Genomic DNA, 72089 nt, shown 5'->3' on the forward strand with positions numbered 1-72089 from the left:
TTTGAAGTTATTAAAATGGAAACTATTTTTTAGACAAGGCAGATATTACAGCTGTTCAAAGAATGAGATTATATCGCCAGCGAAAAAGTAAAAAAAATACCATCAGTCAATGAATGTATTTTAATTTTGATTGCATGAAGTTCTTCAATTATTACATGATGAGTGAAGTTGCAAAAACAATATTTGTTTAGGCTTTGTTCAACATAATCCATTGTGTAAACGAATATTATAGAATTTATCAATCAGCAATTACTTCATTTCTCCAATGAAGGTTCATTTAAAATGCTAATTACAATGACAAACCGATCATGTCATATTTGAAGTATGACTTTAATTACATTTGTGTTTTCAAATATTATAGATATTTTTAATGTTATTATAAATGTATAATTTATAATTTATCATTATATAAATGTGTGTAATGGTTGACAATAATAAATGTGTGCATCGTGAGAGTTATCATATTACTAATAAACATTATTCAAAATTGTTGTATGATGTATTTATTTTCACTTAAATGCCATCTTGTACAGTAGCAAATAAGTTTTACTTCAATCGCGTGTGAATCTTACGCGTACTCTTTTTTTGTTTATTTTCATTAAACAAAGAATGGTAAAATAAAGTTGATTACAAGATTTCACTTGCTAATTGATGGATGTACGTCTATTCTGTTTCTATATTTGTTGGCAACAACAAACTAAATAATCTGATTCAAATTTGGATCTGAATTTGATGCAGCATTGGCAGTTTGACTCAAACACCTATTTTCTGCCAGACAAGTAAAATAATATGTATGAGCTTGTAAATGCTATCTTTTTAATCTACACTATCATTTAAATTTTTTTGCATCCAAGTTCAAACCAATACTGAAAAAGAATACAAATCAACTTACAAAAAACTTGTTTTCCTCATACATACTTAGAATTTAGGCTATAAAGCATATGGGTACCACTGGGTAGCTATATAGCATATGGGTACCACTGGGTAGCATTTCAAAATATTATTTTAATATTACCAAAATTACTGAATGCCTATAATTACCAGGCAGTTTGTAGTTATATAAAAATATAAAAAAATCATCTATATCTATATCATTATTTATTAGTTTAATCAAAGTTTAAGAATCGCTTTTTAATAAAATCCAAAACACGAGCATGCCTGCTAAGGATCATTTGAACTGGATCATCTCTTTTTCGTTTTACTTTTCGACTTTTGCTTTATTTTGCGAATTTGATTTTCAAAGGTGCATCGTTATACATATTTATTTTTATTAAATCGATTCATCCTATATATTAAAAGATATATATATATATATCTATATAAGTGTGTGTGCCAGATATTAACGTCAAGCCAAAACGGAACTAGTCGTGTATGGCATCGTGCCATTTTTTTATTTTCGATTTTTGGTCCATTACTATAACTTACTCTACTATAAGAATATTAGTAATGTCCTTGACTGCCCTGAAAAAAATAGAAAAAACATTATCTCACTTTCTTTGAAAATTATGTGCTGAATTAGAATTTTTTTTTTCAATAATAAAATTATTAAGTATTTTACCATTTTATAATTCTGATTAAATTCGTCAATTCTTGATAAAGCATTCCAAAACACTTTAGCACATTTTTTGAAGGAGAGTTTCTCAAAGTCGACCGATTTTTTAAATTTTAATTTTATACTTCAAGAAAAGGTCTTAATTTTTTATAACTTGGCGTAGTTGTTTCTTTATTGTGGTCCTAGAAATGTTGTTCACAGTTACATGAACTGTGAATTAGTAACAATTAACTACAATAACCAAAAAATAGTCATAATATCACCAAAGCTCTAGGTTGCACTTGAAAGCTCCGATAATTTTCAACCAACATGAGATAATTTTTTTTTTTAATTTTTTCAGGACAGTTAAGGTCAATACTGTTTTGACTTGAGATCTATGGCTCTGGCACACCCTATATACAGTATATAAATTAATAAAATTTAGTTGGCATTTAATAAATACGCACCTTTAAAAACCAAATTTCATACTATATTGTTCCATTTTGTTATTTTGTATATATTATGTATTACATCTATATGAGTGTGTGTATCTATTTATCTACGTGCAATATGATTAAATACCTATTTATGATTTAATAACATGTTAAACCATCAGCACTCTAATCAGAAGTGATCCCGAGACAAAACGGTAGTAATGCGATACAAGATCTTAAGATCTTAACAAGGTTTAAATGAGAAATTCCAAAGTCGCCTCCGGCCATTTTGACATTAGAATAATAATTATCAAAGTGAACGATTTATCACGATACGATGGGTATTAAATTATTGTCAGATCCCTCACTAATAAATATAATTCAGATGAAAATATGGAATGGGAGCGGATTATTCAACGGGCTCCACAGGACGTACTGTTTGAACTACTACTCTGCAAATTGAGCATTTTATTGGTAAAGGTATATTTTCAATAATTAATACTAAAATTAGTAATTGGTTATAATCAAATAGATAAATAACTGGTGCTGCATGGCATCGTGCCTTAAGGCAATTTGCTGGAACTTCCCGTACCAGAATTCAATATTCGAAGGAAAAAAATCAATAATTATTGATTAATAACAATTGTTTTAAACATTTTCAAATAGATAATTATGATCACTATATGTTTTATCGTTCATTAAACATACAGTGACTATCTTATCGCTCAAAACACTTGAGAATGTTCAAATTAGCAAGAGATGCCGATTAAATCCATCTGAGGGTATATTTCTTACGAATAGAATAATGTATTTGAAATATATACATTTTCAAACTGAATTGTAAATTTAAAAATCATATTTGAAGTATAAAACTATGTAAATTTTTGGAAAATTTTGAAAACAATTTTTTTCTAAAAAATTTGTAATTTGCTTGAACCGTACAAGTAAACTTTAAAAATTAATAATCTTAGTACCCAACAAAATTGTAACAAAATCAGTACTCATTTTTTAAAATTTTATGAAATATCTGATAATTTGATGTGCATGTGTCTAATGATCATTTTTGACCACCAAATATATATATTTTTTTACTTTTTCTTCTGTATCTTTGAAACTGCTAGATATGCCTTATCAAAAATTTCATCATTACAGGTAAAATGTTTTTGGAATTCTTGAAATCGGATGCTCCGTTGTCTTATAAACTGAATTACTATTTTTGGCCCTTTTTGCGCTCTGTATCTTCGAAACGACTGGACCTGCCTTGTCCTAAAACAATGTTTTTAGAGTCATTCAAATCGGTTGAATTTTGAACCGTGTTCCCAAAATCGTCGACAAAAAATTGTATCCAAACACACACACACACGATTCTGAAACCTCTGAAACGTAGAGTTATATAAAAAAAATATTTTCATTTTTTTGCGATTACTAGAACTTACCATACGAGAAGTTAATTTCACATTTTAAGTTTCGTCTATAAATAAATTAAATCTGTCCTATTCTGAGTCAGTTACATCTCGTTAGTTCTGCAAGAGCCCATCCTGGTCGTGTTATTAATGTTAGAATGATGTGTTATATCTAACATGTAACACATAGCAATGTTAATGTTTATTAAAACGCTTTAGTTTATTCCTGTCACAGACCGAAAGATATATGGCTACTGTACTACCTGTACAATAAATTCGTTCGAATAATTCCACTACGGCCAATGCGTTTATTTCAATATAAAGCATGATGTTTTAGCATCCCGATTTGAATTATCGTCTATATTTTATAGTTTAATAATTATTATACGCAAAGTCGTATTTTCTGCGCATTCTGCACCACAATTATTAAGCGAGATGCAAGAAATGCATTTTATTACAAGTGCATTACAGTTATTGAACTCTGATCAAATCGTCGAGCAGAAAAGGGTAAAAAATAATAATAATAAATGTGGAATCAATATTATCATTAATTCAATTGGTGTGTAATAAAACAAGATACTTTTTAAACAGGAATCCATCTATTTGATAAAAATAGAAAGAAAATTAAATTGTGTTTCTAAAAATTTTGTCCATTGGAGAAGAGTCAAATTGAGACTTGAAACGTATGGAAAGTAAAAAAAATATTTTTAGAAACAAAATTTAGTTTTCCTATATAAAAAATTAAAAATATTATTATAAAATAAGAATAATATATAAAATATATAAATAAAATTTGAATAAAATAGAGTGAAAATTTAGGGTTGTATGTTAATTCGATTGGGCATCATAAAAAATTAAAATAAAAAAAAAATAGTTTAAAAAAAAACAAAATAGTGTCAGGTTCAAACCTTAATTAGAAATGGGTTTTTCTTTAAGTAAAATTTCAGTTTAATCATGAGTTTAAGAAAATGGAAACTCAGGGAAAAGCATTAAGTGACTGAAAAATCATTCGATTACTAAAATGACCATCACGAAAATGGAGTTTGTGATAATAGGGTGAAAATTTCGGACTGTATGTGTTTTATACTTACATATGCTTAGTCATACTGATTATAAAATTTCATCAAAATCATGAAACATTTGATCTGCAAGTGCGCGAAATGCCTAAGCCTTTCGTGTTATTTTTAGATTATATCTTTTTACTCTAAAATTTTCTATAATAAGATTATCAAGTATTTAACCATTTTATAATCCCGATTAATTGCGGGAACTTTTGAAAAAACTTGCCAACACAATTTAGTACATTTTGTCAAAATGTACCTCTCAAAGTCGATCGATTTTAAACATTTTAAATTTTTAGTTCAACAAAACGTCATAATTTTTGCGAACCTGAGGTAATTGTGTTATTATTTTCTACTGTGATCATAGAAAAATTATTCACAGTTACGGTTCCAAAGTTTAAATAAACAAAAATAATAAAAATTAATCATAAAAACCGAAAAATGGTCATAATTTCATCAGCTCTAGGTTACATTTAAAAGCTCATAAATTCCAAACAACGTGAGAATTTTCTTTCTGAATAATTTTGGCTTAATGTTAAATTCTAGGATCTCCTGTATAAAAATAGAAGATATATATTTATGTGTTATTGAGCTATGGGTTTTTATTAGATTTTTTAATATAATACTTGATATATAATATTAGAACATTACTTATTAAAATATAATATGATGTTTTGAATAATGCTGAAGTAATATGAACGAAAAGTATTTTAATTGAATAAAAAGTTGCTTTTAATAAGGTGACTATACGTCCCGGGGACAGTCTCGGATTTCTACCTTGTATCCCGAGTTTAGATCTTTTCACCCGAGTAGTCCCGGGTTTTTAAAAAGTATAGGTTTAAATTGAATCTTTGCAATTTCTTGATAAAAAAATTAAAACTACTCATTTTATATTTGAGAATGATATATACATCGAGTTTGCTTATATGAAATAATACATTATGAATGAGAAAATTGCCGAATACAAATTTCCAAAGGCGGGATAAGCGTCTCGCATTAATGAAGCCTAACTTTTAGTTACAATTTCATGAAAACTAGCAAATACTATAATTAACTTTTTGACTACCTGGGGCAAGTGTTATTTTGTTCAAGTTTGTTATGAAGAGAATTGAACAGTATTTTATACAAAATCGAAAAGCAAAAGCACACCTGGATCGAAAAATATAAGATATAACATTATAGGTAAAAGATGAGTGTATATAACATATAATAGAATAGTACAATTCATATCAGAAGCCCGTAATACTGATTTAAAATTAAATAGATTCATTAAAAAAAACTTTTTTGATTGTATCCTTAAATAGTATTTTTGTTATTTTTAACTCCCCTTAGGATAAGTTATAGTAATCGCAAAAATATGTGTGTGTATATATGTTTGGATACAATTTTTTGTCCACGATTTAGGGCGCGTGGATCAACCGATTTGATGATTTGATTAGGCGATTCGATAATTTGTCTCTATGAAATTGAAGCAGCGTGATTGCAAAAGAGTTGAAAATTTTCAAAATATTTCAAAATATAAAAAAAAACTTTTTTTTGAAAAATCATTTTTTGCAAAAAAGTCAATTTTTATTCAAAAATTTCAAAAACAAATATTTCAAAGTTTAAAAATAATTTTAATCTTGTTTTAAAAAAATATAATTTTTGGTACAGGGTGTTCCTGCAATTTGGCTTAGACACGATGCCATGCACCACTAGCTATATAATTATATTTAAGTAATTTAGGAAAAACACCCTCGCCGCCACTGTCCCGTGTTAGCATCATTAAAAATTGACGTCCCAATTTTGACTTAAGGAAATATGGTCACCTTACTTATATGAATAGATCTTCGCATAAGTCTCTTCTCGCAATTACCAAATTTTCACTTATAAAATTTTCCATTGAATTCGATAGGTACTCGTTCATGTTTCTAAAATCTCAGTCGGTTTTGTGAATGAAAGCACCACCGCATGATCATCGACCGGCTGCAAGAAATGGCGTGTCGGTAATGGCACCGGAGTCATTACATCCGGATGTAGTAGAGCTTCGAGCAGCGTCTCAACGTATATTTAAACTTTTTTTCGGTCTTATTTTTATGGATGCCTTCGTCTCAATAAGTGTTTATCAAAATGGTAGTAGATGATATGAAGTTTAGTACAAAAAAGATATAATGTAAGCCGCCTACAACAGACCCGGCAGGGAATGATTGAGCTTCTTCTTGCGTGCACAGATATTGGAATATGAATCTTGGAATAATTGATGTTTCATTGATGGATGAAATAATGTTCTATAAACAAGTCTATGACTGTTTATTCTTTACTTGGTCTCCACTGCTTTAGAATCTATAATTTTTCCACTGAACTTGATTACAGGAGCCTATTAAATGGACCTCAAATTAAATGTATCTCCAATCGTGCACCTGTACCATTTGCGTGTCTAGATTATGGCATAGTAAGAGAGTTAGTCAACGGTATTGTTCTCAGAATGTTTATATGTAATTTCCACTGATTAGAAGTCTATAATTATTCCACTGAACCAGATAACAGAAGTCTACCAAATAAACATTAATTCTCCGGAGCAAATTTTTTGATGAGTAAGAAATGTCATGGTATAATGCTATCCTACGCGTCTAAGTTTGTCATCAATTGATAGTAAAAACTGTATAAAAGTTATGTTTGCTATGCGATCACACATTTCACACATAAAATCTAATCTAAACTAGTAGTGTATGGCATCGTGCCTTAAGACAAATTGCTGGAACTTCCCGTACCCTAACAAAATGTTCGAGGAATATTAAATGTTTTCAAATAGATTATTATAAATACTGTACCATTTTCTAATATTTATAAGAATTATATAAACTGAATTGCAAAGTTAAAATTATTTATTTAAAGTATATAAGTGAGCTTTAGTACTTTAGCCAGAATTAAAATTAAAATCTGAGTTATTTTCGATATACAATTTTTTTTTTGTGAAAAAAAAATCCAAAAGCAATTGTTTCGTCAACATAACTAGAAAGTTTTTTGAATCATTCAAATTGGTTGCTTATTTCTCTCAAAAACTGCTATTTTTTGTACATTTGAAACGGCTGGACCTGCCTTTGCCAAAAACTAATCACCACCTTTCCCCATCATTACGAACTGAATGTTTTCTAGATCATCCAAATGGGATGCTCCGTTCTCTCAAAAACTCGATTTCTATTTTCTGCCCTCTTTGCTCTTTACCTCCGTAACGGCTGAACCTACCCTTGCCAAAAACTAATCAGCACATTCCCCTATCGATAGAAATCGATTGTTTTTTAACCATTCAAATCGGTTGATTCGTGCGCCCGAAAACGTGGACGAAAATGGCGGACACACAAAACAGACACATACACACATCTATTTTTTCTGAGGTATGCCAAAATGTTCAGAAACCTCTGAAACGTATGGATATACAAAAATTTTTATTTTAGATTTTCGGCCCATTACTATAACTTATTACTACGGGAAGTTAAAAATGTACACTCGCCTAAAAACGCAAAAAAAAAACATTTTTATCATACATTGATAACACATAAGTGAAGTTAGGTTTTATGTGTAAAATCCCTTATTGCACAGCAAATACATAGCTTTTTGACAATTTATTACCACCAATTCATATAGAGATAAACCCCTAATAGCGTTACCATAACATTTCTATCTTTTCTGGGAATTGACCCCTAACTATATGTCCTGCAAGGTAAATGGTTCCATTGACAGAGACAACAAATCTCAGACTCAATTTTTTAAATCAAATTAACAGTGCAAATAAATTTCAAAGATACGACATCAAAGATGAAAATATGACCAAACTAATAAAATATTACAGGCAATTAGATAGATTACCAATTAGATGTCCAACATCATTTGAGTGTAAGCAAGGTAAATGGTTCTGTTGACAAAGACAAGAATCCTCAGACTCTTTAGGTCGAATTAAGAATGTTGATAGATTCACCACATCAATGATATAAATATAAAGAAACTAATAAAAAACGATAGGTAATTATATAGATTACTTTATAGATAGATTTGGTAAATTGTCTAATAAAAAGTTTCCACAAGGATACAAGACAGAAAAGTACCTATTGGCGATATTGTTGGATATATAACCAAATGCTGATCTTCAGGGTTTAAGAATTTCCAGTTTTATCCCAAAGGTTATTTTTTCCGTTAGCTCCGTATTTATAGAAGTTAGCCTTTTGCACGATTTGCAGAGAACTCCCTCGCATATTGAATGAAGCGGACTCATCTCGAAGAAGCCGAACAAAATAAAAACGTACAAAAAATATGCATTTTTTTATTATTTTCAAAGAAAACAAAACACGATGTTAAAAGCAACGAGAAAATACAAGAGAATAAGAAGAAAACAAGATCAGGGCTCCGGGCCGTAGGTAGCAATTACGAAGGAGATCAACCTGTGCAGAAGACCACAGATGTGAAGCCTCATACGCGTTATTATAACAGCTTCTGTTTTGTCATTCGGGAATCAAAAATGAATTTTGTAAATTTTAACCTTTAAAGGTAATATTACATTTTAAGAATACTGCACAACATAAATTTACACGATTTGCTAAAAATACTCATCACACTTTTTATTGATACTAACGGCTCTAAATATTATTACTAGAAAACAACAGGATAATACGAGTTCTATATGTTTTTTCAATTTATCTTAATGAAGCTGAAATTATCATTGCAATAATATTAATAATCTTGAACGAGCGCATTTCACTTTTTTCTAATTAGCTTTCAACAAAACCATAAATTAAACGTAATTAGTTTTTTGCTCATTTGCACAAATTATCTGTGTGGTAAAAATTAAATATTATTAATATGATTTCTTGTTAGGGCGATAATTAATCTACTTATTTTTTACTAAACCTTACTATATTAAAAATGTAATAAATGTATAGCTAGCTATCCCAGCAAAATTATAGTATAGAAATAACTAACAAGGAGGACCCGCGCGTAGCTCGTCTCGAATTTTGACGAAACTTGGCATAATGGTAAATTTTATGCTCAAATTAGGTGATTGCAGTTGATAGGTTCACCCACTACACAGCATGCCACATATAGTTACATATATAATTATTTAAATGCGAGCCAAATCTGAAGCTATCTATTTAAATTGAATCAGCGTATTTAAAAACAAGACAAGGTTTTGATATATTTGCAAATTTAAAATATTTTTGTCATTTTTGAATTTAGTGAAAATTTAGGTCTGTATGTGTTTTTCAATCATGAAATATAAGAACATAAATTTAAAATAAATGTTCCAAAATATAAAAATAATTTAATAAGGTGGAACACCTTTACCACTTATGGGTATGAAAAATAGATTTCATCCAATTCTCAGTCAAACTGATCGTGGTTATAAAATTTCATAAAAATCGGTAAAACTGTTTTGGATGTGTATTGCAACGAACACAAGCATTTTATCTTATATATAAAATTCTTCTGTACGGGTGTATGATTTCGTACTTCTCCTAAACGGTTATTCGGATTTTGATAATTTTTATCAGAATTTGTCAAAGGAAATTTTTAAGATTTAATGAACGATAAAACTATAGCAACATTGTAGAAATAAATGACAAAAATTAAAAAGAAAACACTTATCATTGTTTGGCATTCAAAACATTTGAACTGTCATCTGCTAAAAATATCAATTCACTTGAAACTTGAATTTAGCTGTAGTTATGAGCCTAGATAATATTAGAATATAATATACAAAAAATGTAATGTTTACATTATTATTGCCGATAAGCAGCTAAGATATACCAGAAATTAAAATAATATAAGATACAGTCAACAGTATTTGTTTGGCAGATGAAATTATATAATTCAATTTAATAAAGAACGCAATAAGTCCAAAATTGCATATAAATTATTTTTTAAACTTATGCGTGTCGCATTTTGGTTTACTTTACTGAATTATTAAACAATACAAAGAATATTTCTACTTATTAAAAAAATGATTTAGAATTTTGTTTCATGTGTTAAAAATTCATTTGTTTGGCATTAGATAAGGAATATTTAGCAAGTTGATCTGAGATTGAAGAGTGCTCATATGAACTATGAGCTACTATTAAATTAGTAGTAAGTAAAATATACTTTAGAAACTATAATTGCCAAAAAGCAACTACTATATCGTACGAGATTATGAAAATATATACTAAATTACTAAAGCAATTATCATGTGTGGTAAAATCAAGTGTGATATTGTTCTTTTACGGGTAATAATATATTTTTTTCTGATTTTTTTATACTGCTTATTCTAAGTTCATAAATGAATCACAAATGCATAAAATAGTATATTAAAAAGTATAAGATAGGATATTAAAAAATTTGGAACTTTTGATATGTAGATGTGGGTACAGGATAAAGTCTGCCGGGTCATCTAGTATATATATACAAAATTTACATTGCATTTCTAAAAAGACTACTTCGTATCAATGCAACCGGTATTATTATATGCAGAAGAATCGATGCAAAAAACAGCGCACCTGGGGCAAAATTAGACCCAAGAAAATGAGGGTCTTGTTTTTTTGGCGCACCCGAGACTGCAATAAAAAATATCGACCTTAAATATAAAAATAGCACGTGCTAAATTGATATAAAGTAAATATTAAGATTTCTTATTGATTGGACATTGGTATGGATAAAACTAGAAAAAATTTTCTTGATGTCTGGATCATCTAGTATTGAGTCTTACAAACTCCTGTTCCTTCCTCCCCGTAACAAATTCAAAATTTATTCGATCATTTTAATGATAAAACTACTATGTGAACAGCTGTTCCCATCAGGGATGAATCTTATGTCACAAAGACTTCGGATATACCGAAACCGTTGCGTACATTGATAGGGGAGTTGCGATTTCTAAAGACCACACATCCACAAGGATTATTATTATTATTCCTGATCGTCCTGATCCTTGAACGGACCACGGATGAGGTGCGGAATCGTTATAGATACATTGGTGAGGGAGTTGGTAAGATAAAAAAATAAGTAAAGACCAAGAGGGTAAGATTCTTCATGTCCGAGGTGCCTAAATTGGTTATAGCTGAACTGATAAATTTTCATGACTTTTATGCAGTGGATAAAATTTTTCTGGTCGCAATTTTACGTCCAAATTGGCAATGACTGGAACTCAGCAAAGTTTTGGTCTAATCTCATTTAATACTGGAAACAAGACCAAGGCAACGAATATTTCATATTTCAGATTTTCAGAAAATAGAGTCATTGGCGGCTAGTACTTTCTATACCTGAAGTAGTTACTTGGAGTATAATTGGCAATTAGTACTTTCTATACCTAAACTGGTTAGTCCTTGCTGTATTATAATTTCTATTGGTCGCAGTTTAATGTCTAACCTATCTCGGGTTAATTAAACAGTTTATGTTCAATTTTTAAAACTGATTCAGTTGTTAGTAAAATGGTTACCAGCCTTACGACTAAGTATAAATGTAATCGAGGGATGATACTACGTACTAGAGTTCAATGAAGATTACATGTCTACGTTTATTGAACATTGGCGTAGATGTTGTAACTAATTACAATAACTGATTCTTTATTCAAATAAAATAAAATAAAATAATGTACTTTGAGTAATTAAGAATTAAAATAATGAATTTTGAGTATTTATAGAAAAAACTTGATAGTTCAGTATTTTTAGAATTATTTCTTGATATGTATTTGAAGTAGAAGTAACACTGGCTGATTCTACTATTGTCAATTTATTTGTCATATGTAATCTGAATATATTATCTTTAAATTTACTAGATGTCGACTAAAAACCGTGGTAAATATGGTAAAATTAAAAAAAAATTGTTAATAGTGTAATTGTAGCAAAAATAAATTTATAACAAAAATCTAAAATTAATGAACTATTTTAAATTATGATAACCGAGACAATGAACAGATCGTCAAAATGTAGTTCTCATAAAAAATTAAATTTTCAGTTTTTTTCTCGACGCCAATGGTTCTCCAGAGATCAGAATATATTTTAACGGTCGCCCAAATGACGATGCAATTGTATTATTGAAGGGCTGGTTTTATTGTTCAATTTTTTTACTATCTATTTAAGATCGAGATTTTGACTACTGGTTGTTAACAATCGAAAGTTGAAGATGATTAATAAAACTGGTTATTGATAAAAAAGATCTACGTGTAAGTAGCAAAAATCAGAATTGGCAATTTTTCAACTTTCTGTAGGCTATTAATACCTGTAGATAAAATGTGGCTTTTAATTAAGCCACATTTCATCTATAGTTATCTATAGTAGACCAATATTTTAGGATCATTGTTAAGACCATAAACTCTATTATCATCATCAAAAATTTTATCAAAATTGTCACGATTTTTTTAATAATTAATTATGAAGAAACGGTTCAAAATAAATTGAAGTTTTTCCACTTTTTTTAATTTGTTGCTTTTACCTGATAATCATATGATAATTACGGGGCCAATAGAATAACTTGCACATTTTTAAAATCGGTGCAGCCGTTTCTTCGGCATCATCACCAGGTCTTTATGACTCATACCCGTTTCAAAATAACTTAAAACTTCGAGAAACCATAAAATTAGCTTAAATTCTTGTTACCAGTTTTGCACCAATAACAAAGAACTATATGTAGACAAAGAAAGCTACCAGGTAGATTTATATAAAACAACAATAGACTTCACTAAACAAATGGAGTAATCTGGGTAAATATCTTGAACAGAACAGATCCCTAGATCAACATAAAATTAATATACATCAGCTGGGGTATCAACACATCTAAAACTAATCAAGGAGACTACATGAAATCTGACTAAAGCATAAAATTCTCTTTCAATTAGTAAATTATTTATGATAAATCCGTGCATTTCAGTAAACTTTCAAATTTTGTAATTTGAAGCTTAAACTTGAAATCGCGTTACCGGTTTTTGACAAATAACAAAGAGCAATATTGTGGACAAAGAAAATCTACCTACTACAAATTTATATTAAACAATAATAGATTTAACGGGACGAATGGGTAATATGGATAAATATCGATATAATTTTATAGGTCAACATGAAATTGATAAACATTATCTGGCGCATCAACACATTTAAAACTAAATAATAATAATAAATAATAAAAAATAATGAATAAAACTAAGAAACTACATGAAATCTGACTAAAGTTTTCCTTCAATTAGTAAATTATTCAAGATAAATTAGTGCATATCAGTAAATTCTCAAATTTGGTTATTTGAAGCTTAATCTTAAAATCTCGTTACCGGTTTTGCACCAATAACAAAGAACAATATTGTGGACAAAGAAAATCTACCTACTATAAATTTATATAAAACAACAATAGACTTAAGGGGACAAATGGGTAATATGGGTAAATATCGATATAATTTTATAGGTCAACATAAAATTGATATACATTAGCTGAGGCATCTGCACATTTCAAACTTATCTTGGAGACAACATTAGATTAGAAAAAAATTCAATTGCAGAAATATAAAATTTTACTATAAGACTTTAAAATTTTCCATTTTCCTGAAAAGGCTACAGTATCAAGTAAGTGGGTAATTACTAAAAATCTTGTAATTCTGATTTTTAAGGATTTTTCTTGGTGATACGTCGGGATGTTTAAAATTACCACATCCACCCCCACCCAACATCACGTGCATTACTAGTACCTAAAAAAGTCGTAAAGATCTGGGATTTTTTTTTTTGAAAAATTTTGGAATCTGTGATATTTTACTTCTTATATTTTACTATTACCACCCCTCACTTGAAATATTTTTACTTGAACATTTTTGGATTCTTTGATATTTTATTGCTATATTTTACTATTTGACAAAAACTAATGTAAATTAGCTGAATGTACTGTATGTATAGTTTGCTAAGAACAATAAAACAAAGAAAAATTACTATTACCACCCCCCAGTGTAATATTTTGTTATTTTTTGTCAAACCCCTCCCCCCCTTTTAATCCTCTCGTGATTAATGGACAGCCCCTAACTTATCAAAGACAAAACGGGACCTGTCTAAAAATTTAGAAAGAAATTTTAAGTCTGCACCCTATGAAAATTTTATTTGACCCTCCCCTTTCTTTCCCTGGACTTCGAAGCTAATTTTCTATTACACCATCGTCCGATTCCTCATCAAACCTCAAAAACAGGACAACAACAAAAGCTCATCGGATCAGACAAAAGCGGCGTGGAAGAAAAGTTCGCACCACGCCGGTGCGAGCGTGACGGAAGATAATCCTATACAAAAAGCGTACGTGTTGGTGAGTCCCGAAAGAGACGGAATGATGATTCTGCCGTTGGTCTCCTCACTACTTTGATATCTCGTGAAGCGTGTTTGGCATTCAACAGTCGGCATTCAGTAAGCTTTTGGCCGGCGAAGAGAACGGTCCATTTTGTAATAAAACTTTATAAAGTGAAACACATTGTGATAACAAAGTTATAACAAATTAAGTTTAAAATAAAATATTTTATCTAATTTTATTTCAAGTGCCTTAGAACACGTGTGATCCCGTTTAGTCCGCAGTGCTATTGATGGTGTGTTATTGTTTGACAATTTTTTTATTTTGAAAATTTTGTTGAAAGTGTGTAAAATTTGTTGCTGTTTGTGAAACAAAAATTTTGCTGTCTGTACAACTGCGGTAAGTTATTTTGATGTTGATTTAATTTGTTTCAAATGTATAGTTCCGACGGTGGACACTGTCTCTTTAGTGATTGATATGTGAAAGAGTGGAAATAAATTGTAATAAATCTTTATAAGTAATAATCTATATAAAGAAATATTCTTATATAACAAGTACTTGTAGCGTTAACTAATTATTTAAAATTTAAAAAAAAAAATAAGGTTTGGATAATATACCGATCAGACAGTACAACATTGTATTGGAAATGCTCAAAATTTCACAAACACAAATTGTAGAGGTACAAGTCTTTTATTTATTTATTTACTCCATTCTAATATTATTATTTTTTGTATATTTTATATACAAATATATTATAATTAATAATATAACTATATATTAATTAGTGTTTCTCATTTTGTGTATTTTGTTTAAATTTCAATGCACTGAAGATGGATCAAACCAAGACTCAAAACGTTTGCTTTTCTAATAAAGACATCCTTTTTTTTAAATTTGTTTTATCATTAGATAGATGGATATTTTATTTATTGCTAAATAAATATTTCCAACCTTGTTAAATACACTAATCCAAAATAATTAATTCATATAATTAATAACTGATTATAGATATACAAATAAAAATAATCTGAATTATCACTTGTTTATACTTGTTTTTTTATGAATTCATTTTTTACAACGCCTAAGCACGTGTTTACTGATATTCACTTATAATTTAAACAAATCTTATTAAATTATTTTCTTATTGTAGTAGTTTTTATATAAAAAATCATGAGAATATTTTTACATATATTACTTTGTTATAAAATTTCCAAAGTTAAAGTATATTATCAGAAATAATTCTGTTAAAAATTTTAAGTGCAACATAAAATCTTTATTATTTAAAAATAACGTCTAATACCTTTTGTATAATAATTTATCAGTAAATAGTGGAAAGTAGTATTAATTTTATTTTATTAAAAACAATAATAAAATTTAGAAAATAATACTAAAAATCCTATTAGCATTCCTTAGTAAATTAGAAATCTTAGGAGCATTTCTTTGTAATATATAAATGTTAACGTGAATCAAATTAAATTTTCAAGATTTTTATAATATATATATACATATATATATATATATATATAGTTATATAATATCCATTAAAAAAAACTATTTTTATAGTATATTTGCACATTTTATATCTTGGACACAAATTAGACGAAAATCTTTTTGTAGAGACGATTTTCATGAACATTAGATGTATTAGTTTTAAAATCTCATTAACTTTATTAAACATATATCAGCGATTTAAGTTTGAAAAAATCATTTTATCATATAAACAATTTTACTCAATTACTTTAAGATAAAATTATTTTCTTTTTAATTAAATTTAAGAGTAACTAGAAAGTTATGGTCAGTAACTCATTCCATCTACAAGAATTAGACAAAAAAATGGTTATTAGTATTGTTAATTTTATATTTATTTTGGTGCTTTATGTATATTTCTATTTTACTAAAGACAGTTAACTATAAAATACTATTAATTCGTGCAATTGAAGACAAGTTTGTAAAAATTCTGTTATAATTCACTTATTATAGCAGCAGAATTATAGCATTTTCTAATTTCTCCTGGCTTACATAATATGTTCTTTATGATTAATGTGTAATATTTATAACATGATAATATGATGTTTACTTAATTTTGCAAAACTCAGAATTTATGAATAAATATACCAAAACTAGAAAAACGTAATATACTAGATCTCTATGAAATATTCCGGATTGTGAAAATTCCCAAAAATTGTAGGCAGCATTGGATCCGTATAAAATATACCGGATTAATACATGAAAACTCCCAAAAATTTGTAGGCTGCATATTTTTATATTTATTATCTTTTTACACAACCTTGTATCATTTATTTTTGCTTAGTGTTTTAATTTTAACGGCTAGACACTTCGTCAAGCATATTATTTCAGAATCGGATTAAATTACAAGACAAACCTTGTTCAATCTTAAAATTACTCGCTCGTATCGCATAACTTGTGTTATAATTTTTGCAAAATTAAAAAAAAACATCATATCATGTTATAAATATTACATATATCATATTATGTAAGTCAGGAGAAATAAAAAATAATTCACAAAGGATTATAATAGAATTTTTGCGAAATTGTTTTTAATTGCACGAATTAGTAGAATGTTGTAGTAAAATGTCTTTAGTACAGTATAAATGTACATAATGTGCAAAAATCGATATAAAATTAACATTTCTAATAATGCTTTTGTATACAAATATGTGAAGTTAATAAATCTCCTCGATGGAATGACTATAACTATCCAGTACTACTTAAATTTAAATAAATAGAAAATAATCTTATCTTTAGTTATGTTAGGGAGCAAAATTATTTATACATTAAATATTCAACAATTTTAGGCGCTGAATATAATTTTTTTTTTAAATAATTAAATTTCAAATTACATGTAGTTATATAATTATAATTACAATTTTCACAATTTTTATTTATGTGTGTAAATGTATATTTATATGAATATTTCGAAATCTATTTGAACTTTTTTGACGTCAGAGTAAACCTACCCTATAATTTTCAGCACCTCGAATTTTTCAAAGAAAATCGAAAAAATATATCGTGATCCATAGATAAGCAACTATAAAAATAAATATAGTCATAACTCTAAGTTAATATGACAATATTGAATATGAAAGCAAAATTAATTCATATAAAAATCCTAATATATTAGGATGAATTAAAGATTAGTATCCTTTTCTATTGAAAGTTTGACAATCCTTTTAAGCATTATGTTCATAATATCTGCTCAAAGTTAATATCCTCCAACATGTTTGCTCAGCAGATTATTTATTGCTCATTCATTCTTTGTCCTTTTACATCACAAAGTGGCCCCACAGTTAAAATCCACAAGGGCCCGTTATTAAAATACAATGTTGAAATTTAATTTACCGCATATAACAACAAATAATTAAAATATATTTTAAAGTAATTTACTAATGTTGATATTATAAGGAATTTGTACGCCAAAGTAGGTTTCTTCCAACTTTGGGTTTGGTCGAGTTGAAATATTGGAAAGTAGTGAAAATCCATTAAACATTCGCATACAAATGACCATTTGACCAATATATAATATATGCAAGACTATTCTACACAAATATAAAAAAAACGAGAAATGAGAGTCCCAATTTTATTGTTTACTATAATACTAAACCGTCATGTATTATTCAAATGACTATATTAACGAATTTTAAATAACTAAATAAAAAATCATTCCAAATAATGTATTGGTAATTAGAAATTTGTTGCCTATTTACAAAACCCTTTTGAAAATTAAATGAGTTTTTGTAGACTGGAATTTTTGTTCAATTTGAACAAGTCAACGCAAATACTTGAAATTAGATTATTTTATATAAATTATCGATTGATTAGTATGTTATCGATAATCCTTATTGAATTATGTGGGTGTACTTTGCTTTATCATTTTATTAACTACTTTATCTTTAATAACAACATTGATAAAACAAAGATAAACATGTTGAATATACATTATATAATAATCATTTGCGGCTTAGATTTTTCTTCAAGATCCCATTTTTTTACAATATAATTTACAAGTGTCTTTAGTGGACATCTGGTAAATCTGGAGACAATATAATAAGTTAAATGACATATGATAAATAAATTACAATAGTAGAAGTAGTCAGTGTTGCTTCTAATTCAAATATAAAAAGATTCCAAAATATCTAGATTTTAAAAATAGAATATAACCTAAATATAAAAGGACTTTTTTTTATTTTACTGTGTTCCAATTTATCCCTTTTCAGTGAAATGATTGAACAATGTATATTATATAATTAATATAACAATGTATATATGTATAATAAATATAACACTGGCAACTACAGAAATAAACTAGTGGTGTATGGCATCGTGCCTTAAGGCAATTTGCTGGAACTTCCCGTACCGTAACAAGGTGTTCAAATAGATTATTATAAATACTGTAACACTTTCTAATATTTATAAGAATTATATAACCTGAAATACTAAGTTAAAATCATTTACTCAAAGTATATAAGTGAGCTTTAGAACTTTAGCCAGAATTAAAATTAAAATCTGAATTATTTTCGATATACAAAAAAAAAATTAAAAAAAAAAAAAATTCTCCCAAAAGCAATTGTTCTTAGAGACTCTTCCTCTATACATTGCTGATATTCGGAATTTTTATAATTCTTTCATAATTAATACCAGCAATGATTTCTTAACTAATAGCAATAAAAATACAGCATATTTTGAGTAATTTTAGTCCCAAATACCGTTGTTAATTTCAATCTTCATCCCACGTTGGCATATCAGAATTTGGGCATAATCCATATTGGCTTCATAATTTTATAAACTGTGCCTTCATAATTCAAAGACTAAATTATCAACTATGTCAGATTTTGCCACGACTTAGTATCCATTCTCTTCTCCAATGTTCAATTTGTATCACTCACTCCCGCAAGTAAAAATAGCGTCGTGGTCTTCGTGCCAGAGTAGGGGGGCCCTCGGTTTTTCGAAAGGGGGGACTCCATCCAAGCACGAGGTGGAACATGTATTATTTCTTTGTATATTTTTCTCCGAAGACCGACCAATCCAACGTTTTGGCCAAGCACCTGCCTTATTTTAAACGCCTCCATTGGCCGCAGTCGCCGCTCGCATCGAGGTACTACTTCGCAATTATTATAATACAAGATACACGCCTGATATTTGTCGAAAGAGTTTGATTATCGAGTCGCATTTAAAAAAATAGTAGGAGAGCTGAGGATAATTTGATACAATTTTGTTGTGCAGGCGCACGTATAAGTTGGGTGATGCCATTGGAGGAACTTCAAATGCTCCTTACCGGTTGCCTAATTTCACCAAAATATGCACACAATTTTAGAAATGCACACTAGCAATTACATCAGCACTAACTTGGCGACTGGAATAACATCAAATTTTGCTAAAACTGTGCCAAATTTTAATCTTAAAAAAAAAATAGAGCAATTGTCCATTTTTGTTGATGCCTCTACTTTTTAGCCAAAAACAATCAGAATATGCTATGTACTTAAAAATATGCACAAAAATATCCACAATTTATAGATATTTATTAAAAAATATTTATAAGACAATATACAATCTATGCAACTTTGCTACAACTTTGGAGAACTGAGTTGAGTTATTGAACCACTCGTGACAACTATTGACATACTAAAATTTAGCACAATAGAGAATAAATTGAACCAAATATCTCATAAGATTCTGTAGTGTTGTTAAAAATAAATATAATAAAATACTGTTTGAACTTGAACCATCTCCAAAGGCTTCTCTATCTAAACAAGTATAAATGTTCTCCATTTCTCTATCTACCATGGTATCAAAATTTACTTTTCCCATTGAAGTATTTTCTTCCACCAGGCCTCCAATTACTGAATTTGCGATATTTGTACAATTGATAACTAATTTTCAAGTACTCTGCGACGATTTGCAAATGTCTGCCAACCAAGATTAGATATGGAAGAAGTCAATCCATGTTAAGTGGTAAATACATATAACCACATTTAATAACTAAGTTGCCATCATAAAATTTTGATATTCGTTTAAGCGTAAACAGGCTACTTGAAAAATATAGAATACAAAACAAAAATGCTTATTAAAGTAAAGTACAAATAACAATTCTGGTTACCTAATCAGAGTTGGAGTTCCGTGACAATTAAGTCAAAACAGTAACCATTTATGGTACAATATGTAATTAAAGTTGCAAATTAATTCATTATTCTGTCGAAGCATGTTTTATCATTTTTCAAGATGAGGAAACACATTGAATATTCATTATACAGCATTTATAAAATCATTGGAGTAAAATATTTATTTTACACATAATAAATTAAAAGAGTAACTATAAGTAAATGATTTGCCGAATTATAAGTAAAACTCTAAAATACCTAAAATGTTAGAAATAGCTCAAGAAACGATCTATGGAGTATAATATTAAAATCAAGGTATTGAAAAATAAGCCTAAATATTCATAAATAAAATACGATTGTAAAGAAGGTAGTAAATATAAAATTTAATAATAAAAAATGAAATTAATTAACAACGTAATTAAAAAATAATTCTAGATATTGATATTTAAAAATTTGAAGAAATAAATAAAATATTTGATTGAATTGTTACAATAATGTAATTACAATAGCATAGTAATAGTATAAGTTAAAGTTAAAGTAATAACAGTAACATTAATAGTAATGTTCATAATAATAATAATAATAGTAATAGTAAAAGTAATCATAACCTTAGTAATTATAAAAGTGATGAATATAAAATGATGGTAATAATAATCGGAAAAATAATAAGAATCACAAAAATAATAGTAACAATAATTAAAAAAGTAATAGCAAAAATAATTGTAATGATAATAGCAATAATAATCATATAAGTAATAAGAATCACAATAAATAATAGTAATAATAATTATAATAAAAATAATAGAAAAAATAATTATGTGGGTAATAAGAATGATAATAAATAATAGTAATATATAATTATAAAAGTGATAAGAATTATAATAATAACAGTAAGAATAATAGTAGCAATAATAATCAAAAAAGTTATAATAATAATAATAATAATAATGATCATATATATAAAAATAGAAAAAATCGTAATAATATTGATATTACCCCTAATAATAATAATAATAGGATAATTATAGTTTACACTTTCAAATACAATAAATAAAAAAATTACTTAGACCTATTTTCGCATAAGCTTTTGATCTTGTCTTAAAACTTGCTTATGAAAAGATCGAATCAATTTTACAACCCTTGCACAGCTTAATGTCAAGCAGTAGGGACAGGGCTAGGAAATATATAAGAAAGAAGTGAAAATAGCCCTTTACCGTCGTTACTGCAAATGAAAAATGGCCAGTATAACAATAACTCTGATGATAAAATTTATCATACAGAGATAGGTCAACCATTGAGTATGAAATTCAGTATAAAATTGTATAATTGTATAACCATTGAGTATAATATTGAGTGAAAAAAAATAAAATAATTTGCTACCATTTTACTACCCCTCTCGGACAGTCTGATGTCAAGCAGTAGGGGTAGGGCTAGGAAATATAAAAAAATAAAGTAAAAACAGCCCGTTTCTGTCTGACCAGTATAAAAGTAACTTTGATAATAAAATTTGTCACATAGAGAGAGTTGTCTTCTAAAGAAAAGTAGAACTTAGTTTAAAAGTGTCGTAAGTAGGGATGACAGAGAATTCACAAATCAAAGATTTTACTTATTTCAATATCTAATCTGAGACAAGACTATTAACCAATTTTCATACGACGATTATGAAAATTGTTATTTATTATTATTTATATTATTTCAATTATGGTAGACAAACTTCTCTTTACAAAAGCCAAGGAAAATTTTTTTTGCTCTTTCTCTGAATCACTGCTGTCAAAATTTTTGTTTTTTTCTTGTTCAGTTAATTTCTTGAACTTATCATTAGAAAAACTGCGCTGCTTCTTGAATTATTTCTTCGACATCTCCCACATTTACCCCTTCGAAACCTGGGTTAAAATAAAAGAGCGCTAAACCGAAACAGAGCTAAACGAAATAGCGTTAAGCGGGGTATTACTGTAATGTCATCATAACATAAAATTGTTATGATCTTCTATATTAAAACGCTTTCAGGCCAAACTTTTCAATTTTCCGTAAATAATTAAAATTCCATCAAAGTCTCCATTGTTTACAAACAATATTCCTTTCCTATAGAACGCATTTCGATCATTCTCTCTATCGGCACGTGCAGTTCTTGCGCCTCGTCGGGCGCGTGCACCGCGCAAGTCCGTGCAACGTCGGCACGTGGCCCCGAGCGTCCTTGAGCCGATCGGGGTTGTTAGTAGGGACAAGGTCACGCACGTGGAGGGAAAAAGGACTTTTGTGGGAACTGGGGACGCTTGTAAAGGAAATGCACTGTTTTTGTAAAATGATAATTGTTTTTTGTAAATGAAATTTCATACTTTTGTAAATATCGGTCAACAGAGATAAAGGAACTTATAAGAAAAGAAATTTATAAGAAAAATAATACGAATCCAATATCTAGGTTTTCAATATTTTATTATTGTTAAATTACATCTAAGTATTATCTAACTAAATAAGAGTTTTGTTATATGTTTGAGTATATAAAAGAATTGTTACTACGGTAATGGCTTAGTAACCATGTTGCTCTTATAGAACATACTTGAAATTAATGACATTTTCCGATAAATTACGTTCTACACGTATTCTCTTTACAACACTGATATAATTCCTCAAGTATCAACATCGTGTTTATTAAATTCCCGCAGCGTAAGTTATTGTAATGGGCCGAAAATCGAAATTGAAAATTTTTACATGTCTCGACGTTTTGAAGGTTTCTGAACATTTTGGCATACCTCAGAAAAAATGGATGTATGTGTATGTACAAGATACAATTTTCCAGTCACGTTTTCGGGCGCACGGATCAACCGATTTGAATGGTTCAAAAAACATTCGATTCCTATTGATAGGGAGATATGCTGATTAGTTTTTGGCAAAGGCAGGTTCAGCAGTTACGGAGATGAAGAGCAAAGAGTGCAGAAAATAGAAATCGATTTTGAGAGAACCGAGCTTACGATTTGAATGATCTAAAAAACATTCAATTAGTAATGATTGGAAGAAGTGTTTGGCAAAGGCAAGCCCAGCCATTTCGAAGATACAAATGAGCAAAAAATGGCAGTTTTTGAGAGAACTAAGCGTCCGATTTAAATGATTCAATGAACTTTCTGCTTGTTTAATATATTAATTAGCCAAGAATCATTAAATTTGTGTTTTTTCACAAATAGTATTGGATTAATGCCATCTTCCTTTATATGACGACTACATAATTCTTCCTCAAATTTAAAATTATCCTTGTGCATAATAAAATTGTCTGCATATTGTTATTAAATAACTTTATTTTACAAACATTTTGAATATAATTAAATATGATCACGTTAATTCTCAACAAATCTGCTTCTACAAGAAATTATGTGATCACATTCAATATTTTAACTTCCCGTAGGGTTAATAGGGATTCAAAAAAATCGAAAATGAAAATTTTCATTTATCTTAACGTTTCAGAGGTTTCTGAACAATTTGGCATACCTTAGAAAATATGGATGTATGTGTGTGTGTGAGGATACAAATTTTCGTCGACTTTTTTGTTAACGAAAAAAAATCAGAATATAAAAAAATAAAAATTTTCAAAAAAGTCAATTTTTTTCAAAAAAGTCAATTTTTTTCAAAAAAGTCAATTTTTTTCAAAAATTTCAAAATTGCTCAAAAATCTATTTTTTTTGTAAATTTTGCAAAGTTTTTATCAATAATTTAGTTTTTGGTACGGGAAGTTACAGCTAATTTGCCTTAAGACACGATGCCATGCACAACTAGTTTTTTATTTATATTACACTAAAGATGAGACAATCCTTGTTTCGATGTAAATTTAATATTATTTGATAAATAGTACCAAAAATAGTATAGTGTATTCATATTTCCATGATAATATATTTAGAAATCTTATCTTCTAGAAATGCCAATTTACATCAAATTTATGTTAAAATGATGATTTTTGTTAAATTATGAGTGAGAAGATGTAATTTTGATTACCAAGATATGTCAGATTAAGATATTAAATAATGACAATTTAATTAATTAATTATTATAATACATTCAATCCATAAAATTTGAAAAAATAAGCATTATTCAAAAGTTTTATTTGATGGAGAAAATTTTAGTTTGTTGCTCTATTTTTCCCCATGTAAAAATATACAATTGGAGGGTGCAACAGGTTCAAGGATGTAAGGGGAGAACTGAGTCATATTTAACCCTCGAATGAGTGACTCATAAATGACCCTGATTTATTCAGAAGGGTGACCGACTTGCGTAATATTGCGAAATACATTATACAAAAAAGACCTTGAAATAATAACACAATTTGACCTGATACCTATTTTTTCAAAATTTTTGAAAATTATAAGAAAATTTTGTATTTTTAAGATTATCCTTTTCTGAACTTTTTCTTGTTGTCCATTCCAGGACAGGTGTGAAAATTAGTATATAATAAAAAAAATGAAAAAAAAAACATTAAAAAGCGAATTAAATTCAAAACTTCAGGTAGAAAGAAATTTCGACTAGAAAATAATTGTCAGGAAAAATGTATTTAAAATTCAATTTATAAAATTTTGTCTAATATTCGTAATTTTGAACAATTTGTTTTGAACATCATGTAGCAATTTTCCTGTCACTTCATTTTCCAAATCCAGGACAACCAGACTCAGTATCAATGTTTTTTTTTTTCATTAAAATCCAGTACCTACTATCTAAGTTATAAAATTACCAGCTAATCTCGGAATTTTAATAGTACATAAATTTTCATTTACCTACTGGTAGGTACCAAAGTAATACTCAGCAACAACTTGTGCTATAAAAAGAAGTCGTCAAGATGTAATATATTGCAAATAAATTACTTTCAACGATCACTATGACAAGACGTGTCTTTTATAAATTTAAATGGCATTTGAAAATTGTTATTATGATGTATAATGATCGTTTTAACTGTTTTTAGAGAACGTCTATACTTAAAATCTTCTTTGAAACCAGGAAAATATAATAATAAAGAATGGCGCGTGCTGGAGGTATTTAGAGGTGCAAATTTGTTGAAAACAAAAATAGACAAAGTATTTAATTGCATCTTATTTTGTACTAGAATCAAGTGTTGTAAAGCACTTCAAATTATTTTCAGCAACTTAAAGAAGAAGTATAACTCTTTGACATGACATACGATGGACCAGGTTGTGGACAAAGATATTGAACTAATTTAAAAATCGTAGAATTACCATACAGTTTTTTAGAGTACTTCAGAGTTTGCTGAAAAGTTTGGATGTTTTTACCATAAAAATCATTCCATGATTTTGCTTGCTTTGATCAAGAGCGACACTGATGATCTAGAATTGGCCAAAAGAATCAATTCATGGGTCAACATCTTGTCTCGTTTGATTTCTTCCGATCAAAGTGTCGAAAAGTTCAAAATGCATTTTTCTAAATGCGGAACAAGTTTCACAATGGATATTACAAAGTAATCAACCTGTAAAATCTCACAATTAACTGTTAAATGCAAAATAACTGTCTCTAATCAACATTAACCCGATGCGTCACTAATTCCGATCCCGGGAAGAACATCCAAAGAACAATACACGATCTCTATAGAAATTGATGTTTTGTTATTTGTATGGTGATCGGGTAGGTACTGTTACTTACTAATTACAGATCACATCACATTTGCTGTTTCTATTGGTAGTGAATAAGATATATTACATTTGTGATTGATGTCCGACAACTTTGATGATTCTGAAGACATTTTTAACTACATTCCATGGGAAAATAATCAACAACTGGTAATGGACTGTGAAATATTTATCTAATCCTTGATTGTGATAATTGAAACTGCAATAATTGGAATTGACACTCGGGAAATGATTTTTTTTACTATATGACAAGGAACCATGGAAGCAGAAGATTGAGAAGTAAAACGATAATAATAAAATTAAATATCAGTTATAATATTTATTCATAATTGGCAATTGATAATTTTGGCACATTAAGCAATTTCTACGCATGTGTGTTCCGTACTACTTTTATATAGATTTCAAAATGTGGAAAAAGTACCAGGTAAATGCACCAGATGGTTACATTTAGGGCCAACGAAAGAATGTTGACAAAAAGGCTAACTTTGATCTTGTGATAAATTTTCTTGATGTGTATGATATATTTTGAGTGCTAATAGTGTGGATGCAATCAAAATGTAAACTTACTTGATTTTGGTGGTGAGATTTGCAAAAATGTGAGTTAATTGCGGGAGAACAAATGTGCAAAAATTTTCAAACAGGTTCAGAATATTGTAAGCAAATATTACTGAATATAAAATAAGTTATACCAATTTTCAAAAATTGATAAAAAGGATTTTCTTTAATTTTTTGGAAGAATGATCAAACCAGCATGGTAGAAACTTATCCTACACAAGTTCCTAAAGTGTTGTATTTTTCTTTATGGCAACAATTAATATTATTAATTCTATCAAATTTAAACAAGTATAATTCCTATAACTAGATTATTACAATTTATTTAACATTTACACATATAAATAAACGGCATTTCCTCATAAAATCAAGTCCTCCTGAAACATACCATTCCGCACACGCAACTTTCATATGAGTCATTCTTGTAATGGGTTCTTTACTAAACCCATTTACTTATCGATTAGGTAACCCACTGGGTAATTATACCCCATACTAGTATTTATTCCACCTTGCACATTCAACAGTTATTTATCACAACTGATAAACCAATCAGGAAGAAATCGGTGAAGAAAAAAAATAACGAGCAAAGTAAATTGGCATGGGGTTTAAATAATTTTTAAAATACTTGGCGATTTAATTAGTATAAACTAGATAGGTGATTTATTTGTTTTTACTGATTTATTTGTTTTTTTTTTTCAGTTGGTGAATGGAGATTTATTGCAAAATAGTACTACGAGACCAATTCTGAAGTTTATGGAAATTACATCGTCAGCAGGTAATGAATAATTTATTTATTAAATGTATACTGCAAAACATATTTCTTTTAAATCTTTCATCTGCAATTCTTCCATATTAAATATTTGAGGACCAATTACAAATTATTAAAAGTTTCTTGTACCCATTCTGCATTTTTTATCCAATTTTCTTTTACTAATCTAGCTTTATTTTCCTCTTGAGATTTTGCTTGGATATTCTCAAACTTGCCATGAAATAAATTGAATTTGTAATTTATATAAAAAACAGAAACTCGTTCAAAAATTAATGGCTAATGTGAGATCATCTTGTTCTCAAAACTCTTCGTTTCCAATTGGAATCTTATATGTATTCTCCATCGGTTTTATCTCCTCTATTCTAATTGACTTTTATCTCGGAATTCTTATGATCAAAAATGTTTATTGCCAGTAATTTATTACATCTTGAAAGTATAATAAAAATACATTAGTAAAAATAAATTATATGGGAAAGCAATATATTTGGTGAAATACTTTTGATAGAAAACTAAAAAATAAATCAACTAGTGGTGTATGGTTGAAACAAAATAGAATGATTTTGATCTATTCACACCAAACTCTTTCGAAGGATTAAATTTCAATTCTCAAATGATGGACACTATTAGAAGTTGTAATACTGTCTTTGAATGATTTATATCTTGACGAAATAAGATTTATTATGAGATACTTGTATTAAAACACCAATATAGTAGTATGTTACTTCCACAGAAAAGATTTGTGCTTACACCTAAACTATTTAGCATATAGTATTAATTAAATTGTGATTTATATCGAACCAGAATCGATAGGTATTTTGTCAACAAGATTTTTTTCTCGTCACTCTGAATAACGGGAAAATATTAATATCGTAACGAAAACTGACAAATTTGAAATTTATGATAAATCGTAAGCGTTTAAATATAAAAATTTAAAAAACTAGTAATAATTACTAGCTTGCTAATACTACTATTTACATTTACTATTTACTGAGTAATTAGTCCTCTACAATTTTCCCATTTTTAATTAAAATTGAATTTCTGATTTTTTTTTTTAAATTTAAAAAATAGAACACAAAAGATTTAATACTCTTATTAATTTTTAGAATGTGCACTTTATAAACGCAAAAATTATAAAAATGTATAAAAAATTTAGTAAATAAATGAGTGAATTCTAATATATTATTAAACATTTTTGAAAATTAATCATTGTTTTTGCTAAAATAATTCTGATTTCTAAAATTATATTTAAAAAAACTAATATTTACTTCCTAAACTTTTCAACTTAGGGGGCGTCCATAAATCAAGTGAGGTTTTTAGGGGGCGGAGGGATTGACAAAAAATCACGAAATATCACGTTGGGGAGGGAGGGGTATAGTAAGATATCACGTGTATTTATTTTATACTTTTTTTTAAAATCCAAATGATTGCAAAAAATAAAAAAAATAAATTTTTTCTGGTATCTTAAAATGCACGTGATGTTTGGTGGGAGGGGAGCTAATTTTGAATATCACCACGTATCGCCAAGGGAGAGGGGGGGTCCAAAAATCCTTAAAAAAACGATCACGTGATTATTGGACGCCCCCTTATTGTAAAGATTTGCACGAAGTTTTTGCTTTTAGTATTTTTACATATATTTTTTATTGTTGTTAATAATTTATTATTAATTAATTATTATTAATTGAAGTTTAAATCGGATTAGCTGTTCTCTATATACTTGCATGCATATCTATGCAAACATGCATTTGTTCTAAGGATCCGACGTGTATAATTTCGTATATAATTTAAAAAATATAAATTTTTTAAGAATGTTCAAATACACGCCCCCTTCCCCTTGGTGATTCTTGGTGATATTCAAAATCACCCCCTGCCTCTTCAGACATCACGTGTATTTTAAGATCTGAGAAAAAAGTGTAAATTTCTTGATTTTCTTAAAAATGTTTGATTTTTTTTAATCAGGTAAAAAATAAATACACGTGATATCTTACTATACCCTTCCCTGCTCGACGTGATATTTCGTGATTTTTTGTCAACGTGAGATTTTTTTCTAATTTCTTTTGAACAGTTAACGTCAATTCCATAACGCCGGTTGAAGATAAGGTCTGGGACACCTTGTATATATATATATATATATATATATATATATATATAAGTTTTAAACTAAAAACTTTTAGAAAGCTATGAGCTAAAATTTAGCCACCACACAGGAATTACTCCCTTAGCAAAAAAAAAGGTCTTGAAAAAAATCCACCATAAATTTTAATCACATCATCGATTCCTTTTGATTTCACAAAGCATTAATTGCCAATTATAATTCCTTATCACAATGGGTAGATCAATTTACCTTTGCGGTACATAAGAGAGTCTTTGAAGTAAAACAAAAGTCACAATTCTGTTCCTCTCTTTGATCTCGGACCGGCTTCTTGGCTGTCATTCTCATCTGACTGGATTCCGATACCAAAGAGACGATAGTTTGGAATTTGTCTTTGGATTATAAAACTAATAGAATGCGTTGTTAGTTTGTTGGGAGTATCTTTCGGCATAAATAATAAGGATGGGACACAAGTTCCCAAATCATGGGTAAGGGGTAATGGATAGACCAAACCATTACCTAAAATTTATAGACACAAAGTTTTTTCTGGTTTTTAGAAATTTCTAGTATATATATTAGGGCGAGTCGATTTGTATGGGTAAAAAAATCGCATAGGCACATATGATTTTCGGATACTAGGGATCAAAATAAGATACTTTGCCGAAGAAACCATATCTCTGAAATGAATATGGTGAAGCTGGCTAAATTTTGATACATTTTCGTTTATCTAGCAATTTCGTAAGAATTATTGATTATAAATCTTCTGCCTTCTATTTTTAAATAGAATAGTTTTTTTTTTAATTTTTACTCGTTTTTGAGATAATGGTGGTGGACGATAATAGACGATTTACTCTACATATATTTGTATAATTGTGATCAATACCTATCTATAAATTATGTTAAGGCACTGACTGAAAGCAAATATCTTCGAACAACCATTTTTTATATTTCTCTCTTTGGATCCTATCTCAAAATCATTATAGTTTAGCTGTCACAACCAAAACCTGTCACAACCGCACCCAGTCTCTCCTACTCTCCAAAAAAAGCAATCTGTGATATTTAAAAGCTTGAAATCAACTCTTCCACTTAATTTATTTTGTACAGAACCATAAACTAGATATAAACCTTAAAGGACTCAAATTTCTCAATAAAATTCCTCTTTGAAATAGACTTTTAATTCCATGTTTTTAAAAAATGATTTATTTGTCTATGTATTTATATGAAACAGCTAACCCCTTTTGGATTGTTTAAAATGCAATAAAAAATTTACTGAATCAGAGTTATGTTAGATACTAGAAATGCCCAAAAATATGTAATTCAGTTTGGCATTCAAAGTACGCGGATTTTTATAGAAATTTACCTAATATGAATATAGAATTTTGTTGATTTTTGTACCTAAAAAATTCCTAAAACTCAAATTAATATCAAAATTCACATTAGAAGCTTATAAGAGTTTCTCGTCAAAATAAATAAAAATCATATTTATTTAATATTTGCAATACAATGGTCTTATAAATTTCTAATAATTTTGATTACTTTGAAATATCAAATGTTCAAAAAATGTGTGTAGTATTTTTAATTAAAAGAACCACATAATTCCATATGCATTATTGATTTATTTTTTTTCCATTACTATTGTTTCTTTAAAATCAGAATTGATTTATATCAGAAGTTGGCAACACATGACACAATGAGGTATCCCAGAAGTCACAGACTTTCTCTCCTGCATTTCTTGACGTCTTCTCCATCACATTTGATTTACAACGACTGACTGACTGACATTTGTAACGACCTGCAGCAGCCACTTCTGTTGGTTTTGTGTTACACGATACCACCAAATTAACACCAAAAATTTTGTCAATACCATATAAAATATTTTTACCGTATTTTTTCCTTAATTTCAACCGCATCGTTCCGATATGTTATGACCGCAAAAATGCGTAGTAATAAAATAAAAATATTGGGAATAGATCGATGTAGTAGTTGTAGGCTTGTAGATTGGATTTTTGTAATTTACATTGTAGATTAGTAAGTAGAAAAACTATTCAAAATCCATAAATTGGGTCTACGTTACGATTACGAAGCTTCAGGTTGAGCAGACTATAAGAAAACCGAAGCCATAAATTATATAATAAGTAATTATTATCAGAAAGAGGAGAAGAGAATGTTTTAAGCGTATTATGAGCATTAAAAACGTTAACATATCAGCTTGTCTAGAACTGCATATTATATTAATAGTTTATATAGAAATATGCCGGAGGGATTCTTCTGTGCACTCGGATAAATGTAATATTTTATCCACAGGAGCACTTGTACCAATTGCACTGTTTTGCTTTGTGTAGATCACTGAGAAGGAGTTTGTGGATATTTACTCAAAAGATATTAGCATCAAAAATCGAATAATATCAATATTATTATTATTATCAATATTAATTTGATTAGACCCTGATGAGAATTTTATTTACTGAAGCCCTAAGGCGAGAGAAGCACATTTTAGTTGCTCTATTTCAAAATTGTTTTCCATTATTAACTTCCCGTAGGGTATGTTATTGTAATCATTCAAAAATCGAAATTGAAAATTTTTACATTTCTTCACGTTTTAAAGGTTTCTGAACATTTGTGTGTGTGTGTGTATGGATAAAATTTTTTGCCCACGTTTTCGGGCGCACGGATTAACCGATTTTAATGGCTCGGTTCCTACTCAAATTAAAACATTCGATTCCTACTGATGAGTGTTGATTAGTTTTTGACAAAGGCAGGATCAGCCGTTTCGGAGATATGGAGCAAAGAGTGCAGAAAATAAAAATCGAGTTTTTGAGAGAATGGAGCATCCGATTTGAATGATCTAAAAAACTTTAAAGTCGTAATGACGGAGGAAAGTGGTGATTAGTTTTTGGTAAAGGCAGGTCCGGCCGTTTCGGAGATACCGAGCTAAATGTGCAAAAAATGGCAGTTTTTCGGTTTGAATGATTCAAAAAACTTTCTGCTTGTGTTGAAGAAACGATTGATTTTGAGGAAAAAATCGATTTTCAGTACAGAACTTGCTTTTGCGCATGCTTTACTAGGCCTTTTGTCTGGATAAGTAGGAAACATTATAAATAGTACCTACTAAAACTTTCACTTAGGGGGCGTCTATTAATCACGTGAGCTTTAAAGGGAGGGTTAACAAAAAATCACGAAATGAATCACAATGAACGAACAAGAAATCACGAATTTAAAAAAAAATATAAATTTCTTTTTTTCTCTTGGTACTAAAAATACACGTAATGTTGAGTGCTGGAGAGGGGGGGGGGGTTAATTTTAAATATCACGAAGTTTCGGCAAGGGGGAGAGGGGTCACGTGATTAATGGGTGACACCTTACCACTTGTGTCTTGACCCTTTGAAAACCCTCGTTAGGCATTACTTCATGGGGGAAGGCTCTAGAATTTCACGAATCCCAGTCTTATTTATAATTTCGTCCTAATCGATATACTTCGTTTTTTTTCTTTCCAAGGAGCGCAAGTCAGAACATACGAATTGAATGTTTTTGTGTCAACCAAGTCAAAAAATTCTAACTGCAAAAATTTCTACCACCAATTGAGTAAACATTCCACCAGAGACCAGTCAATGCAATGGTTATTATTAATATGAAATCGCGAACGATTTGTAACGGAAAGCATTACGGTAGCTTAATTCGTTCAAATTCATGTAATTTGAAAGTAACCTTTAGGCGTCGTTCATTTAGTGCGATAAATCATTGATTTCTATACAACGTCATGGCGAATGCACTTGGACAATTCGAAACAAATTGATTAAAATCTTCGAAACTTATGTATAATATTTGTATTTAGTTAATTGTCTAAGTATATTATTTGGAACCTAACTAAGCGAATTTGCAAAAGAATTAAGTCAAGTTGGATCAGGAAGCCAAACAACACAATGGTAAGGTGGCATTAGCATTTGCAAATAATATGAAAGAATTTGGATAATTATTGAGTTATTTCTCTCGTATAATTATTCTGATAAATCTGATGATTGATACTTGTTATATATTTAAAAAAAAAATTAAAAGTGACTTCTTTACTTTACTTATCAATCAATGAATTCATGGTGAAAGAGAAGGGAGTCAAGAAAATGCCAATGTATGACTTCAACCCAATACTTTAAAAAAAACTGCACATTGTCTATACTATTTTTTTTAAATTGTATAACAATATATACTGGTATCAAATGGGTAGTGTTAAGTGAAGATAAAAAATTGACTCTGAAAAAGCCCCTAGGAATTTGAAGACCCTAGAGGTGAACTATAAATAAGATAGTGATAAGTAATATGTAGTGAACCAGTTTTTGTAGAATCCAATATCTATTATCATTTTACGAATTTTATAACCTCCACCTATTAATACTCAAATCAATAAAAACAAATTAATATTCCCAACTATCATTTTATCTAAAATGTGTGTATGGTAATTAAATATTAAACCAATAAAATAAACTTGTTAAAGAATCATTATCTCTTTAGCTTTTAAATTAAATGCAAAATACAAAAAAAGTTAAAGAACCGACATTGGAGAAAAACGGTTTTAAACTGTTAGTAGCTGCAGAAAGCTTAAGAACTATTAACATTACTATAAATCAGGTAGATATAATCGAGAAAGTGCGAGAGTGGAAGTAAATTTTATATTTTTGACCCCGGTAGTAAAAAGACAACGTTTACACACCATTGTTCAGTAATAATGCAACGATGGTTAGCATTGACTTCTCGTAGGGTAATATAATCCTAAATATTCATTTTGGATGTCTTTACTTTTTACAGTCTTGTCATCATCGACTAAATTGAAAATAGTTTTTGGTATTTATTTTTATTACTATTTCCTGGTTCGTACCTGGTCTATGGACAAACATGGGATCGTGGGAGGATCATCCGCGGGTTACGGGTGATTGACAACAAGATGTAAAACGAGTTTCTTATAACATATTCTAAAACTTCTCTATGATCCATCTTGGTAAAATATAATTATTCAAGAACTCTTGAAGGCTTTAACGACTTTCACGCTTTTACCGTTTATTTTTTTAAAGGAAATTCAATTAATTTTGTCATAGAATAATAAAAATACTGTTTTTTTTGAACTGGTGATATATGGATTTGTGCATGAAGGTATGGAAAATTCAATTATGTAAAAAAGTATTAACTAGTGGTGCATAGCATCGTGCCTTAAGGCAAATTGCTGGAACTTTCCGTACCGTAATGGAATATTCGAGAAAAAATAAAATATTTTCAAACAGATTATTATAAATACTGTAATTTATATATGTTTACAGAAAAGTAAATAAATAAAACTCAAAAGATCAAATTTAATATACAGGACATTGTCTAATATTTATAAGAATTATTAAATTGAATCACAAAGTTAAAATTGTTTATTTCTAGTAAATAAGTGAGATTTAGAACATTAGCCAGAATTCAAATTAAAATCCGAATTATTTTTGATATCAAAAAAAAAAAAAAAATAAAAAAATTAAAAAAATCCTTTTCGAAAACAATAGTTTTTGTCAGCACAAGCAAAGTTTTTTTAAATCTTTAAAATCGGATGCTTAGTTCTCACAATAACTGATATTTTTTGCACATTTTGCTCGGTATCTTCGAAACGGCTGGACCTGCCTTTGCCAAAAACTAATAACCCACTTCTCCCCATCCTTACAAATTTAATGTTTTTTGGATTATTTAAATCGGATGCTCCGTTCTTTCAAAAACTCGATTTCTATTTTCTGCACTTCATGCTCCATAAGTCTGAAACGGCTGGACCTGCCATTGCCAAAACCTAATCAGCACCTCTCCTTATCAATAAGTATCGAATGTTTTTTGAACCATATAAATCGGTTGATCCGTGCGCCCGAAAACGTGGACACACAAAACACACATACACATACATTTTTTCTGAGCTATGCCAAAATGTTCAGAAACCTTCAAAATGTGAAGAAATGCAAAAAATTTCATTTTCGATTTTTGACCCATTATTATAACAGAGAAGTTAACTAGTGCTAGCAAATTGCTGGAACTTCCTGTACCGTTTGATTCAGGAATCAAATGTTTTTTGAATCATTCAAATCGGTTGATCCGTGCTCTCGAAACCGTGGACGAAATATTGTATCCAAACATACAAACTTAAATTTTTTTCTGAGGTATACCAAAATGTTCAGGAAGTCTTGAAGTATAAGATATGCAAAAAAACTCATTTTCGAATTTTTTGCGATTACAAATACTATGGGAAGCTAAAATTGATAAAAAATTGGCGCATAAACCGTCGGTTATTTTGTCACATTTTCTGTTATACAAGATTATGTAAAAGCTAATTAGCTTTTGTTAAATTAAAGGAATAGTTAAAAACTAGCACTCTCAAAATATACAAAAGTTACTATTAATTAGAATGACGCGTCTTTTCTCCGAGGTCTGTCGGTTCCGCCAGATATCTCTTACCTACCTGAAGACAGATAAGAAGCAATTAGAAGAACACAGGAACAAGAAAGTCGGTCGTAATTAAAGCCATCGATATCTTTAAAGTTATTATTGTCGAGTGCACAACTCAATCTTAACAGTAGACAATTATCTTAAAGATACTGCAGCTATTAAAAACCAAGAATATAACGACCAGATAACCGATCTGACAATAAATTCCTAATTACACGCTTTTGGATAGCAAGAAAACAACCACATCGAAGATGAGATCACAAACAAAACGTCTAACCAAATCCTCCAAAAATCTCTTCCTCAAGTGTCAAGTTTCCATTTCTTTTATTATTAATTTACATCGGCCCGCGAGACCCGCGTTCTCCCACACACGAGCCAAGGGGTCAAAATTGTACCTCCGACCTTGTTTGAGGGTCATGTGAATGAACCGCGGAGGGAATATCAGGCCTCAAAAACAGGTACCTGAAACACCGACAGGCAGCGACAAAACACAAATGTGCCAACTTGAGTATAGAGAGAGGAGGCAGGTCCGGAGTGGGGTAATTGAAATTCGTAATAGAATTAAAAATTCGTATAATGCAATATATTTATTCAACCTATGTTGTTCCTAGAAATGTAAAAAAAATAATAACATAATTTATGAAATATTTAAAAACTTTTGGTGCATGGCATCATGCCTTTAGGCATTGCCATTTGCACTTCTGAAACTTCCCGAAAGAAAATTTTTTTGAAAACTTTGAAAAACATAACTTTTTCTTTTCTTTGAAAAACGAAATTTTGAGATTTTTGATATAAAATGACTTTTTTGAAAAAAAAAGATTTTGTTGAAGACTTTGAAAAGCATAACTTTTTCTTTTCTTTGAAAAACGAAATTTTGAGATTTTTGAAATAAAATGACTTTTTTGAAAAAAAAAAAGATTTTGTTTAAATATTGATTGTTTTAAATATCTTAAACTATTTTTTATTGTATCTCCTAAACCGTTGGACTTGCCTTCTCAAAAATTTAATCAGCTTTTTATTTCTCGTCAATACAAATAAAATGTTTATACGTTTTTGCCCCGTATCTTCAAAACGGCTGAGCCTGCCTTTGCTCAAAACTAATCAGCAAGTCTCCCCATTAATGCAAATCAAATATCGTCGACGAAAAATTGTATCCACACATACATATATAGTACACACATGCATACTCACACATACACAAACATTTTTTCTAAGGTATCCCAAAATGTTCAAAAATATTGAAACGTAAAAATATCCAAAATTTTGATTTTCGATTTTTAGCGATTTTACGTACCGTTTTTGACATTTTTTCCCCGTATATTCAAAACGGCTGGTCCTGCCTTTTCTCAAAACTAATCAGCGTGTCTCCCCATTAATGCAAATCGAATGTTTTTTGAATTATTCAAATCGGTTGATCCGTGTTTTCGAAGTCGTCGGCGGAAAATTGTATCTGCACATACATGAATTTTTTGTAAGGTATGCCAAAATGTTCAGAAATTGTTGAAACATAAAGATTTGCAAAAATTTTCATTTTCGATTTTTTGCGATCACTAGAACTTACCCTATGGGAAGAGTATTCAAAATACTAAGAATAGCTTATATAAATGTACAAATAATAATAAAAAAAAATATAATAATAACTTATTTTGAAAATGTCAACAAAAATTAAAAAATAATCCCAGCGAATCTCAAAAAATAAAATAAAGAACTTAATATTCTTATAATATAAATTTCAGAAATGTAAAAATAGTAAAATTTTAAAAGATTCAAAAGATGTACAAATAATTAAAATTGTATTAATAACTTATTCTGAAAATGTCAAAAAAAAATCAAAAAAATACTAACAAATCTCAAAAAATAAAATAAAAAAATTAATGTTCGTATAATATATTCTCGACATTTATACAACGATTTCACAAATGTAATAATAATAAAATGTAATGATAATAATAATTTAAATGATTTATTTAAAAGATTTTCATAAAAAAAATATTATAATTTTCATTCAATGTGCATAAACAATGTTTCATATTTATCTGTCTATTATTATTTAAAAAAAAAACAGACTGTCGATTTTGTCACCGTTCATTGTCAAATCCGCTAACTTTGCAACAATTAATGTTTGTTTTTATTTCAAATGATGTACAGAGTGTAATATTACTATGCAAAAAATTAAACAAGGTTTCTGAAACAAAATCGTGATATAAATAATGAGTAAACAATTAAAAATGATTTTAAAAATATGTTTTTCCCGACACAAGGACGGGCACGTCGGATAGTATATAATTATTATGAAAACATAATATATATATATATATATATATATATATATATATATATACTCGTATATATAATATTTAAACATATAATTAATCCATGTAAAATTATAATTTTGTAATAGTTGACACATACTTGCAAGTATTGACTATTTTGTATGTCTCAAAGTATGAATTGCACATTACATGTTTTTTACTAAAATTGCATTGTTATTGTCTCAATTTTTTTTACTAAAATTGCATTGTTATAAATGCATAAACATGTAGGTATTTGTTATTTTATATAAACTATGAGTAGACACGAGTGAAAAAAATAGTGTACAAGGTTTTCCCAAAAGTGCATCACAAAATAGTGGTTATTATTAAAACTGAACACGTAGAAGAAAAATTTGGACTAATAAAAACATCTATCAAATCAAACATCGTATATAATTCGTTTTTGAATTTATATATATTCACAAAGTATAAAATTTCATTAAAAAATCAGTCCAATGACTATAAGTTCTTTGACATCAATTGTTATTCGTTCTGTCCATTTTTGGAGAAAAAATCCGTGCAACCAGTGATAAGGAATTATGGTCGGAGATGTACATGGTGCAATTGTTTATCTAAACTGGTCATGAATTGCTCTTGACATCAATACGTTTCAATTACAACTCCAACATAGATAGAAAATGAACAGATATCTTTAATAAAAAAAATAGTGAAGTCTCTTAGGAATGTTGAGCGTGCCGCTCGTAAAGCAATCAAGGCTGGTATCGTTGAATGATCACGATATTTTGTGCCATATTAAAAAAAAGTTGTAGCTATTAGTAGTAAATAGTTTGATGTTATCTTTGGAATAAAAAATAGAAAAAAGTTGGATCAGATTGACAGTGATATATTATGAATAGGCTTGTGGACCATTGTGTAAGGGTAACTAAACTCTTGGGTTCTACTGACGAACTGAAGTTTGACTAAACTGATAAAATGCCAGTTGATAAAAAATTATGAAACATCAACTAGGGGGAAGGTGGGGTGTAGTAAGATATCATATGTTTACCTGATTTTTAAAAAAAATTAAACATTTACAAAAAAAAAACAAAAATATTACATTTTTTTTAGTAAATTCGAAAAATGTTTCGTAAATAGAGATGTTTGGCAGAGGAGGGGGGGGGTAATTTTAAATATCACAACGTATATCCAAGGTGGAGGGGGGGAGGCAAAAATCACTAAAAAATCGATCACGTGATACATGGAAGCTCTCTAATAAAATCGAATTTTACTACAATTGTGCACAAGTATCTAAAATTATTAATACATCTTTCCTTTATCTTTTTCTCTCGCGTTGCTAAATTATTACCAAAGGCGCCCCACATGTGTGTCGTGTCTTCCAAAGGTGAAAAGACGAGACCAATGCCACAACTGGTCTGTTGTTAAATATAATATTATTTTCGAAAAGACGAAGAAGATGCCATGCGGGTTCTTAATTTCATCAGGTATGCATTGCACCTGTCCTAAGTAGCGAGAGCTACCTGGGCACGCGATTGGAAATGACAGATGGAAAAAATTAAAGACAGTTTTAATTGGAAGTAATGGATGAAATTTATTGAACTAGATAATGTCAAAAATTGATTAAAAATTTGATATACCAACTTTTAGAGGTACCAAGGAAAATATATAAAAATATATGTGTAAAATAATACAATATAATTTATTTTTTTACTTCATTTTTAATTACTATCAATTTTACCATCTTACAAATATGATTTAGTCTAACTTTTGATAAAACTTCTCAACACACTTTAGAACTTTTTTTTGAAGAATGACCTTTAAAAGTTGTCTAATTTCGAGAATTTTAAGTTCATAATTCAAGAAAAAATCTTAATTTTTAAAAACTTGAAGCAATTGTGTCATTATATTCTATTGGTCCTAGAAATGTTATTTACGGTTAAGGATCCCAAACTTAAATGTACAAAATTAATAAAAATTGACCACAATAACCAAAAAATTGACAGGGTGATAGTATTAATACTAATTAACATAAAAAAATATAAAATAAATCATTTTCCGTAGTTCGAAAATTATGAGCTTTTAAGTGCAATCCAGAGCTTTGGTGAAATCGAGAACATTTTTCGGTTATTATTTATTTATTTATTTATTTATTTATTATGGTTATTTTTTATTAATTTTGTTCATTTAAATTTTGGAAGGGTGATCGTTTTTCTTGAATTGAATTTTCTTGAACCACAGTCAAAAATAATGACACATTATCACCAAATATTCAAGACTAAGTATTATATTTCCAAAGTGTGTTGGCAAATTTCATCAAAAGATGGCGCATTCAATCAGGGTGGTACAACTTTCAAAATTTTCAAAATTGGTCGACTTTAAGAGCTCCTTTTAAAAAAAATAGACTAAAGTGTGTTAGCAAGTTCCATCAAAAGTTGGCATATTTAATCAGGATTGTGAAATGATAAAATACTTACTAAAAAAAATTGAGTTAAAAAATAAAAATTTAAAAATTATACACAAATTGTTGGTGCATGCAAAAGCCCATAACTTTTGAACTACGTGAGATAAATCTTCTCTATGAATTACGACGAATTACTATCACCCCGTTTCTACTTGATGTTGAGTGCTGAGATACCTTGTATACTTCCAAATTGTTAAAAAAAACCTCTGATAGTATTAGCTCTTAAAGTTTCTTGGTTCTTCTTCCTTTTTTATTCATGATCAATAAAAGCAAATACAATAATATTCTCAAAATTTTGATTCACTTGTCGCTACGTTATAAAACAAATGGAATTTTGCTTATGTTATTTACATAGAAACTTTGGTTTGATTGCGCACTAGCTTAAAGTTAATATTAGGAGCTAAAACTTTCAGAGAATTTTTTGTTAACAATTTGGAAGCATTTGAGCCCTTGGGAGCTAGAAAAACATCCATATTAAGGACCACCCTAATATATATACATATATCGGTTTTCCTAAAAATATGATATATAGCTATATTTTTATTATAAATTTTCATTTTGAATTCAAAGTCCCACGCCGACACTCTTCCAGCTGTCCTTCGCCTTAACCCAGCTATCGACATCCTATCTCATACCTGTATTAAAATCTTGCACCTGTATTATTCATACGACAATCTTATAATTTATAAACAAAGGTAATTAACAACAATTGTCGATCTTTGACTTTCATTGTAATTGTTGGAAACATGACGTGTTTGTCAATGACACAATGAGGCAATGAGATAGTACTATAGGATTGTTTGTAATAACTATTTAATCATTATTGTTTATTAAATTAGTTGCATCAATTAGGAAACTAGAGGCGAAAAATTGCTAATGACTTGTTGTAAATTAAAATGGCATTTATTACTATTTATGACTTTTGTAGTGATTGAAATATTTAAACCTTAACCCTAAAAATGGTATAAAAAGTTGACAAGGTCGAGCATTTATTTATCATTTATATATATATATATATATATATATATATATATGGAAAAATTTTTGAAAATTAAAAATATTTTTTTTAAGTATAACTTAGCGACAAATGAATTAAAATTGAAAGTTCGTGTCATTTTTTATTGAAAACTCGACGCTCTGCAAAATTTTTGAAAAATTTTCCATGCTATTTCCATACAAAACTTTGATTGAATTGCGCTCTATCTAAAAGACAATATTAAGAGCTACAACTTTCAGTGAATTGTTTTTTACCAATTTGGAACCATTTGAGTCCTTGGGAGCAAGAAAATTCGAAAAATTTTATATTAAGGACCACCCTAATATATATATATATATATATATATATATCCAACATTCACTTGTATTTTTATTTTTACGATGAGATCAATTGGATCATAAAATCTTCTCTGAGATTTAGCTGATTAAATGCGGACTAGTCTGATCCATTCTTTTATCTCGGAATTATTCATTCCTCTTCTTTATGAGCTGCCTACATATTTAATACATGTCAATATCCATATAAGTCTCATCCAAGTTGTAAATTTGTTTAAATCGGTTTATTAGTAGTATCTTTTGTTGTAAAAATGTTAATCTGGGAGGCCTAAAACATTTTACTTCAGAGCGGCGTTTTTGAGTGGATTCGATTTTTTTTGGTACCGTTGTCCATTAATTAATGGTTGAAGATTTGTCTGAAAGATATATGGTCCGTAAAATATATGATGTAATAAAAGTCTTTTATCAATAAAAGTATGCCACCCAATTGAGATTAGAACGATCATAATTTCTAAATTTTATAGAATTTCTATTTGATCATTAACCTGCCTTGCTATATATTTAAATTCATGCAATATAGCTTTTGTCGTTTTTTCTATCAAATATTCATGTAATGGCTCTTGTGCGCACTTTGCCAAAGTGCAACGTTAAGAAATAAAAGACTTGACTGTCAAACAAGAAGAAAAAGTTTGCAAAAACTCGGAAAAGCATGTGCACAGGGAAATTGCACCACCCCCAAAATGACGCAATGCAGTTTTTAGATTTTGTTCCAGATTTGTACTAGATATTAAATATTAATTCGAGGAAAAATACTTTCAAGTTTGATAAATAAAAGCAATCGTTAACTTAATTCAACATTTTATTAACTCTTTCTATATGTTCTCTTGTATCTATTATATCATTCTGATTCACTAAAAGCCATGACATAAATTTTAGTTAAAATCCAGTCGGTTGGTTTTTCCTCCCTCGCATACTTTATGGTTTACGCGCCAATTCCCAAATGAAAACTGCTGAAAAAAGAAGAAACTTATATTTCCAGACCAGAGAGTTTCCGTTGGATTTATGTGAACTGTTGTAATATATTTGCTGACCCGTATATTGAAAAATAAAATTAAAGCAATATAGAGTTCAGAATTTTATCCAATAGATTTTTAATTTTAGTATTTCAATTTGAGTTAAATGATTCTCCAACTCTTTAGCGATTTTGTTTCTACGACTGCATTCTCGATGTTGCCGGAAGACTTGGATTGTTAATTTCCAGCTTTTTCTCATTTTTTTGTTTTTTTCCTCTCATATCTCGTTTTGTTGTTTATGATTCGTGATCATTCTTCACGCCGCTCATGCGAATCTTCTTCAAACGATAGAAATCAAAGAGTTGCTTGTTTATGGGCACCTGTGGCGAGAGAGCATCCAAGAATTATCTCCGTTTTTTGCAAAATTATTTTCCGAACACATGAATAATTGCATTTGGTCGGCATGAAGATTCATCGAAAGAAAAAGCATTCGCTAATCGATTGATAAATAATTAAATACTGAAAGTTTCATAAAAGTCTCTGAAATTCTATTACTAATGTAAAATTTATTGACAATGTTTTATTTTTTTTATTTCTATATCTAAACCACACACCAAACCTAAGTAATTTGTTAGTGGCAATGTGTTTCATTTTTTTTATGCCTTCCATTGTTTATTTATAATTGATTTTTTTCTTTTGTTGCAGATCCCGCTGGCCGCCCGCGTATTTTTTTGAAAATTACTTTCGAGTCCGAACAACAGTGCGCGCCGTATCCAGGCGCCAAAATTTCATCCTGATGACTATGGCAGAGTTGCTTCAACATGAGTGCAAGCGGGAGAATAACAACCACCCGCTGGCCGCTGATCACAACACGATTTTGGCCCATGATTCCATCATATCTCACCATGATTTGGACAATGTATCAATGACACCCATACCACAAGTAAAACAACAGAGAAAACGTAAAAGGTTGTCTCAGGTTTTGGATAAATTGACGTTGGCCACGACGCAACATCTCAACAATAATAATATAGCTAGTGCTAATAATAACAATGTGGAACCTTCTGATGCTGAAGATTCGAATCCAGGTGGATACAGTCCTGGCATTGTCAAGACGGAACCGTGTGCTTGCATTCATTGTGCCAGAGGTATACATCATTCCTTGGCACAAATGCGTTTTGGCAATCCCTACGACAGATACTTTCCAGCACCGTCTCCTTACAGTTTCGAATATTATCTGCATTCGAAATATATTGCAACTGGTTTCTGCGAATCACCACCACAAGAGCATCCCCTGGATTTATCTGTGAAAAATACTAAGCTCATGAACTCATACGCATCTCCTGTGATAGTCAGAGGGGATGTAGCATCTCCCACCACCAAACAATCAGTCGCAACCAGGTACCATTTAGAAGTATCACCAGTAGTCGAGGAAATGCCTCCAGGCTCCGACGTCGCTTACGTATGTCCAGTTTGCGGCCAGATGTTCAGTCTCCACGATCGGTTGGCGAAACACATGGCTTCCAGGCACAAGAGAAAAGCTACTGCGGATTCATCATCAGGGGGAACTCCGACTCCAGCAAAAGCTTATCTGTGCGAAGTCTGCAGAAGATCTTTTGCCAGAAGTGATATGCTGACAAGACACATGCGTCTGCACACCGGTGTTAAGCCTTATACTTGCAAAGCCTGTGGGCAAGTATTCTCGAGGAGTGACCACTTGAGCACCCACCAAAGGACACATACAGGAGAAAAGCCTTACAAGTGTCCTCAGTGTCCTTATGCAGCTTGCAGAAGGGACATGATCACACGCCATATGCGAACTCATGCCAGATACGAGAACGGAGGCAATGGTAATAATGGGAACATGACTGTCCAAGTTGTTGCTTCGACAACTTCGCCTGTCGACAGTAAAGCTGGTATAGTTATGCCACAAATTGCATCTTACATAAAAACGGAACAGTGACAGAAGCATTTTTTACCACCATTCGTTGTTACTTTGTCAACACCGCTCGTTAAGTTTTTGGATATTTCTACTTAAGTTATGTTTATCTATTGACTGTTAAGATTTTTGAGAAGAGTTCAAATTTAATTTAAGAATGAAAAGTGGAGAATTGTTTGATTAAAGAGCGTACCCTATATTTAGATCTATTGGTTTGAACAACACATTTGCATATGTGATATTCTACATAGTAAAGAACATTTTTGTTTAAGCAGTAAGATTTTTTTTAAAAAAAAAAAAAAAACAATATAAAATAAAGAATCTGAGTTTCTAATTTAAAAATCAAAACAGTTACGTAATGGACATTATATCCATACACACAAACATATACTTTCAATTCATATTTTCCACTTTTACAATCTAGGATTTTGTACACCAGAAGATGAAGACAGTTTTCATAATTTTCCAAAACTATAAAACAAATTTACTTATAAACAGCTTAGCATTTTTTCAGAAAAAAGTAATAAAGACTAAAATCAGGAGTTTGTCTTGATAAATAACTCAGCTCAATTAATGAATTATATAATTCGCTTGCGTTTTGGAAAGATATATTTGAAATATTCATAGTTACTTAATAAAATCTAAATTAATCTTAATAATACAAATATTGATACTCTACCAATCATTTGTAACAATTGTATTATTGGTAAAAATACTTAATGAATAATAAATATTCCTTTCGTACTAAATATTGAAAAAAAAAACTAAATAAATATTTCCTTGGGCAGTATGATTATTAAACCAAAGCAAGCAATTGTTCTTTTATTCAAATGATACTCAATTGTAAAACAAAAGATTTTCAATGCAAATTTCTATGAATAATAAATCAACATCACCAGAAAAGTAAAAGAAATAAAACAGATTCTGCGCGACTTTTCATTAATTTATACTTATAATATTAAATTATACAAATTTTCCTCTAATAATCATTCTCTTATCTATTTGTAGAATATTATATTTTGCAAACGAGTTGCAGATTTTTGTGATATGCAAAATTGTGCCAAAATAGATTGTAAAATTTTTCAAAATGAAATTTACACTATGTACTCTATAATTCATATTATTCAAAAAATTGTGCTATTATTTTAACTTACACAATTATTATTGTGTATTGTTCATACACAAGCATTTGTGATTTTGTTTTAAATAAAATGTTAAATGTTGTGTTAGGGCATTATTTATTTATTTATTTATACTAAAAATTGAAAAAACGCAAAAAATATTGAAATCGAAACGTACATGAAATGTAATAAAATATTGTAATTTAAGATTGATATTTAATAAGAACGCCTAAAATTTGTGCTTATTTGTACTTAAACCTGAAAAGTCATGACATGAGTTTAGTTTATAAGAATAATTAGATTTAATTCCAAAATAAAATTGTTAATATATTTTTTTTAACTACAATAAGTATTTATTAAATATTTATGTATAGTTCATGTCGTCGTTAACTTAATTGCATGAACTTAAAATACAAAAATTTGACGTACCTTGAGCTTTCCTGCTATGTAAAAAATAAGATTTTCAAAATTTTTTTATAAGATAAAAATAGAAAAGCACGAAATTAAATTTTAAGAAAACAGTATTTTTATAAAATAGGATTCAAAATAGTGGAAGAGTTTGTAATAAATCAGTGATTGTTTGTTAAAGGATTGAAGGATCCATTTTTTAGGTTATGTTTGATATATGAACGTGTGTTATTTATTAAGTTTTTATTATATAAAATTTTGTAAAAATGTTTATTCATAATTCGTATTTTTTCCTTAGTAATTCATAAGTTAGGTGTAATTAGCGTGTAAGTATTTATATTACATGAGTAAGTTAAAACATTCTGAATGTATTTTTTAAATTATTAATTCTTGTTTATACATTTTTGTATTAAAAATAGAAAAACTAAGTTTTTTTATTAAAAAAAAATTATAAAAAGCTATGAAATTGAAAATGCCAAAAAAGTACAAAGACTTCGTATAGTCTACATGAATTGTTGATTCTTAATTTAAACGATATTTTTTATCAATAAACATTTTTATTTATATCATTATCTATTATTTATTTTGTTATATTGAAATTTGTAATTGAAAATTTCAGGAAAAATTTAGAAAATGTTCAGAGTTGCACAAAATTGTTCAAACCTTATTCTAGAAAATGTAACTATAGTGGTTGATTAAGAAATGTAATTTCCACTCCAAATTTTTTAGTAATATTAAGTATGTTACCATTTTATAATCCTGATTAAATGCGCCAATTTTTGATAAATCTTGCCAACACACTTCAGTATTTTTTTTTTTGAAGGAAAGCATCTCAAAGTCGACTGTTTTAAAAAAAATCATAGTTTAAAAGAAATTTCTTGAAAAATTTTTGCAATTTTGTTATTTTTGTTATTTTTACTGTTCCTAAGTTTGATTGAATAAAGTTAATAAAATTTAACCAGAATAACTAAAAACTTGTCATAATTTCAACAAAGCTCTAGAATGCTCTTAAAAGCTCAAAATTTACAAACAACGTGAGATATTTTTTTTCTTAATATTTTCATGATTTTCAGGATTTTCTGGGACACCCTATACTTGAGCACAATTCTTCATAGACTACTTAAGTGCTATTAATATAATTACTTGCACTTATTTTCATTTTATGATATTGGCCACGAAGACGACAATCTTCATGGCATTGAGCTTTTACACCGAATGGTTGTAAAGTCCACCCTGTAGAGGGGGTGGTAGCGGGATTTAGATGGAACTAATTGTTCACTTCTAAAACTAAAGTCCGCGTAACAACATATGTAGTAAATATTAAATAAATTTAACTTTTTTAATTATAATATTGTGACAAATCAGTGATTGTAACAAGATATGCAACAAATACATAAATTATACCAACAAATCAGTGTTTAATACAGGCTACAGCTACAAAGGTTAAATTAAAAACTAACAACCTGAGTTAATCAAAGGAGAGACTTAATTCGCACATACAATAATAATATAACAAAAAATCTTCAGTACTATGTAATCTATGGTTAATTTACTGCCCTGGTTATATTTCTCTCACCAGGATGTAATTGTGATTTTTTATTTTATCAGAAAACAATTGACGTGACTTCCTTTACCAGCAAACAATATTTATTAACTAGTTCGAGTCGTCTATATCATTCCTACGCACCATAACCAATTAAATATCTATTCCAGCACATATGATTTATGTTGTCTTGAAAATAGTATGAAATCTGGTGGAAAAGTAAAAAAATAATATTACTTGAGACTAATATTGAACTACTAAAGTAACTAGTTGAAGGCGAAACTTTGTCTTAAGATAGTTGTAGGAATGCGATCATGTTCGTTTAGACCAGTGATTCCCAATGTGGTCCATGTGGACTAAAAAGTTTGGGAACCTGTAATTTAGGCCATTTTTTAAATCATCACTTAAAGTTTCATCAAAATCTAACTAATAGTTAGTACAACCCCAAACTGATATCTTTCAAAAGGTTTTATACTTCCAAACTTGTTCAAAATTTGTTCTGAAAGGGTAGTCCAAAAATTTTCTACTAATTTTAAAGAAACGGTCTTTCCAACAGGAAGTTAAAAAAATTCTTCTTACAAAAAGTTTTTACAAATTTGACCCCAACTATCCCACTAGGTGTCTCTTGACACCAACGACTCTCCGAACAAGTTATCGATAAAGAAAATCGATATATGACTATTGTAATTTAATTGATTGATAAAATTCGTCAAGCATATCGATTATTATTGATTGAAGATAAGATAAGATACGAGTGGGCTCATGTGATGTGTTAATTTATATCTTATAGATAATATTGAATTGAAATATAGAAGAATATAAAGCTGTAAGATTAAGAAGTCGAGTCGAGACTTTCTAATTGTAAATGGATTTGAATTGATAGACATACGAATAATTTGAAAGATAATAATAATATCTATTAATTTTATCTATTAATTATTTTTAATTTTACATTCAATACTGTTTGATTTGTGTAAGTATGTGATTTCAAAATAAATTCTGTATCATTAAGAAAGTCAACCAACCCATAGGTATGGTCTACTGAAGGAATGTTAGTTGCTACTGGGCTTGTTTTGATAGCAATAAATTATTTTGTTGTAATATAATTTCATACTACTTATTCAATTGACAAATGCTACAAAATCAATGAATCCTGTATGAAAAAATTAATTTAAAGCATCACAATTTTCTTAAGAATTTTAGTTATGTTTAAAATATTTTTTACTCTTTTTTACCATTTTTTCCACCAAATGGGTTTCTTGACAGCACGATGAAAAGGTCTCACATAAATCTACGTGTTGAGTTGAAATGAACTTTTTTTTCGAGAAGAATTAATTTTTTTTATCTCGGCCACCCGTGTTGTTAGGTGACATAGTTTAAAATGTTTCGAGATTGTTAACTGGATTTTTTACATATGAGGAAAGAGTAAAAACGTGTAATTTATTTCGAGATTCTCACAAATCAGATACTTTTTTCACGGAAGGTATAGTGTTACTGTTTTAAAAATGTATCTAATTAGAAAAGTGCTTCTATTATAATTGTTAATATGAATCGAAATATAAGAAGATGCATTTATTGTGTTTGCTAAGAATTATAAATCCAAATTGAGGGGGTTTCAAAAGTGTTCCATAAAAATCAAAATGCAACTAGGTGTGAGTGGTATTTTGTCTTAAAGCAAGTTGTATGGACTTCTGATATGTGTAGTATTTAGGTAAAAAATTTACAATAACTTATTCTGAAAATAAAGTTTTCGCTTTCACTAAAAACTAAGCATTGCAATTTCCAAATTATATCTCTCAAGCACATTTATAATATCTGTAATTATATTAATTAAGTGCACAAACACGTTCTTGTATAACTTAAAGGTGCAGCCCATTATTTCAAATTTTAATGAATTTATAAAATTCAACCAATTTTCGTAAGACTGTTTAGTGCATGAACTCTATCGCTGTTAAATTTCATTGCAAATGACAATATATTTTTTCAGGCAACGTAATATATTATTTCATGAAATAATAAGCATCTACTATAAGAAAATACTGGCTCAATTACATATATCAAGTAGTCCTTTATATTATTAACTTCCCGAAGAAGAAGTTCGATCTATTTTGAAAATTCAAAAATCGTTTGAAAGATATTGGTTGACTAAATTGCTAATCGACCTGATTAGTTTTTGGTAAAGATCGGCCGGGTCGTTTTCTGGTAATAAAGTGTTAAAAATTTTTTTCGACTATTTTTATAATTTTTTACGGTAGATACCATAGTCTTATAGATCATACTAAAATATTACGGACCTACGACATATCGTTTAATTTTAAAAATTAGTATCGATTTTTTGGTATTTGTCAAAATTAGGCCTCTCATCGACGCTTGCTCAAAAACGCCTGAACCGATTGCAGAAATTTGAAAGCCATTTGATGTATCTCGATGAGGACTATTGTTTGTCAGTTTTGTGCGACGATCTGCCGAGCCGTTTGTTTGTAAATTGCAAAAAGTGTTAAATTTTTCGTCTACATTTGAGTTCATACTACCGAATCGATTTTAAAAAATCAAAAACTGTTCGAAAAATATTAGTTGAGAATGATACTGATTAGTGTTAGGTGAAAATCTACTGAGCCGTTTTTTTTGTAATTAACTGTTGAAAAAAATTTAAGCCAATTTTAATGGAACTTTTTTGCGATATATATCATGGTCTTATAGAACTTACTGAAATATTTCGGCCTTACATCAAGTAGTTTAATATTAAAAATTCATCAAAAACGTGAACAAAAATCTAAAAATCGGCTCACATACTCTTGCACACACACATACATGTATACACACATAAGATTTTATACATACCCAGACAAGAGACCCAGTCTGGGATGCATAAACGCTTTTCCTTCGCTATACAAAAAACAACACATACGTTTTCAAATTTTTTCTTAATCGCTTCAGAATGACTTGAGATGTCGAGAAAACATAAAATTAGCAAATCGGATTTTTTGGCAAAAACATAAACTTACCCATAAGTTAAAAAAGTAGGTACTTTAATACCCAAGAAGTTTCCAATATATTTTTTCCTACGATAATCAATTCTTTGGCGGTAAATATTTATAAATGATTCCGTAGACCTGTGGGACATCTCCAAAGATCAGGTGTTGATCTATGGGAATGAAGTATCGAAAAACTTCACTGAATCACATTACTGTGATTTGAACTTTGGCCCATTCGGGTTACATGTTAAAAGCGGCGATAACTGTTATTCTTCTCCTCTTGAGCCTCTCTTCTCTTCGGTTATCTTCTTTTCTCTCGTTGTCTTCGGCCTGACCAAGGCAGGAAGATGAAAGACTTGTTAAGATTTGACTAAATACACGTGTGATTGTTACTGCTGAGGTAGGTTGGCAAGAAGTTCTAACTTTGTCTTCACGACATTACATGATTAAGAAGCTTTCGGTGTCTAGTTACCGTAGGTACAACTGTATTTGCCAAACGGATAGGAGGAGGATGATTGGGTAACTTACTTAATCGGGTCCCGTTTGGAATAATAGATTGATTAAAATTTTAATAAAAGTTTAAAATTTTCACACGGTGTGTTTTATTGTGAAATCACCGACTTTTTGTTCTTATCATATAAAAATTGAAGAAAAGAATACAACAAATATTGCAATTAACTAACAAAGAAATCAAAGTGGATTTTCATCTATTTTATATATTTCGACAATTAATTCTATTTATTTGTTCATTATGAAGGGAATAAATAATATTGTATATATAGGGTGTCCCAGAATTAAACGTCAAGCTGATAAAAAAAATGACGTGCATCTTAATGAAATTATGTAAACTAAGTAAGATATATCACTGGATTATCTTATATAATATCATACTTATTTAAATGTACAGTTTAGATCATAGAAATTATTTTTGTATTTCTGATTGCTAAAATAAAGTGAAATAAAAAAAAATCTTAATAAATTGGCTGAATAAAGTGAAAAGGATATGCAGTATACCTGGAAGAACAGCCTATCAGGTTGAGAATAAAGTTATCTAGTACATTTAAACCTAAATACTTCTGTTTTATTAAATTTTATTGGTTTTTAACTTCCTTTAGGGCAAGCAAGCAAGTTATTGTAATGGTCCATAAATCGAAATTGAATTATTTTGCATTTTTTCACGTTTTGAAGGTTTTTGAACATTTTGGCACAACTCAGAAAAAATGGATGTGTGTGTGTAAGTATGTATAAATACAATTTTTCGATTGCGTTTTTGGGCGCACGGATCAACCAATTTGAATGGTTCAAAAAACATTCGATTTTTGTTGATAGGGAGATGTGCTGATTAGTTTTTGGCAAAGACAGGTCCAGCCGTTTCGGAGATATGGAGCAAAAAGTGCAGAAAATAAAAAACAAGTTTTTGAGGCAACGGAGCATCGGATTTGAATGATCTAAAAAAAACATTCAATTCGTAATGCAGGGGAGAAGTGGTGATTAGTTTTTGACAAAGGCAGGTTCAACCGTTACGGAGATATCGAGCTAAATGTGCAAAAAATGGCAATTTTTGAGAGAACTAAGCATCCAAATTAAAAAACGTTCTGTTTGTGTTGACAAAACAATTGCTTTTGGGATTTTTTTTTTTAAATTCCAGATTGCAGAATAAAATTAGTAGAAAAAACTGAAACGCAGTGACAATCCTGAACTTAATGTCCTGACAAAAATTAGAAAACAAAAATTATCTCACGTTTTTTGGAAAATATGAGCTTTTAAGTGCAACCTATAGCTTTGGTGAAATTATGACCATTTTTTGGTTATTTTCATTAATTTCATTCATTTGAACTTTGGAACCGTAACCGTGGGTAACATTTCTAGGACCACTGTAAAAAATAATAACATAATTGCCGCAGGTTTTCAAAAAGTAAGACTTTTAGCTTAACTGTGAATTCAAAATTTTCAAAATCGACAACTTTGAAAGGCCCTCCTTTAAAAAAATGTATTAAATTTTCAGGGCAAGTTTTATCAAGAGTTGGCGCATTTAATCAGAATTGTAAATCAATAAATCACTTGTTGAATTCCTTATCAAAATATTTTGAGTTTAAAAACCTAAAAATGACAAATTCGGAACAAAATCATTTCGAAAACCCCGACTAAACCTACATAATAGTATAACTTTAATAGACGTTGAAACGTTCTACTCATCGCACCATTATCATTGTCATTATATGGGAAGTCTAAATAAAAAGACAAATCATTCTCAAGGATTGCGAAAAGATGATGATTAATTAGATCATTAAAAGCTTCGGTTATATCTTAGGATGATCGACGTTTCGCTCGACTTGCTAACACTCTTGCAGTTTCTTTTCAAAGACGAGTAGACGAAAAAAAGTGCATCTCCGATAATGCAGAGGAGAATTTTCTTGCTAAGGATATGCATCGCATTTGCGAAACGTCATTCATTCGTATTGGCTTCGGAGATTTTTTTTAAATGTAATATATATATATATATATATATATATATATATATATACAATATACATATATACATACATATAAAATTCTCGTGTCATTATATTAGTGACAATTCTTTACGAAAACAATTTGACGTATAATATTTTATAATCACGTTATAGTACCACTCAGAATCAAACAACATATATTTTTAATACCTCAAAGTCTTAACGGTTGGTCACCATTAAGAGTTGTTTTTTTTTGACTCAATTACTATTATTTTATTTTTTTATAATTAGTAATTAAAAAACACAGAGTTTAACAGTTTCATCTCCCTAGTTTGTAACATTTTCACAAATCCCTAGTTCGTAATAGTAGTTTTAGTAATTTTTTATTTTTTTATTTAATTTTATATTTCAGTCAAAAAATGTTTTCCATTAAATTTTGATTGACGTTTTAATAAACTTAAGGAAAAGCTTAAATTTAACTACAGGGTTACATATTTCTAATTAAGGCTTGCCTACTCCCAATGATTTTTATTTATTTTAAATTTAATTTTTAACTTGACAAAGAAGAAGTTAATGTTTTCATCCAAAAATCCGATTCGCTAATTTTATGTTTTCTCGACGTTTCAAGCCATTCTGAATCGAATGAAACAAAATTTGAAAAAAGTATGTGTGTATGTGTTGTGTGTGTATGTGAACATATTTCTTGTCTTAGATCGATGTTTTTCTCAAAACCGGCTGGACCGATTTTAAAAATTTAAAAGCCATTCGATGTATCTCAATGAGGACTATCGTTTCTCAGTTTTGTGCGACGATTGGCCAAGCCGTTTCTGTGTAATTTGCAAAAAAATGTTTAATTTATGTCGACGTTTTAGCTCATAAAACTTAAACGAGTTTGAAAATTCATCAAGTGTGCGAAACATATTAGTTGGGAATGACATATATTAGTTTCAGGTTAAGATCGACCGAGCCGTTTTCTTGTAATTAAATGTTAAAAAAAAATTCAAGCCGATTTTTATGTAACTTTTTTTATATTTATATCATGGTCTTATAGAACTTACTGAAATGTTACGGCCTTATACAACAAGTAGTTTAATTTTAAAATTTCATCAAAGTTTGAAATAATATTATAGTCAAAATTTGTATCAAAAGTTGCTTTTGTGATGTGATGAGTCAAACATTATAAATTCATTAAAATTTAAAATTTTCAAAGCTATAGGTTGTACTTTAAAGCTCATAATTTTTAAAAAAGTGAGATAATCTTTTTTAGGACAGTTATATCATTTTGAAATATTTTATCAATGATAATATATACTTTTATTCTAGATAAATAATTTGGGTATTTATCTGAACTGTCAAGTACATATCAAATCAAAAATTTAAAACATCAAACTGAAAAAGCTAGAATTGCAGTGGCTTATATGAAAAACTCAAAACTTTCATTAGACTAATTGGACTAAGCAAGTATGTCTAATTTTTTGAAGATGCAGAGAATTTTATCAAAGATTTTTAGAAATATTAAACAAGCGCTTTGATCCATCTCCAATTTTGATCAACTAGTTCAATAATAAATTTTATTTATTTATTTATTATAAAATGCTACATATAAACATATATGTAGAAATCAAAAGCTATAGAATATATAAATTGCTTAGAATAATATATTTTAACTTTTTGATAGTATTTAATTTATTTTAAATTAAAAATACATAACTAAATAATTTAAAGATATTTTTGGACAATTAATTTTTCTGACACATAAAATAAGATGTGTGCATAATAAAAAATGTTAGATTCACGTATAGATTTAAAACGTTTAAACAACATCCAAGAATATATATAATTATCAAGAAGTGCACGGAGTGTACTCTCATCATGTAAGTTTTTACATTCGATATTAATATGTTTATATTCCCGAGCGTTTATATATAGTAATTATATATATATATATATATATATAACTAGATAAGAAATGATATGAACACCGTTTCTACCTGCACGAAGAGTTCATAAACATTTCGTAAAAAAATTTCAAGAGTAATTACGAACAGATGAAGGAATGAATGGCTCGTGTCCATCTCGCCTGCCTGTCTTTTATTCGCAATAAGATTCTTATAGGATTTAAAAGCAACGTATATTTATAGTTCTTGTTTTATTTTTCACGTAAAGGCTTAACCGTGGATAATAAATAAATCTGCCAGTAAAAATTGTTGGATTAATGGAATCGTGGAAGAAATTATATACATATATATTGATATATTAGATTAATTAACTTTCCTTAGGGTAAGTTAATCGCAAAAAATCGAAAATGAAAATTTTTATATATCTTTACGTTTCAGAGGTTTCTGAACATTGGCATACCTTAGAAAAAATGGATGTGTGTGTGTGTTGTGTGTTTAGATACAAATTTTTGTCGACGATTTCGGGAACACGGATCAACCGATTTGAATAATTCAAAAAGCATTCGATTCCTATTGATGAGGAGATGTCCTCAAATTAGTTTTTGACAAAGACAGGTCTAGCCGTTTCGAAGATACGGGGCAAAAGAGCCAAAAATGGTAATTCAGTTTTTGAGAGAACGGAGCGTCCATTTTAAATAATTTAAAGAACATTTAATTTGTATTGATAAGATGAAGTATCGTTTAAATTTTTGCGGAGGCAAGTCTAGCGGTTTCAGAGATCGAGTGAAAAAAGTAAAAAATGGCCATTTTGGCGTCAAAAATGATCATTAGACTTATATAGATATTTTATAGATATTTTAATAATAAGTATGAATTTTGTTAACTTTCTATTCTAAAACTTTCTATTCTAAGACTTTTCTCTAAAATTTTTATACTTCTTCTCTAAAACAGCCACGCAGCACGATCGCTTGTAAAAAAGTTCAAAATTTTCAGAAAATTTCAAGTATAAAAAAATTACGAAATATAAGAAAAAAATTTTTTAAAAAAAGTCAAATTTTTTTCAAAAATTTCAAAATTTTCAAAAATCTATTTTTTTCAGTTTTCAAAAAATTTTAAAGGTTTATTAAAAATTTTAGTTTTTGCTACGATAAGTTCCAGTAATTTGCCTTAAGACACGACGCCATAAACTACTAGTTGAATGTGTGTTGGGAAATCCACGTTATAAGAAAATTCAAATAAGTAAACTATTCTAATATTTCCTTATATAACTGAAAATCCTAGTAATTTTCTCGTAATCCTAATCTAATTCATTCGAATTACTTTCTAATTACTAACTTATTCAAATTAATTCGATTAATTCAAATCAGATAGTCATTTCTTTCGATCAACAGATATGATTCCACCAGATTCATCGAAGAGGTAGCACTCCAAAAATCTTGTCAAATGTTAACTTTATAGATTTAATTGAATTAAAGAAGTAAAGAACAGACTTCTGTTTATTTTCGTGTTCAAAACAGCTCCAGAAGCTTTTTAAGACAAGTGGTACTCGTTTTATTAACACGTGCTGTTAGTTTGTTTAGAAATTAAAAATTCTCTGCTTATTAATGAGAAGAAACGCGTAAAGGAGCACGTGCACTTAGCACGTCCCACGCTTTTGGAACAATAGACACTTGAATAATAATTTTTTATACTGATAAAAAATCTTCAAGTTATCTGATGATCTTTAAAATTTTTAGTAGTAAAGTGCAATCTATCCATTATATCTACATGGTAGAAGTGACAAGAACTGTCGACTAGTTTTTGCTAAAGATCCTCTAATTGAGAAAGTGGTCGAACAAGTGGCAGAAGACAATTAGAGGCATTCGAAGATTTAATCGTGGAAGTACAAAGCTCGATTAAGATATTCACGAAAAAATAGGTCCTTCCTCTTTATCCATTATAGTTTGCATTCGGTTTCCTTCAGGCTGCAGACTTCTTTCCTTCGTCAACATTTGACCAGCTCTAAATCTTCTATGATCTGGGCATTACAATATCAATGTAACTGTTTTTTTTTTAAATATTATACAAATCGGTTCATCCATTCTTCCTTAGTTGCTTCTGGTTAGAATTGTGATTTCATAGCATGTTTATACGGCAATCGAGGTATATAGCAACTGATCCAATCGCGATTGTAAATCCAGGCGCGAAATGATCCCAATAAGATGAAGAATTCAAAGATGACTGACGAGTAAAAATTCTACTATATCGAGGCAACACTATTAAATCATATGACGCACGCACATACTATGCGGAATAGACAAAGAGCTAGGGGGTAAGATTTCAGAAAAAAAACTGATATGCAATTTTTTGAAGTCTAGTATTGTGGTAATTGAAATAGTTTTTGCCAAGGGGCCAAAGATATTTTATGTCAATAATAGAATAAATCACCATTTTGATTTGCCAATTCAAGCCGCTTTTTCAACTACATTGTTTAATTTTGTTAGTTGGTTATGGTAGACTCGGTTGGTGATAATAGTTTCAAGTAGACGATTGATTTTTAATCTACTTCAACTGGACCAGAGCGGTTTTCATCCTTGTCTGAAAAATCACCAAAACGAAATTTGGCAAATTAATTTTAACACTGCCATTTTTTTAAAACTTTGTCACCATAAACAGCACATAGCCTTTTGTGACCTAAATATGCCTTTTCATCTTTGCAGAAATTAAAAAGCAAAATAAGACAGAAATTTTCTATTTGGTTTTCTACCTGTCAACGAATACCAAACAAAAACTACACATAGAAAAAAAAAACTTTTTTACAGATTGAGGGCTGAATTGTCTACTATTCAATAACAAAAAGTATTTTACATTTGGACTATGTCAGGGAACAAAAAAAATCAAATAAAATCACCTAAAGATAAGAGCCACACTTACTTTAAGGTGCCAACCCAGTATTTCCCAAATTAAATTAAAATTTTAATGCAATATTTCAAATAGAATAAAATCAATAATATTCGTGAGAATTGTTTGTTTCTTTATATCTTCACAAAATTAACAAATTGAGTAATTGAATAGATTGTAAAAATAAATATAACTTGAATAAAAACTGTAGATGGAAAAAAATAGTAAAAATTGATCTAATGACTGGAAATTATCTAAACTTTTCATAGGGTAAGTTGGAGTAATCGCAAAAAAATAAAACAATTTTTTTGCATATCTTTATTAGAAATTATTTATTTATTTTGAGAATCATTAATAAAAGTTGGTATATACATGTGTATGCGTGTGGGTGTCTTTGTGCATATGTGTGGATACCAATTTTCGTTTTGATAGTTTTTGGACTGATAAACAAATATAATATAAAGATCGTCGTCCAAATGTAAGTTCTTAGGTTATATTAGATCTATAAAATACAAATGATAAAATTTACTGTATTTATAATAATCTAATTGAAAATATTTAAACAATTGTTATTAATGAATATTATATTTTTATTGATTATTGATATTTTTATTCTTCTAATATTTAATTACTGTACGGGAAGTTTTAGCAATTTGCTTTAAGGGGTGTATTGGTCTAAAATTTTCAAAATACATAATTGATTTTGTTTTCTTACATATTTTCAAAATTAAATTATTCAAAAATATGTGTGCAAGAAGATAAAATACAGTGAAAATTTTGTTTGCCTGATTTTTTCTGCCTTTCAAAAATCGCTTAAAACTCAATGATAGAGCATTAAAAACCATTAAATTTTTCTTATGAATCGTAAGTAACCATCCCCCTTAAGTAAGGTGACCATATTTTTTCAAGTCAAAACCTTATGATAATAAGAGACGGTGGAGGGGGGTATTTTAAAATAACAAATTTTATTTAAAAATGCTATAAAAATCCGTTTCTTTTAAATGAGCTTTTTTTTAATTAGAATTACTAACTAAGACAGGACGATTGAAAAAAGTTCAAAGTTTTCAGGAAAATTCAAAGTATAAAAAAATCAAATTTTTCAAAAAAAGGTCAGCTTAAAAGTATCTGTCTTTTTTAAATGAGTTTTTTTAAATCCGAATTACTGACTAAGAATTATTCAATTATTATGTTGTACTTTATGTTATATTTTTGGTCTATATAATTTTTCAACTTTCTAACTTATTAAAAATTTTGTTCAAATTTTTTAAAAATAATTTGCACTTATTCCAGGCAGTCAGTCAAGAAGTTAAATTTCATAATTTTTGTAAATTTTAATTTAACTAGCTATTTTAACCCGCCATTTTCATGTAAGCATACTAGCTGTACATAACATTTTTTGGTATTTGATGGGTAGTTGTAATTATATTATCAAGTAAGAGCTAAGATTAAAATTAGAGCTATATTTTCCAAAAACCCGGAACAATCCGGGACAAAAGATCTAAATCCGCGACAAATATTACTTTTACAAAAACCCGGACACAAAATGGAAATCCGAGACTGTCCTGGCCAAACCGGGACTTAAAGTCAGCTTACTTTAAGGCACAATGCAATGCTTCACGGTTTACTCTTAAATGTCCTACAGATTTGATAAAAATATTAATCAAACTACTACATAATCATTTATCTTTATATTTAACATGATACGGTGTCAATTTCACAAAATCGTTTCCAATATATCACAGAACCATTGCGCATTGCGTGAGTTTTGCAATATTTAACACATCCCACGCCTTGTTCGCAGAAAAAGGTGTTCGGCGAGCAAACGCAAATGTACCTACTGGCTGCCTGCATGCCTGCTGCTATGAGAAGAGAAGGCATATACGACTTATGCAGCCGACAAGAAATGGGAAAAAATATACAAGAAACCATTGCCTCGCGGTCTAAACAACTGGGAAACCGACGAGATGTAAAAGTTATATAGATAAGGTAATTGAAAAGGTGACAACTTATGGTGTTGTTTAGTTTAAAGTTTTATTGAATTTTTTATGAATCTTTTGTAAGTAGAAAAAACTAATGAAAACTTTTTGATAATTTAAAAGATAAATAGTAAAAGATAAAAGATAAATTTACATAGATAAGGTAATTGAAATTTTGAGAAATTTTGGTTTGTTTTGTTTAAAGTTGTATTAAATTTTTCTTATCAACCTTTCGTAAGTAGAAAAAACTAATGAAAGCTTCTTGATAATTTAAATCGGTTGGTCCATCCTCCCGGAAAATCGACAAAAAATTGTATCCATACACACATTTTTTTAAGGTATGTCAAAATGTTCAGAAATTTTCAAAACGTGAAGATATGCAAAAATTTTCAATTTCGATTCTTGGACGATTATTATAATTTATCCTACGGGAAGCTAATGAAATGTTTTCTCTGATATGTTTGTTCAAAAAAATCCTATAAGTCTCCTATGTGAGTCTTAGAGGAATCGCATAAATATAATCTTTTTTTGTACATAAATTAAAAATCTGCTAATTTGATATGCGTATGGTAATAATATTTAAAGTGTCAGTACAATATTTTCAATCGTGCAACAAAAATGAAATATATTTATGAGATTCTTATAAGATTCACATTTCATTAACTTCACTTAGGGTAAGTTATGGTAATCGTCCAAAAATCGAAACTGAATATTTTTGCATATCTTCACTTTTTGAAGGTTTCTGAACATTTTGGCATATATCAAAAAAATCAGATGTGTGTGTATGGATACAATTTTTGTCCACGTTTCCGGCCGCACGAATTAACCGATTTGAATGATTCAAAAAAACATTCGATACCTATTATTAGGAATAGTTTTAGGAATATTACGTTTATTATTAAGATGTGCTGATTATTTTTTGGCAAAGGCAGATTCAGCTATTTCGAAGGATACGGAACAAAAAGTGCAAAAAATGGCAATTACGTTTTTGAGAGAACGGAGCATCCGATTTGAATGATTCAACTATTGGTGTATGGCATCCGTGCCTTAATGCAAATTGCATTAATTTTGCATACCAAAAATTATTTTTTTAAAGAAGATTTTTTTTTTTAACTTTGAAGAAATTAGATTTTTAAAAAAGAAATTTTTGAAAAAAAAAATTACTTTTTTGAAAAAAAAAATGTTTATATTTTGAAATATTTTGGAAACTTTTTTTCAAAGCACTCGCGGTAATTGAGCTGCATAGAGACAAAATACCGAAGCTCATAAGCGCTTCGTCGAAACTTTACGACAAACTATGTTACGGAACTCATAGAAATATAAACATAAAATTTATATGTATTATTAAAATCTCCGTAAAATATCTGATAATTTGATTTGATTTGAATGTCTAATAATCATTTTTGACCTCTAAAACGTAAAGATATAGAAAAATTTTCATTTTCGGTTTTATTGCGATTACTATAACATTTTATTTGGATTGACGTAATAGAGAATTAATTATTTTTTTCAATGCTAATTATAGTGGTTTCGGAGTTCCAGCAAAAAAGACAGAAAAATGCAATTTGGCAGTTGAAAATCAGATATTTTTGACAATATGGATCAACCGACATAAATGTGTATCAAAAACTTTCAAGAAATTTCAAAATCTCCAAAAATATTTAACTAATACAGTTTCCAAAAATTTTAGTATTTTCAATAAATTTCAATTTTTTTCAGAAAAATCATGATTTTCAAAAAAACGTTTTTTTTTCAATTTTTTCACATTTATAAATTACATTTAAATTAAATTTAATTTTTTTTCTACATTCAATTCAAAAATTTCAAAAATGGTTGAAAAAAAATCAAAATTCCATAATCGATTTTTTTTGTCTGAAATTTAAAAAAAAAAAAAAATTGGTACGGATAATTTCAGCAATTTGTCTTAAGGCACAATACCATGCGCCACTAGTTATAATATTATTTGATCACGTTTTCTAAATAAAATCTTGCCCATACATGATTCTGGTTCGATTCAAATCAATTTTTTTTCGAATCAGGACATTTTCGAGTCCTGAGATCACCACTAAGATATATATATATATATATATATATATATATATTAGTGTATATTAGTTTAAAATATATTATATATTATTATAATCTAGAAAGCGATCCATCTCGCCGGTGCCACCGATCGGCACCGAGTCAGACAGCCTAGAGAACGGCCTTGCCCACACCGCACCGCGTTCCTCCGGCCCACGTTCTTCTTGGGCATCGGGCAAAGCAATCACAGGTGTTATCAGTCGTTACCTGTCACGACTGTTATTACAATACAACGCCCTCTATTTATTACGAATTCGCGAAAAAATTCACATGCCGAGAAACATATGGAATGGTCTACTATATTGCTCAATCGCGGATAGTAAAGGAATTTTATTCATTCGGATAACGGATACGAGAGCTGGACATAGGTACAGGAAGGCAGATACCCAGAAATAAAAATTAAAAGTGAAACATATTGAGACATTAATTTGAAAATATTAGAGATCAATCCTTAACACGCTAATTGCCGCGATAATATCAGAAAATTTTTCACATAGGCCATGGTAACTTTATTAGATAATTTATAGTTAAAAATGCATCAAGGAAACTTAATGTATCAAAGGAATTTCTTAACTCTCAAAGAAAGTTTTTTTTTTATTTTTTTCATTTTCAATTATTCATATAAATATTTAATATATAAAAAAAAAATTCTACATAAATATAAAAATAAATAAAAACTAGCTATAACTAGCATTTCGCATTAGGACAATCTGCTTGAATTTCCTTGTATATACATAATAAACTTAATCAATAAGAGTTGAGATTCTGTTATTTAGGTAAAATGTTTAACTGTTTATTTCAAAAATAATATTTCACTGCTTTCACTGAAAAATAATCAATGCGATTACCAATTGATGTCCTTCAAATATACTTATATCTGTAATTGTATACATTAAATTAATTTGTTTAACATATTTCATTTTCTATTTTGTGTTTTAAAAATATGATATTTTATTATAGTGGTAACGTCAATGTAATCAGTAGCTAAGCTACCTGCTAAAGAACACTATTTCGTGTTCTAAAATGTATTTTATTATAGTGGTAACCATGTGGTCAACTGTAATCAGTAGCTAAAGGAAGTACATATGTTTCGACATAGATTCCGACTAGAATTGCATCAGCTTGTGCCAAAATTTTGATGGATTTTTATAACTCAGCCGCTTTTTGTATAATTATAATATATGTTATAATTTGATTTAGTATGTGATTTCAGACTACAAAACCTATCGTAATATAAAGATTTGTCAACATCGTCAAAAAATATTTTTCAAGAAGAAACGGCTGTGCCGATCTTAAACAAAGACTAATCAACGCAATTCCCAACAAATGGTTATTTGACCAATATTTGAATTTTTAAAATCGTTTCAAGATTGTGCACTGAAAAGCGGACAAAAAATTTTCACACTTCTCAGCAAAGAAACGGCTTGGCCGATTATCGCACTCTAGTCCTATCGAGCTACATCGAATGGCTTTTAAATTTTTGAAATCGGTCCAGCCGTTTTTGAAAAAACGTCGAAGAAACATAAAAAATCAGCTCACATAGACAACAACACATAGATACTTTGCAAAATTTTGTCTCATTTGATTCAGAATGACTTGAAACGTAAAATAAGCAAATAAGATTTTCTCTCAAAAACAAACTTCTACTTCACGAAAACATAAAAACAAACACACTTTTATTAATATTTCTAAGGTATTTCCAAATGTTCAGAAAGTTTTCAAACGTAAAGGTATATTAAAATATTTATTTTAGATTTTTTGCTAGATAGAATATACCCTACGTGAAGCTAGTAATTTGTATTAAAAATCATTATTTAATTAAACAAATAATTTTTAAAATTTCTATTTCCATTTACCACCAAGTAGCTTTTCTTTGTCCTACATTCCACTTCACAAATCATAGAATGAATAAATAATAAAATTATAGAATTAAATTATTATAAATAATGACAACATTATAAATTTCTATTGAAAAAAAAATCCTACAGCCGTTAGTCTATATTCCTTTATTACCAAAATTAGAGTAAAATTCTGCAGCTCTCTGTCTACAGACTTCTATTACACAATTTTGAAAAAAAAAACTACCATATTTTATATCTTTGCATTCAATCTTCAAAATAAAGAAATAGCCATGACCTCTCCCCGTCAAAACAAAAGTAGGCAAGTAAACGGTGAAAGGAATCCGACAGGCACGCAAACCAGGTATGAAATTCTGGTATTATGAAACATACGGTTAAAAACGGTTTTTATAAGATTGTTGGACTCAATTGTAAGATAATTAGATATTAGATAAACTGATAAAAATATGAAAAAAATATTCATACAACTTGTGAAAGAATAAAAAAAAATCAAAGCAACAGTAAATCAATGGTTTTTGAGCTTTTGAATCACTGCCAAATAGCATTTGTATTTTTGAAGAAATATTTTTAAATTTTTCAACTGGCCATCATCATTTAAAACCCTATATTTATTACTGTTACTATTACTATTACTATAAATGCAAGGTGTGAGTTCGCATTTAATACCCGAAGGTTATAATTATCACTTCGAGTTGTAATTAATATGGTTAAGAAGAAGTTTGCAATGTATTTTCTATGTAAATTAAATACTACATAAATTGGTCATGGCTTAAAGGGCAGACCTGACAAGCTTGCATTATGGAAATTGTGGAAACACAAGGATGGATTTGTCAGGAATTCTGACAATCATATATAAAATGACATATTTTTACAAAATAAAACAAAAATTTAGCACCAATCTTAGGCACACCAATACTGTTCAAATTAACTTTAAACTAGCTGTAAGTGGAATTCTGTCTTGAGGCAATTATGGCATCGTGCCTTGAGGCAAATTGCTGGAACTTCCCGCACCGTAACGAAATGATCGAGGAATATTGAATGTTTTCAAATAGATTATTATAAATATAGTAACATTGTCTAATATTTATAAGAATTATATAAACCGAATTGCAGAGTTGAAATTATTTCTACAGTATATTAGAACTATAGTCAGAATTAAAAATAAAATCTGAAATATTTTCGATATACAAAATACTACAAAAAAAAAAAAAAAAAAAAAAAAAAAAAAAATTGGAACAAATTTTTTTTTTCCAAAATCAATTATTTTGTTAAGACAAGCAGAAAGTTCTTTGAATCATTTAAATCGGACGCTTAGTTCTCTCAAAAACTGCCATTTTTTACATATTTAGCTCCGTATCTTCGAAATGGCTGGGCCTGCCTTTGCCAAAAACTAATAAACACTTCTCCCAATCATTACTAATTGAATGTTTTTTAGATCATTCAAATCGGATACTCCGTTCGCTCAAAAATTCGATTTCTATTTTTTGCACTCTTTGCTCCGTATCTCCGAAACGGCTGGACCTGCCTTAGCCAAAAACTAATCAGCTCTTTTCCCAATCAATAGGAATCGAATGTTTTTTGAACCATTCAAATCGGTTGATCCGTGCGCCCTAAAACGTGACTGGAAATTTGTATCCACACATACATACACACACACACACACACACACACACACACACATCCATTTTTTCTGAGGTATGCCAAAACGTTCAGAAACCTTCAAAACGTCTAGAAATGTAAAAATTTTCAATTCCGATTTTCGGCCCATTACAATAACTTACCCTACGGGAAGTTAATTACCCTACGGGAAGTTAAAAATAGTTTTGGAACTAGTAAATAATTCTAACAGGTGCTAAAAAAAAATTACAATTTTTTTGCAGATCGATCTTTTACGAGATAAGACAGATTCTTTAGGTTTTATCGCTTTTCAACCCGCAAAAGACTTGTTAAAATCTTGTAACTTGTGACACGATTTTTGTGGTGTCTTGTAGAAAATTATTGCTTTTCACACATTTCTTATACATGGTTCATAAGTTCTCAAACAATGAAACAATCTGGCAAGAACTAATAGAACTATAAGAGTATGGTAATAGAGCGACATGAAAAACTTTCACTTTTTGCTTTGGATCTCCGAAACGCCCGGACCTGCCCGAATCAATCTAATCGGTTGTCCTGTTCTCAAAAACTGAAACTCTATACACCTTTTGTCCCGTACCTCCAAATTGGCCGGACCTGCCTTTGCTAAAAACTAATCAGCAGGACTCACCATCAATACCAATCAACACCAATAGCAATAAAATGTGTTTTGAATCATTCAAATCGGCGATTTTTATGGAACTTTTTTTTGGCGATATATATCATGGTCTTATAGAACTTACTGAAATATTACGGCCTTACGACAAGTAGTTTAATTTTAAAAATTCACCAAAGTTTGAGGAAAAGAGTAGTTTTTTTGACGTTTGTTAAAATTAAAATTAGACGATTTACTTAGTATAACGATAGAGTACTTGGTCTTAATGAACATACTAAACCATTGAAGTCCTACGGAAACTGTTATAAATTTATTGATTTTTGAAAATACTCCTAGTTAACATGTTCCTTCGTTCGTTGTTTACTGCAACTTAGCCTTATAATATTCGTATAAACAATATTTAATTATTTACTATTTTAATTCTATTTACATTCACTACCAGGTTGTTTTTCTCTGTCCTCCATTCCTGGTCGGCAAAGAAGAAAAGCGATCTGGCTTTGATCATGGTATAAATACACAATGAGGGTAACAACAAAATAGAGATATTGTATACGATAGCAGCAGATTATTCCATCCATGTGATGGATAATAGATAGATAATGCAGATGCCGGTAACCCATTCACAATGGTAAAATTATAATAGTTCTTCTACCGACACCATTGTTAGATTCATTAGAGTTGCGAACAGAGGGTATTGCAAAAGATGACGGAGCAGCATTTCTTCCCAAGGAATAAATGATTATTTTTTTATTTTGGATCAATGGGCATTCCTAGGATAACAAAATGCATTTAATTTGGACTAAACTCTCTCAGATAACGTAACAGGTAACAATCACTGAATTGACATTAGATTAAGACATTCTAAGTACTACGAAAAATTTGCTGGTGTTCCATAATGGTATAGGCACAGATATTATTGAAATAAAAATGGCTAAATTAGAAACATTCTAACTCAAGATAAACTTCCCAAATTGCAAGTGAACTTAACTTAAGCAAGCACTAAATTTTGATGAGCCTTTTTGGAAGGATCAGCACATCATTAATAGGAATCCAATATTTTTAAACTAATAAAATTGGTTGACGTCAAAAACAAACACACAATTAACACAAAATAATTTTGTAGTTTGAATATTAATGTGATATTATAGTTTGAACTGATTTTGTGCTATTTATAACACAAACGCATTTAGAAATACGCGGGTGCTGTAGCTGTAGCTTTATCTATAGAATTTAATCTAATCAGATTCTCATAATCTGATGGAGCACTGGTCGCAAATAACTTGCCAACATTTAGCATGTTGTGATATTCTTGGCGAATTCTTAAGATTGTAGAATAAGATGACATAAGATACAAATTTTATGACTATGATTTATCTATAAAAATTAGCAAAATTAAAAATTTAATATTAGTTGAAAATTAACGAGAAAAACAATTTAAGAACTAGGGGTGAATAGCATAGTCCCTTAAGGCAAATTGCTGGAACTTCCCGTACCATAACGAAATGTTCGAGGAATATTAAATGTTTTCAAATAGATGATTATAAATATTGTAACATTGTCCAATATTTATGAGAGTTATATAAACTGAATTACAAAGGTAAAATTATTTATTTAGAGTATATAGGTAATCTTTAGAACTTTAGCCAAAATTAAAATTAAAATTTGAATTATTTTCGATATGCAAAAAAAAAAAACATTTTTTTGCAAAAAAAAAATAATTTTGAAAAAATAATCTAAAAACAATTGTTTTGTCAACACATGCAGAAAGTTTTTTGAATCATTTAAATTGGACGCTTAGTTCCCTCAAAAACTGGCATTTTTTGCACATTTAGCTCTGTATCTTCGAAACAGCTGGGCCTGCCTTTGCCAAAAACTAATAACCACTTCTCCCAATCATTACTAATTGAATGTTTTTTAGATCTTTCAAATCAATCGTTCTCTCAAAAACTCGATTTTTATTTTCTGCACTCGTTGCTCTTTATCTCCGTAACTACTTGACCTGCCTTTGCCAAAAACTAATCACCACATCTCCCTATCAATAGGAATCGAATGTTTTTGAACCATTGAAATTGGTTGATCCGTGCGTCCGAAAACGTGTCCGAAAAATTGTATCCATACATACATACACCAAATGCCAAATGTTCAGAAACCTTCAGAACGTCGACAAATGCAAAAATTTTCAATTTCGATTTTTGGACGAATACAATAACTTACCCTACGGGAAGTTAATAAGTATTTTGAATAAAGAAATCAATATTCTAAACATAATAAAATTACAATCAAATTATAAATAGATCAAAAATTCAATTATAAATTTGATCTATTACTATTTTTGCGAAAATAAATCCGTTTATATATAAAGTTTTCCTCGTCCAAGAGTGTACCGTAAGTGTTATGTGTTATAAAGTGATTAAAATAACCATTAATTGTTTGATTGTTTCTCTAATGACTTCATCAGGTGCGGTGGTATTACGGTAAATTTATTAGCTGTTTTCTAATAAAATTCATTCCGAGTACAATATAAAACGACTCATAAATTTTCTGAGTACTCTAATTCTCGTAAAACTACTTTTCCAGCCACTTTGAGAGAAAAATAACATGAGAAAATTGCTAGAATTGTTCATCTACTCGTCAACAAATAGTAAAGGGATATAATATATATATATATATATATATTAAATTATAAATTTAATATAATGTTTTAAATTATATTAATACTTAATACCTAACAAATTTGTTCTTGAATAAATTTTCGACAAAATTAGAGTAAATCGTTCTATATATAAAATGCATTTATTTACCCCATTAGAAGACCCTAAATATACATTAGTACAAAGCCCTTAAAACAAATAAAAAATTGCTTTTAATTTGTCAATGCAATGCAAGAAACTAATTCAAATTCGTGAGCAGTGTGAATCTTATTTGACTCTAATATTTCTAATACTTACAATTAATACTTTTCAAATCGATTATATATACCCAATTCTTAACAACTTCACCAATTTGGACAATAGAACCATGTTAAAAATGAATACAAAGATCTCAGCCTTAATTTATAAAATGACTTTTATCCATCGACGTATCAAAGATATGAATATTAATGGGTACAAATCAATCAATGGGTATTATTGAAATAGATTAGTATGAATGGAGGTCTATTCGACCATAAATGTGGGTGATATAAATCTTGATTGAAGATCTAGATATCATTCATAAAATATTTCCAAATTGACATTCAGTAGCACTTATTCATCAGAAAACAAGTATACTTTCTAATCCTCTTCTCTTGATATTAACTTTTTTTGTAACGATCCTTTAACGTTATTAAATAGAATAGAAATACTACATGTATGAAAATATTAAAGTAAAATATTACTATTAAATAGTTTTATAAATATATATATATATATATATATATATAATGTTACAGAAGTCTTCGGTAGCCGTCGAGCGACGTCTCTCGCAGTTAATAAAGGCGAAACCGAAGGCATCACATTTGCCTTTGGGCATGATATGCCTTCTTCTCTTCGGCTGGTATTTCTAGTTCCATAATTTACAAGGGAGGATGAGGAGAGACTTTTACAAAACCATTTTTTATTATTGGCAACGGATTGAGAAAAAGGCAAAGATTCGACCACGCATTATTTAGACATACCGACATTGGATACATTGAATAAAAAAGTATCGAATATTTTGAATTTTCTACAAATTAAATTTAAAAACGCTGACGAGCTAAATTATCAGTCCATTAATTACGTGAGATTTTTAAGGGAAGGGAGGGTTGGACAAAAATCACAAAATATCACGTGAGGGTGGAAGGGGTATAGTAACATGCCACGTGTATTTATTTTTTACCTGAATTTTTTTTTTTAAAAAAACAAACATTTCCAAAAAAAAATCAAAAATTTTACAATTTTTTCGCGTAACTAAAAATACACGTGATGATTAGTGGGAGAGAGGGGTAATTTTGAAAATCACCACGTATCACCAAACGGGAGAGAAAGTCCAAAAATCCTTAAAAAGTCGATCACGTAATTAATAGATGCCGCTATTAGGATCGCTCGATCCGAGCATTTTTCAAGCCGTTAAAATTGTTTTTATCTTTAAAAATGTATGCTGTCGCATTGTAGACATTCTGAATTTAATTATCATTTTTTTTAAATCGAACTTTTTTAATTGCTGGAGTCCGTGTGTAAGCCTGGGTATTTGGCTGAGATGAGATCGAGGAGGGTTAATGTTTGTTGCTATAGAAATAAATTCAACAAATCGTACTAGTCATTTTTTTTAAATGCTATAGAATATAATTTTCAATTTCTATTGAACAAATCAAAATTCACAAAAACAAATTTACAAACAGCAAAACTTCATAGATTTTAAATGTGTTTTTTTTTATTATTGTCATTCAAATCCAAGTAAAATGTTCTAAGCATTTATAAATATATATATATATACATATATGAAGGAAAGCCGCCTACGCCAATGCGTGGACGCCTACTCAAAGATACGCAAAAACAAGTTATCGAGATCCGATGAGAAGAATCAGGGATTGCAAAAATGTTTTTTGCAAATATTCTTGTATATAAAATATCATAAGTCAAAATTTTAAATAACATATGCCAAAGATTCATCACGAATGAAAAAATTCTACTAAAATTACTAGATTTACAAAAAAGTGCATCTACACTGCCATTTTCTTTTGGTATTAATCTGGTATTTTAGTAACAATTTTGACTTAAGAGTTTTCAGTTCATTCAGAAATATTTAATGATAACAATTATAAAAAATCAAAATCCTACCTTTAACGCGTGCAGAAAAACTTGATCAGAAATTAGCTACATCAGAAACAATCAACAGCAAAAGAGAAAATCTGCACCAAGAGCAGCAATTATACAGCTGCAGTTCACAATTTCAACACTAAAAAATAATAGAATCTATTTAATAGAAACAATTATAAAAATAATCAAAATCCTACCTTCAATGTTTTTAGACCCTCTTGATGAGCAATTAGCTGCAACAGCGCTAATCAGCTACAACAGTAAAAGAAACCCTGAAACAACAAAAATATATCTTAGAGTCATAGTAAATAAGATAATAATTACACTAGCATTTAATAACAACAAATATGAAAAAATCAAAATCATAACTTCAACATCTGCAGGAAAACTTAATCAAGGATCTCCTCTATCAGTAAAAGTCACCTAAAACAGTAACATTAACCATATATTATACAGAAATATATAATGAAGGAAATGTCTTTCACAAAGTCATTAAATTACTTAGCTCACTCTTAATTAATCTAAAATGTACCAAAAACATTGCAAATAATAATAATAATAGCAACACATTTCGAAGAAATACAATAAAAAAGAGTCGAATCCAGTATTATAACAGTAAAGTCTAAAGACAAGTTTCTGAAT

General features: G+C 29.0%; 1 protein-coding gene across 1 annotated transcript; it reads left to right on the forward strand.

The window, feature by feature from the left end:
- The first annotated feature begins 14937 nt into the window (after positions 1-14937).
- Positions 14938-45247, forward strand: LOC113380679 (zinc finger protein 135-like). Its single transcript, XM_026619830.1, has 3 exons — positions 14938-15076; positions 27660-27735; positions 43990-45247. The coding sequence occupies exon 3, from the start codon at positions 44081-44083 to the stop codon at positions 45245-45247; it is 1167 nt and encodes a 388-aa protein (XP_026475615.1). The 5' UTR covers positions 14938-15076; positions 27660-27735; positions 43990-44080.
- Positions 45248-72089: the final 26842 nt, after the last annotated feature.

The sequence above is a fragment of the Ctenocephalides felis genome, unplaced genomic scaffold (assembly GCF_003426905.1).
Source record: "Ctenocephalides felis isolate EL2017-DRISC unplaced genomic scaffold, ASM342690v1 CF-g0.4_SCAFFOLD_00845, whole genome shotgun sequence".
NCBI classification, from domain to species: Eukaryota; Metazoa; Arthropoda; class Insecta; order Siphonaptera; family Pulicidae; genus Ctenocephalides; species Ctenocephalides felis.

Bases quoted from the DNA above. Each gene is read 5' to 3' on its own strand.
- LOC113380679 (XM_026619830.1), top strand. From the start codon at position 44,081: ATGACTATGGCAGAGTTGCTTCAACATGAGTGCAAGCGGGAGAATAAC.